This window comes from Populus alba, chromosome 17 (assembly GCF_005239225.2).
Source record: "Populus alba chromosome 17, ASM523922v2, whole genome shotgun sequence".
In the NCBI taxonomy this organism is placed as follows: domain Eukaryota; kingdom Viridiplantae; phylum Streptophyta; class Magnoliopsida; order Malpighiales; family Salicaceae; genus Populus; species Populus alba.
In genome coordinates this window covers 2,112,477-2,184,565 of record NC_133300.1, presented here as the reverse complement: position 1 = coordinate 2,184,565, position 72,089 = coordinate 2,112,477, and the positions used below count along the sequence as shown (strand labels likewise).

Below are 72,089 nucleotides of genomic sequence, written 5' to 3'. Positions count from 1 at the left end.
TGAGAGAGATTTGATATGTCGGTATGGTCCCCCAGAACAGATTATAACTAATAATGCCCAGAATTTCAACGGCAAGATGATAATAGAGCTCTGCACTAAATGGAAAATCAAGCATTCCAATTCTTCGCCATATAGACCAAAGATGAATGGGGCGGTAGAAGCTGCTAACAAGAATGTCAAAAAGATTGTTCAGAAGATGGTAGTCACCTATAAGGATTGGCATGAGATGTTACCATTTGCCCTTCATGCATATCGCACCGCAGTTCGAACCTCAACAGGGACTACCCCATATTCTTTGGTGTACGGTATGGACGCAGTGATGCCTTTGGAAGTGGAAATCCCATCGTTAAGAGTGTTAATAGATTCTGAGATAGAAGAGGCCGAGTGGGCCAGAGTGAGATACGAGCAATTGAACTTGATCAGTGAGAAGAGGATGGCCGCAATATGTCATCACCAACTTTATCAAAAACCAATGGCTAAGGCGTATGATAAGAAGGTTAGACCGCGTTTGTTTCAAGAAGGGGATCTAGTATTGAAGAAAATATTGTCATTACCAGGAGATGATCAGAGCAAATGGGCACCAAATTATGAGGGTCCTTATGTAGTAACAAAGGCATTCTCAGGAGGAGCGTTGAAGTTAGCTAGAATGGATGGAGAAGACCTAGCTCGGCCTGTGAATTCTGACTCTGTAAAAAGATATTACGCTTGATGTAGTTCCTTAAATCAATAAAGCAAAGTTTGGCCATTGATTTCTTTCCTTTTGTGCATTGATCTCACAACAATCATTTTTTCATTAATCCCAACATTGCATCTCCTCACTCATTTAAAAAGTTTAGCACCGACTGGACGAATTTCTTCTCTATATAAAAGCCCAAAAAAAAAAAATCACACCTCCACACCGGGGGCAATACAAGATGTTTTATGAAAAGTTTTACGGAAGCCTATAGATTTGAAAACCAAGCTAAAGCATTTGACAAAAGCATGACATAAAGGCAAGAACAAGTCTTACATTTTGAGAAAAGGATTACTTGAGGAAAGTCAAATACTTCTTCTCCAAGAATATGATAAAAAGACAACACGAGAGATGAATCCAGCATACGACTTCAAAAGCAAGCTCATGTTACGAGGGAGTCTCGTGAACTAGAAAAGAGGATGGGGGCCTATGTTTCAAAACCAGGTACGAATGCATGCATTGCATCTAATCATAAAGTCATTGCACGTATGTTTTTTTTATCGTTACAGGAGGAGATCTTAGTGCATTCCAACGATATTATGGACAAAGAAAGAATCATTGAGTTGAGTCTAGAACAGAAAGAAGAGAAGATAATATTTTTCAGACCCTGCCAGCAGGAAGAACGACATCGATAGCAAGTGGTAAAAGGGAATCGTCAGATGGGATTCCAAGTTGTTTGGTTAAAAGAGATCGCAAGAAGGGATCTCGTTTTTCGATGAAGATCGCCAGAAGGGACTTCATATTTCAGCTTTGAATAAAAGGGAATCGCCAGATGGGATTCCAGGTTGCTTGAGATCGCCAGAAGGGATCTCGTGTTTCACTATTGTGGAGGTCGCCAGATGGGACCTCACACTTCACGTTGGTTAAAAGGAGTCGCCAGATGGGATTCCAGGTTGTTTGAGATCGCCAGAAGGGATCTCGTGTTTCACTATTGTGGAGGTCGCCAGATGGGACCTCACACTTCATGTTGGTTAAAAGGAGTCGCCAGATGGGATTCCAGGTTGTTTGAGATCGCCAGAAGGGATCTCGTGTTTCACTATTGTGGAGGTCGCCAGATGGGACCTCACACTTCACGTTGGTTAAAAGGAGTCGCCAGATGGGATTCCAGGTTGCTTGAGATCGCCAGAAGGGATCTCGTGTTTCACTATGGTGGAGGTCGCCAGATGGGACCTCACACTTCACGTTGGTTAAAAGGAGTCGCCAGATGGGATTCCAGGTTGCTTGAGATCGCCAGAAGGGATCTCGTGTTTCGCTATTGTAGAGGTCGCCAGATGGGAACTCACACTTAATGTTGGTTAAAAGGAATCGCCAGATGGGATTCCAGGTTGTTTGAAATCGCCAGAAGGGATTTCGCGTTTCACTATTTTGGGAGGTCGCCGGATGGGACCCCATACTTCATGTTTGTTAATAGGAATCCCAGATGGGATTATAAGTTTGATTAAAGGAGATCGCCAGAAGGGATCTCGCATTTCGATATTTTTCAAAAAGGGGTCGCCAGAAGGGACCTCATATTTCATTTTCGTTAAAGGGAATTGCCAGATGGGATTCCGATGGCCGAAGAGGATTGTTGTAAAGAAAGAGTTTCAGATCGATCAAGCTTCGACCAGATCAGTTTTCGGGAGTTTAGTTGGGACTATCTTTATAAAACTTACTGCGCAAAACCTTCGCTCCGTAAGCTCTATAAAGGGGGGGCATCTGTTGTAACCCATTTTTGGGTCCCCGCAAAAAATAAAATAAATAGCCAAAGAAGGTTAGAAAAATGACAAGAGGCAGAAGCGCTCGGAAAATGGTCAGAAAATTGGTCAAGGAGTATAAAGATACAAAGATTGGATTTTTGACAATATATTCTTGAAGGATGAGAACCCTATTGAGAAGGAAATTTTGAATTTTGAGGAGAGAAGCCCAAATTTGGATGTTTATGGGTTTAATTGATTTTTTATTGGATTTATAGGGGATTTGATTGCAAGAAAATTGATTTTTTAAGTCAATTTGGGCTTTAAATTGAAGAAATTAAAGTTCTGGGGCCAAATTATGATTTTTAGGAATTTATTAAGTCAAATCAGGGGCTTAATTGCATAAATATTGAAGTTTAATGGCCAATTAGGGGTTTAATTGTGAAAATCCGAAACCAGGGACCAATTTGAAAAGGCGCAAAGATAGGGGGGCTGTTTGGAATTGATTGAGGGGCCTAATTGAAGAAATTGGAAGTTTATTGATCAATTGAGGGCTAAATTGCATAATTTAGAGGCCAAGGACCAAAGTGGAAAAGGCGGCCAACTTGGCGGACAAGACCGAAATTGGCAGGGACGCAATTGAAAGGAACAAAAATAATTGGGGGACTGATGTGAACGTTGGCGCATTTCTGGCGCCACATTTAAATGAAACGGCGCGTTTTCTCCAAAACGACGCCGTTTCATGCGTTTTAAAAAAAAAAAAAAAAGACCAAACGGTGCCGTTTTGAACGGCACTGTTTCTCTTCTTCTTCCCCCCGCAGGCGTAGCAGAGGAGAGGAAAACCGGGGTTTTTGTCCCCGCCTCTCTCCTCACATGCCATGGCCCGACGCCCCACACCTTGGGACCCCCGAAACCGAAGCCGCTGGTCGACCACCCGCCGCGCCACCGAACCCGAGAGAAGCACCTTGGCAGCGGCGCCTGCCGACCGACCGACCAGCACGCCTCATTCCCCCATGCATGCTCCGATATGCCTATAAATAGAGAAGAAGCAGAGTGAGAAGAAAAAAGGAGGGACCGATGGAGTGACCCGAAAAAGAAAGCAAAGGGAAGGTTTGAAACCAGGAGGGAAGTGAGAAAACCGAAACCAAGCAAACGAACCGAGAGGACGTCGCCGGACCACTTGGAATTCGCCGTGAGGAGTCGACAGGAGTAGGTCACTGCCACCGCCTCCACAACAGCACCGCCAGCAAGCCATCGTCTCCGCCGCGCCAGGTACGCCTCCTCCCCTGCACATTTTTGTTAATCTTGTTTTAATTCTTGCCCCCTGCATGCAGAATCGTTTCTGCATGCAGGAGGCACGGGGGGGAAAATAATTCCCCCCCCGTTCATTTCTGTTTTTCTTTTGGGCCAGACAGGGTCTGGCCCAATGATATGGGTCTGGGCCGGTCTGGCCCAGATTGCGGGCCTGGGCCGGTCCGGCCCAGAAGACAAGACACTGTTGGGCCGAGTCCGGCCCAACGTCTTTTTGGGGCTGGAGTCCGGCCCAATTAATTGGGCCGGCCCAGCCATTTAATATATTAATATTATATTATATTATTATATTATGCATGTGTGTATATATGTATTTTTTTTTTTTCTTCTCAAAAAAATAAAAAAAATAAAAAATAAAAAAATTCTGAAAAGTAAAAAAAATATATTGTTGTTCTTGGTATATATTGATTTGCATTTTTTTTTTTTACTATGGGGATATAATTTCAGTATTTAAAAAACACCTGTTTTCGTAAAAAAAAAAGAGTTTATAAAAAAAATGTTTTGTTTTCATGCATACGGCCAATACACTAGCATGTTTTGAATGTTCTTTTTATATATAAAAAAAATATTGGAAGTTTTGAAAATGTGTTGTCGCATAGATTTCTTAAACACAAAAATCATTTTCTTGCATTTGTGGATTTTACAACCTGTTTGTAAAAATCTTATTTTGGGAGGAGAAGTTGTGGTTATTGTTCACCGCTAATGTTTGGATGAAGAAATCCTTAAAAGGACGAACATCCAAAATATTATCGGGAGTAATAAATCAACGCACATGTTTGAAAGAAGCTTTGGTTGCGATCGAGAACATTTCAAAATTTTAATTTTTTTTTTCTCTCCACGGTTTACGAGTCGTGAAAAGTAATTGTTTTTTTTAAGAATTGTGAAATTTTCTGCGTTCTTTTATTCTCTTTTCCTTGCGATTTACGAGTTGACGGGATTAGAAAACACCAACACCATAGACTATAGAGCAAACCAAACACCAAGCAGCTTACCTTAGGTATGGCGTACTAGGGGTGCTAGTACTTTCCCTTTACGCAACCAGTCCCTTGCCTTAGAATCTCTGAAAGACCAGTTAGGGTTCCTAGTGACCAAATACTAGGTGGCGACTCCAAAGAACCAAATCATCAGAACACAACGAAAATCGCCAACCGATGTCGTGCCTTTATAATTTTTTGTGGGGGTGTGACAATTACATTCTATAATAGAAGCCAAATTGATAATCCATGATTAAGGTTTTAGGTCAAGAGCCTTACTTTAATTCGTCAAAGAAGTGTAGTTAAAATTGATTTGGTTTAACAAATCAACATAATAATTTATTAATTTTAATTAAATTATATGAGAGTTTTTTTATAAAATCAAAATCATAAATGTTGTGCGTGTTTCTTTCAACTTTCCGAGAAGACCATCATTGAGCTTGTGGCTTTTGAAGAAGCCCAGAACCTCAATGAACTCCACAGCCATGATGGATCTGTCACTTTGGGATTCTTATATAGATTTAAATTTGATTTTACATTATTATTTTTTAATTTTATTTTTAACCAAAACGTTTAAACTTGACAATTATGTCAGATTTATATATATATAATATATATATTAAAAAAATATAGAAATTTACTTATAATTATTCTAAAAAAATATTTATTTTATATTTTTATCTTTTTATATGGATAAGAAAACAGATGTTTGGTTATGAATTTAAATAATTGAGATTCTTATATAAATATGTTTTTTAAATCACTTTAAGGTTAAAAATATAGCATTTTGGATAATCCTGGTGTCTGCTTCTACCATTTCTTTTCACTTCTTAAAGGTTAAAAGGCTGAACGTGCAACCTTCTTTTTTTTTTTTTTTTTTTTTTTATTTTAGGGCAGGAAATATGTTTTATTCTGCCTAACAAAAACATACGCACCTCCTTTTGTTTCCAACAAAGACAAAAAAAAATGAGGGGATATAGATTTGAAACACTGTTTATATTTTTATATGATCATAAATAATGAAGGGTAGCTCAAATCATTAAAAAATTTGACTTTAGTTTATATTTTAATTTAATTTATTTGAGTTTTTAGTTGAAATTTATTAATTAAAACATTATTTGTTGGATTTGTTTTAATTATTATTGAGTATTTTTATTTAATGGATTATAAACTTAAGTGCTTGTTCTACTTAAATTTTTAGTATTTGATTAGCTTTTTCTTTTTTTTCAATGGCTTCCTTTTCTTTTCTCTCTTCTTTAACTTTAAATCTTTTTTGTCTCATATCGAATTTGGTATTAGAGCATTGTTCTTTGGCAGGATTAGAGTTGTTTTCTTCACTTGTAGTCATGCTTCAGAAGAGGGAGAGGCATAGAACATGTGAGAACAAAAAAGGTAGGCATATTGGAGAAGAAGAAGAAGCTATTAAGAGAGGATGGAGGTGGTGATGCTGCAATTCTTGTCTGTTTTTTTCTTGAACAAAATCGATGGAGAACACATGAGGCGAATGTGTGTTGTTTCTTCTTTCAGCAAGGATGTTTTTTGTAAGACTGATTCGATTGTGGTATGGTATTGCAAATGCATGTGTAGTTCTTTCTGTCTTTCAGGCATGTCTGGACCTGATGATTACAGGTGTTCAGTTTTTTTATTTTCTGGTTTTGTTTGGAACCAATGGTTAATATGTGCGGTTAACATTTATATTACATATCATTTTTATATTTTATTGATTTTTTCTTTTATTTTTATTTTTATTTTTATTTTATTTTATAAAAATAGTATTTATTGCTATTTGTCTCTAATCATTTTATTTTTATATTAAATTTGGCACTACTTCTTTTGATATTTTTAAATCCTTTAACTAATTACATGTTATTTCAATTTTATTTTTCATTATTTGATTTCTATTTTTTTAGTATTGAATTTAATCTCTATTCTTTTTTACTTATGTTTATTCTATTTTGAATCTCTTTTTATTGGTTTTTTAAGATTTCATCACTTAGCTTTTTTTTTTTTTATTATTGAGCCATGACTTTTAAAGGTTTGCATGGGTTGATTTTGGTTTTTTCATGATAGAAATTAATTTTTTTTTAAAAATTTATTTTTCAATATTAAATTTTTTATGAAATTAGTTTTCGTGTTTTTTTTTTTTGCTTTCCTTTCTGTAAAAATTATCTAAATCAAATGTTCATGGTCACATGATTGACTTAAATATTTTTTGTTGTTTTTTTTACTAAGTTTCATGCCTTAACTTTTTTATATTGAGAATTTTCCTATGTTTTTTTTTTTTGGATTTGCCTTCTATGTGGTTAGTCTCAACATCATAATCATGAGTTTCGAAGGTTAACGACAACTGACTTTGGTCTTCTTCTTCTTTTTTTTTTTTTTTTAATTTCACCATTCAACGTCTCTCTCTCTCTCTCTTTTTTTAATATAGTTGTTCTTTGTGCTTTTCTTTATCACTTTCCTTTCAATAGTGTTATCTTGATCATGTTTTCATGGTTGCGTGGTTAGCGAGTTAATCCTGGTTGATTCATATTTTTTTCATTTTTTTATTGAAAGTTTCTTGCCTCGACATTCTTTTATTGAGAAATTTGCTTTGTTGTTTTTTTTTTGGGTTTGACTCATACATGAGTAATCTTGATCTCATGATCACAATTACAAGTTTCAAATATTAATATGAGTTGACTCTCGTATTTTTTTTAAGTCATTTTTTATATATATTTTTTTAATTTTATCCTTTAACATTTAATTTTTCTGAGAGTTGGTCTTCGTATTCTTTTCTTTCATTTTTTTATGGAGTTATCACAATCATGTGCCAATGGTCACAATGTTAGCAAGTTAACAAAGGTTGACCCATTTTTTTTTTTTTTATTTTTTTAATTATTTTTTTTAAATTAATTATTCAACATTGAGTTGTTTTATAATTGAGTTTTCATGATTTGATTCAATTTGCTTTCATTTGTGATTTTTTTTACATTTTATTTGCATAGATAATTGTTTGATTAAACAAAAAATATATTCTAAAAAACAATTAGTGCATGAACATGTTGTGAAATCAAGTATCCTTGTGTTTTTTTTTTAATTTCATCCTTCAACATATAATTTTTTTTTTAATTAGTATTTATGCTTCTTTTTTTTACTTTTATTTCTATAAAATTATATCAATCATGTGTCTATTGTCACAAGGTTATTGTATTTATATAGTTTGACCCATGTTTTTTTTTTTTTTTAAGTTTCTTCATTCTATATTGAATATGATTTTTTTTACCTTTTATTAGTGTATACAGTTGTTTTATATATATAAAAAATACTCTAGAAAATATAATTGTTAAACACAACTAAATGCATGATTTATATTACGAGATTAAATATTTTTTTTTATGAAATATTGATCTAATTGCTACTATATGTATAGACATTTCTACTTATTATTGGAAAATATTTTATATTAAAAATGTATTGTAAACCTATTTATTAATTTTTTTATATATAAATAATCGCTCGGCCGCGGAGAGCGCGGGTACAAAAACTAGATACTAACTAATGCAACAGCTGGGTGATTGATGATAAAAAAGTGGACAACCACTAATATCACGACATAGTGATAAGGACAGCTCTTCTTCTGGCAAGTACGCAAGCTTAGGACAATCCCGGATAATCAGTTCGCGAAGAGAGGTGAGGTGCTGAAGCCCCATCACAGATTTCAGATTTATCAGATCTGATATTTTAAGAGATACAAGGGAGGAGGGCAGCTTCTCTCCTGGCACGTACTCCAGCTTAGGAGAACTACATATATGTAATTCACGAAGAGAGGTAAGGTGCTGAAACCCCTTAAATTCCACATCTTCCAAATCCCCGATTTCAAGGTCTTCAAGGGAGGAGGGAAGTGTGCCTTCTTGAAGGGACTCAAGCTTCAGGCTCCTCCTTATCTTCATTTTACGAAGAGAGGAGAGGGCTCGAAGCTCCTTGTAGTCCCGGTCTTGCTGATCCCTTAACTGAAAGAATTCAAGGGAGGAAGGCAGCCCCTGCAACGATTCAAGTTTAGGACAACTCCCGATCTTCAATTTGTGAAGAGAGGTGAGGTGCTGAAGCCCAATGCAGTTCAGAGATTCCAGTTTACAGAGATGAAGGCATTCAAGGGAGGAGGGCAGCGCCTGTTCTGATATGTGCTCAAGTTTAGGGTAACTCTCGATACTCAAATTTCTAAGAGAGGTGAGGTGATGAAGCCCCTGGTATTCAAGGGAGGAGGGCAGCACCTGTTCTGATATGAACTCAAGTTTAGGGCAACTCTTGATCTTCAATGTGTCAAGAGAGGTGAGGTGATGAAGCCCCATGTAGTCCAGAGATTCTAGATTTCTGAGATAAAGGTATTGGAGGGAGGAGGGAAGCGCCAGTTCTGATATGGACTCAAGCTTAGGGCAGCCCAAGATACACAATCTCTGAAGAGATGTGAGGTGATAAAGCCCCATGTAGTCCAGAGATTTCAGGTTTTCCAGACGATTGATTTCGAGGGTAGTAAGAGTAGAGGGCAACGTCTCCTCTTCAAAAGACTCCACGTCGTTCCCAGTTAATCTGAAGCATGAAAGAGAAGGGAGTGCTTGCAAACCACATACCTTGAGTTTGATACAATCCACAATGTAAAGTGTGTTTAATTTGAAGGGTAAACCTCCTTCAGGAAACGAATCAACTTCTGGAAGTGAGATCAATTGCAAATCCTGTAGGGAAGGGAGGAGGGAACGCATGTTTTTCCGGCAACGACTTCAAATATAAGCAACCCTCTAACACAAGGCTTGTCAAATCTGGGGCAGCTAGTCCTCCTTTGGGGAAAGAAACTAAATTAGGACAGTGACTGATTGTCAGATGACAGAGAGCAGGGACAGGTCTCTCGCCTATACAAAGGGATTCCAGATTGAGACAATGTTCAATGGTAAGTGCGGATACCTGGGGTAAAAAGTCTAGCTGGCAGCACTTAAATGAACTACATTCCTCGATTTTGATATCGGTGAAAAGAGAGGCATCCAAATGACTCATTTGCTCCATTCCCTTTAGCTGGGGATCTCGTTTAAAATGAAGGCACGGCGTGGATGGTTGATCTGATATCCCAAGCTGTCCTGTTAGCCCATTTATACGACTTCCATCGCCCTCAGATACATTGATTAAGTAGAGCATGGGTGCCTCTGGAATTGAAACCACAAGCTGTGGACATTCTTGAATATAAAGCCTCCATAAACAAGGAAGGTGACTAGGCAAGGCATTTGTTAACTTGGGGCAATGTTTTATGCGGAGCTCTGCAAGATGAGGGAAAGCACCATCTACATCCGTTTTCCATTCCTGCCATTTTTTCATCCCCTCAAACTTTAACATTTTGAGGGATTTAAATGGCTTCTCCATCGAAGGGTCACTTCTATAGAACTCAGAACCAACTGCCACGACTTCATCAAATCCTTCAATTTCGAGCTCTTCTAGAGATGGCAGCTGCCCCAATGGTGGTAAAGAGGTGCAGTACGTACATCCATAAAGTTTCAACTTTACCATATTTGAGAAAGAAGACTTTCCAAGCCAGCCTGGAAACGTTGTACCCCCGTAACCAGTAATGACAAGCTGTTTCACATTTTCAGAAGGCTCCAATCTCTCAAGTACTTCTCTCTCGTGCCGCGTGTCATCCGTATTGCCATCCCACATCAACCCCAACTCCTCAATCTTCTTCTTACCCTTCAAATCGGCATTCAAAGCATCTTGAGCATTTGCAACATCTCTGAGATTCCGAATAGAAAGTTTTTTCCTTATATGTGAGAGCTTCCCCAACTCTTTCATGCTAGACCCGCTATCTTTTCCGACGATGTAAGATTCCAAAATTCGAAGCTGTGTGAGTTTCCCCATTTTTGATGGCATTTCTTTCAACTTTGTCCCTTCAATATCAAGATGTTGTAAGTCGACCAAGTTGGAAAGGTTGGATGGCAACTCCATGAGATGTCGGCACCTCTGTAACAATAAAGTTTGCAAATAGTACAAGGTGCACACACTTTCGGGCAACCTTTCAATGGCGGTGCAAGAAAGGTCCAAGTGCCGCAAATGTTTTAAGTTGCCAATGGAATTGAGCAACTCAGAAGAAATATCTTTTAGATGACATAAAGATAGCATTCGCAAGCGCTTCAGATTTGGCAAGATGTCATTCAGTGCCTCAATATCACCTTCACAAAAACAATTCGGCGGAAACAAGGCGCGCAAATGTTGGACTCCATGAATGCTACGAAACATCCGACGTCCTCCGCCATTTGCTGCCCCTGAAGTGATTGATAAATAACGAGTCCTTTCTGGAAGCGAGCATGAATGTTCACCCTCCAACCTAGAGCCCGATTCATTAATACCAAGCTTAAAGCAAAATTCTCCAGACGCGTATTCAGCTAAATCACTTATGAGGTCATGCATGCTGAAAATAGAATCATCAGTTGATTGCTGGAAAAGTGACCTGGAGACGAGATCATCAAAGTATTTTTCACCTATATCTTCCAACTCCTCAACGCCTCTGGGCTGGACTAGAAAACTATGTGCCATCCATTTAGTGATTAATCCATCCTTCTTGAATAAACAACCCTTCTGTAATATTGCACAATAAGCAAAACAACGTTTCAGGTGCGAAGGGAGATAATAATAGCTCAATGTTAGAGCTGGAGGGATGTTTTCATTCGACGAACCCCACATACTGCTATTGGATATCTTCTCCCATTGCCTGACATCTCCTACGGAGTGCAAAAGACCCCCAAGAGTTTTCGCAGCCAGCGGTAAACCTTTGCATTTTCTCACTATTTCTCTGCCAAATGCTTCCAAGTGTGAGACTGCTCCAGAATTTACACCACTAAATGCATCCCTTGCAAACAACTTCCAGCAATATTCATCGCTTATTACATTCAAGCGGTGAAAGGGGATGACAGTTTGCGTGACTCTTGCTACATCTTCATCCCGTGTTGTGACGACAATCTTACTTCCTTGCTCCACATACCGCAAAGGTAGCAGTAGTTTATCCCATTCATTGTACTTGATGTTCCACGCATCATCTAGAACAAGAAGAAGTTTCTTCCCTTTCACTGCCTCCATTAGAGATTCATCTGGTTCTTTGGTGGGGCAAGTACTTGCGTCGATCTTATCAAGAATATCCTTAATAATCCTGTTGACGTCAAATTGTTGCGAAGCCCAGACCCAGGGTTTGAGCTTGAAGCACTCATCTACCCTTTTGTCGTTGTAGAGAAGCTGAGCAAAAGTGGTTTTACCAATTCCGGCCATGCCCACAATAGGGACCGCACATAAATTTGAGCCATCCGTGTTTTGTTGTGTCAACAAGTGCTCCATTATGGCTTCCTTATCAGCATCCCTTCCATATATACATGAGATTCATTAACCAGTGGAGTTGTTTTCTCTGACAATGGTCTCCATCCACCAGTACCTTCTATGTGGCGCAGATCACCCTTGTGTTTAAGTAAACGTTCAAGCTTCTCAAGGATCTTTTGTAACTCTGCTTCCATCTCTTTCATCCTTCTATTAGCTGGATTTAGAAATGGAACCCGATCCCTTACCTGCAATGGTGGACTAAATATATGAGATAGAATTCAGGAAAACATTATAATTTTTTAATATCAAAAACATAAACATTAAGATTTTTACATCTAGAGAATTAATAAGTTTTCTTTTTCAAGATTTTTACAATTGTTGATGCTAACTTAATGCACGCAGTAAAATTCAAGTTTTAAAAAGATAGTGATTAAATGTCATTAGTGATTTTCATAGCCCCTATTATATTATATTAAAAGTAAAGTATTTATTTTTAATATTTAAAACAAAGATATGAAGCTTTCATGTATAAAAATATCATTTCAGAGTCTAATTGTGCTAACAAAACATCAGGGCATAATTCTTGGTGATTATAATATATATAAATACTAAGAAATTTAATATTTTATAATAATGGGTTTTGAATCTCGTAAGTCCTAATTATTCATCATGAAAAAATATTGAAAGACAATTCAATTTTATATCCCTTATTTTTTCAGAACAATTAAAATTTATTTATGCTCTTATAAAAAAATATATAATTTAATTAAAATTGACAAAATTTATATAAATAATTCAGATTTTAAAAATCCAAAGCCCATGTCTAGAAAACTAATTAATAAATGAGAATTTGCAAGCATAATTTCGCCAGAGACACCAAAAGCCAATGATATTAGTTGCATGCATAACAATGAATACTCTTTAATTAAAACTCACAGAAAGACAACAACCATGCCTAAAATTATTTTTTCCTCGTTTACAGACTAGAGAGCATACATGAAAGTTAAAAAACAAACAAACAAAACAAACAAACATTTTATGAGGAAGCAAGGTCTATAGGTGCAAGAACTTACGCTTACCCAACTGCTGTCAGGTCGAGGGGTATCAATGTCCTTGGATCGTAGATATTCATAATCAATCTCCTCCGATATGTCCTCAGCTTCATAGACAGCATGTTGAACATCATTGAGCCAGTTTCTTCACAGCACGATTTGTAATCTGCTTCTCCTCCGCATCGTCGAGTAGTCCGTTAACAGTATTCAGTGTTTCATTCAGCTTTTCCAGAAGACCACCATCGAGTTTATGGCTTTTGAAGAAGCCCAGAACCTCACGAGAGGCCAACCTGTCGACCAGAACCTGAAATGACAGGAGAGAGAATTGATCCGCCGATCAACTCCAGAGCCATGGTGGATTTTTGCAGAAACGGTGAGGGTGGGAATATGTGAGAGAAGGAGTAGTGGAAAGCAGGAGGCTTGGTGGATTTTTGCAGAAAGGGTGAGAAAGTGATCATGTGAGAGATAATGATAATTAGGCCACTGAATTGCATGATGAGAATACGTAGACTTTATAGGAAAATAAGAGACAAGAAAATTATATTAATTATATTATATTGTATCCGCGCTCCACGATTCAGGCACAGGTATTATTGTTGTGTTTTTATACTATCTTAACAAATTTCAACAAAAATAAATAAATAAATTTGTTAATCGAAGAATAAAAAGATAATATATGTGTTTAATACAATAAATTTAAAAATATATAAACTGTAAAAAAAACATGAATGTTAATTAAAGATTAAATTTAAATTAAGAAGTTGATTTTTCTAATAAAAAAGCAAAACATAGATACATATATAAATATTATAATAAGGAAATAGAAAAGACAGCGAGACCATTTTTATAGTTAATTTTTATTTAATTATATGGCAATTAAAATAAATATTTGAAAGAGTTTGGATGATTTAAATTTTATAGATTTTTTGTTTCAAATTCTTTTCATCTCTTATATTTTTTTTCCTATTTTGAATAAACAAATATTTTTTATTAATAAAACCCTTTTTTGAATTAGCACTTAAAGTTATTAAAACCAATATTCTCAAGAATTCTAATAATTTAAATCCATGAGGAAAAAATATGTTTCTTTGTACAAAACTCCCTTTTCCTTATTTATTTGTTTTTTTTTATTTTGAAGAAAACATGTTTTTTTTATTAGAAACATTTTTTTAAAATAAAAAATCATCATGATTTGAATAGAAAGTTTCAGTAACAAAAAATTATGTCTTTATAATTTTTATGCGCTTGTAAGGAAAAATAAAAAGAATAATTAATTCACATAAACAAACAAATAAAAATTCACAATAACAAAATATATATTTTATTCCTCTGTAAAGATTCATGTGCAATATTTAAAGACCAAGTGAATGAAGCTCATGCGCACCCATGCTTTGAAAGGCTAGGCTCAAATGCTTGATTTGCTACATGATCAGCCTCTATTGAATCTAAAAGGTTAGGCTTGCGTGTTTTATATATATATATATATATATATATTATATATAATATATAAACACGCAAGCCTAACCTTTTAGCAATTTGTCTAAGATTTTTTTGAAATAGAACAAATAACATGTTGTTTCACTTTAGCAAATAATATGTTGTTGTCTAGTAGGAAATTAGAAACCAACGTTTTGGACTACCAAAACTCTTAAATGTCAACTTGTTTTTAACCAAAAATATCTTGGGAACCTTAAAAAAACCATACAAAAAAACTTTATAAGCACCAATTTGTCTTTTCTATCATGGTTAAACAGTAAAATCACATTGATTTAACTTCTTTTTTAAAGGTAAATCTATTAACATTAATTAAAATCAATATTTATGTTCTTGAAATATGACTCACCAAAATACTTCTTTGTTTTCTTTTTTTTTTTCCTAGCATTTTTTCTCTTTATACTGAATTGAAATGTGAGGAAAATAAATTTTTAAAATTAAATATAAATAGATAAAACTAGAAGGATAATAAAAAAATAGGAACCACAGTAAACTTTAATGAGAATTTCCAATAACAAAACTCAATAGTAAAAGAATGAAACATGTGGGAAATGAAGTTTACAGCTAAAATATAAACACATAAAATTAGTTCAAAACTATTTTTTAAAAAAACTTCATTTGGCATTACTATTAGAAGGTATTTGGTAGAAAGCTAAAAGAACATGGGTGAAATTATCACATAAATAAAAATTATTATAATAGCAAATTTAAAAAGTGTAATTGTTGGCTTATAAAAAAGACTGGTGTTCTTACAAATTGAACGGTACTTTAGTACTTCTCACAATAATTTAAAAGATGAACTTTAAACTTTTTTATTGATTGAACCTCAATGACAGCACAGATAAGTGACCTCCACTCAACTCCAGAGCCATGGTGGATCTTCGCGGAACTATACAAGTTGTTTTACTAATTTCTCGAGACCATATAATATATTTATTTTTTCATTCTACAATTTGTTTAATTTATAAATTTACTATAATTTCATTGTAACGTTACTGATTTTTAACTGAGGTTTACACAAACACTTTTTCACAAAGTTATTTGTTTTACTTTTATTTTTAATTTTCATTATAATTTCTTAAAATTATTTTATCACTCTCAAAACACATCTATTTTAATTTTTTTTAATTTTTCCTAATTCTTATATTCGTCGAAACCCATTACCGATTTTAGCATGATATATACTTCATTAAAAATATTTTTTTAATTTAACTTAAGGGATGTTTTCATTCGACAAACCCCACATACTGCTTGACATCTCCTTCAGAGTGCAAAAAGACTCCCAGAGGTCTTCGCAGCCAGCAGTAAACCTTTGCACTTTCTCGCTATTCCTCTGCCAAATGTTTCCAAGTGTGAGGCTGCTCAAGAATTTGCAACCCTAAATTAAATGCATACCTTGCAAGAAGAACCTGCCAGCAATCTTCATCGCTTAGTGCATTCCCAGCGCTGAGAGGGGATGAAAGTTTAGGAAAAAATAGCTAGAAAAGTAAGAGAAGGAAGGCAAAAGAAGTGGACAACATCTTTGTGATAGCCGTGGATTTGTTGCTTGGACCAGAGATCAAATATTGCATTTTGGATAATCATGATGTCTGCTTCTACCTTTTCTTTTCACTTCTTCTTAAAGGTTAAAATGTTGAAGGTGCAACCTTCTTTTTCTTATTTTAGGGCGAGCAAAGTTACTTTTGGCCTAACAAAAACATATGCACCTCTCTTTTTTTCCACCAAAGACAAAAAAATAGTGGGGATACTGACTCGAAACACCCATTTATATTATCATAAATCATAGGGTAGCTCAAATCATTAAAAAATATGCACCTCTCTTTTTTTCCACCAAAGACAAAAAATAGTGGGGATACTGACTCGAAACACCCATTTATATTATCATAAATCATAGGTTAGCTCAAATCATTAAAAAATTGGGCTTTAGTTTATGTTTTAATTTAATTTATTTGAATTTTTAGTTGAAATTTATTAATTAAACATTATTTATTGGGTTTAATTTAATTATTATTGGGTATTTTATTTAGTGAGTTATGAGCTTAATTACTTGTTCTAGTTAGGGTTTTAGTATTTGTTCAGCCTTTTATTCTCTTTTGTTGGCTTCCTTTTCTTTTCTCTCTTCTTTAACTTTAAATCTCTTTTGTCTCCTATGGACTTTGGTATTAGAGCATTGTTCTTGGGTGGGATTAGAGTTGTTTTCTTCACTTGTAGTCATGATTTAGAAAAGGGAGAGGAGGCATAGAACATGTAAGAACCAAAAAGGTATCCACATTGGAGAAGAAGAAGCTACTGAGAGAGGATGGAGGTGGTGATGCAGTTCTTGTCTCTTTTTTTCTTGAACAAACCGATAGAGGACACGTGAGGTGAATGTGTGTTGTTTCTTCTTTCAGTAAGGGTTTTTTGATCGATTTTTATCCCTTCGTTGCTCTCTTTATGGTTTCCATATCTGATTAGTTTTTGCTTATGCATTTGCCATTGAAACCAATCTCTCTCTCTCTCTTTTTTTCACTTTGTTTTTCTGTTTTGTTAACGAGAAGACCTTTAATAATGAATAAAGGATGTTTTTGGTAACGATTGATTTGGTTGTGGCATGGTATTGCAAATGCATATGCAGTTACTTCTGCCTTTCAGGTAGGTTTGGACCTGATGACTACAAGTGTCCAGTTTTTTTATTTTATGGTTTTGTTTGGAACCAATGGTTGATATGTGCGGATAACACTTATATCACATATAGTTTTTATTTTTTTATTGATTTTTTCTTTTGTTTTTATTTTATAAAAATAGTATTTATTTCTATTTCTCTCTAATCATTTTATTTTATTTTTATATTAAATTTAACACTATTTCTTTTTGATATTTTTAAATCCTTCAACTAATTAGATATTGTTTTGATTTTATTCCTCATCATTTAATTTCTATTTTTTATTGTTGAATTTAATCTTTTTTTTTTACTTATGTTTATTTTGTTTTAACTCTTTTTTTATTGGTATTTTTAAGATTTTCGTCACTTAGCTTCTTCTCTTTTTTTTTTTTAAAAGGTTTGCACATATTGATTTTTGGTTTCTTCATGAGAGAAATTATTTAAAAAAAAATTATTCTTCAATATTTATTTTTTATGAAAATTAGTTTTTGTGTTTTGTTTTTGCTTTCCTTTCAATAAAATTATCTAAATCACATGTCCATGGTCAGATGGTTGACATTGAAAAAATTTAATTATTTTGTTTTCTAGTTGACATGAGATTATTATTTTATCCCGGTTGAGGGGTTATTACACTATCAATTCAGATTCAAATTTAATTATAGATGAATTATATTCCACAAAACATCAAAAAATATAATTTTAACAATAAATTTATTTGTATTTTCACTTTAATTTTATGAATTTTTTTTTTCGTATCCTAAATCCTTCCCCAAGCTGCGGACATTCTTCAATACCAATAATCGATAAAGAAGGAAGGTGACGAGGCACGGCACTTGTTAACTCGGGACAACCTAATATGATGAGATCTGTAAGCTGAGGGAAAGCACCAGCTACATCTGTTTTCCATTCCTGCCATTTTTTCGTCCCCTTGAACTGTAATATTTTGAGGGATTTAAATGGATTCTCCATCGAAGAGTCACTTCCATAGAACTCAGAACCAACAGCCACGACATCATCAAATCCTTCAATATAGAGCTCTTTTAGAGAAGGCAGCTGCCCCAGTGGTGGCAAGAGGATGCAGTTCTTACATCCAGAAAGTGTCAACTTTACCATATTTGAGAAAGAAGAGTTTCCAAGCCAGCCTGGAAACGTTGTACCCCCGTAACCAGTAATGGCAAGCTCTTTCACATTTTCAGAAGGCTCCAATCTCTCAAGTACTTCTCTCTCGTGCCGTGTGTCATAGCCCTTTTTCAAGAATTTACAATTGTTGATGCTAACTTAATTCACGCAGTAAAATTCAAGTTTTAAAAGAAAGTGATTAAATGTCATTAGTGATTTTCATAGCCCTTGTTATATTATATTAAAAGTAAAGTATTTATGTTTAATACTTAAAACAAAGATATGAAGCTTTCATATATAAAATATCATTTCAGATTCTAATTGTGCTAACAAAAAATAAGGGCATAATTCTTGGTGATTATTATATATATAAATACTAAGAAATTTAATATTTATAATAATGGGTTTTGAATCTCGTAAGTCCTAATTATTCATCATTAAAAATATTGAAAGACAATTCAATTTTATATCCCTTATTTTTTCAGAACAATTAAAATTTATTTATGCTCTTATAAAAAATATATAACTTATTTAAAATTGACAAAATTTATATAAATAATTCAGATTTTAAAAAATCCAAAGCCCATGTCTAGAAAACTAATTAATAAATGAGAATTTGCAAGCATAATTTCGCCAGAGACAGCCAATGATATTAGTTGCATGCATAACCTGTCGACCAGAACCTGAATGACAGGAGAGAGAATTGATCCGCCGATCAACTCCAGAGCCATGGTGGATTTTTTCAGAAACGGTGAGGGTGGGAATATGTGAGAGAAAAGGAGTAGTGGAAAGCAGGAGGCTTGGTGGATTTTTGCAGAAAAATAAATGAATAATTAATTCACATAAACAAAATAAAAATTCACAATAACAAAATATATATTTTATTCCTCTTCAAAGATTCATGTGCAATATTTAAAGTCCAAGTGAATGAAGCTCATGCCTATTAACAACAACAAAATAACTCTACAGCAGTAGCAGGAGACAGCAGCAGCAACAGCACAGGATCCTCACCTTTGCCAGCAACTGCAACAGCAGCACCACCACAGGATCCTCCCTCTCGTCACCAACCATTCTGAAATAATATCTCCAACGGCTACTATTCAGAATGGTAATTAAGCATACATGGAAATCATAGCTGTGGCTACCTCAACCAATGGCTACTTCTCAAAGAAGGAAATTACAGCTATGGCACACCTCTCATAGAAGGAAACTACAACTACCTTATATCAGAAACAAATCAATATATATAAATAAGGAATATTGTATTCATAGAAAGAAATAAGTAATGAAAAGGCAATAGCTAATTACTACTCTATATATAAAGAGTATCCTGTACAAATTATAATTAATGGTGCTCACGTTTGTATGCTTAATAGTATTGTAGTAAACACATATTCTTCATCTGTTGTGTCCCCTGTTCAGCTTTTTCTCTTGGTATCAGAGCTTGATTGAGCACACACATATCAAATACAATCACATCCTTCACAATGACTTTGTTGTCTCTCAATGTTGGTGACTTTATTACCCTCAAACTTAACCAAACAAACTACCCATTATGGAGAGAACAAGCTCTAGCTCTTGCAGAAAGTCAGGAGCTTGTTGAGCATCTCACCAATGAAGTTCTTGCACCAGCAAAATACAACACACAAGATTCAATCAACAACCTGCACACAAAAAATACAGCACCAGTCCTAACAGAGGCCTTCATCACTTGGAGAAAATCTGACCAACTCCTTCGAGGTTGGATTATTGGAAACCTTGTCTGAAGAAGCACTTAGTCTTGTTGTTGGACTAGAAACAACATTTGCTGTTTGGGAAGAATTGAAGAATGCATATGCTAAGGATTCACAAGAACGTGAATTCACACTTCGGCAGCAGGTTACCTACTTCCGTAAACATGAAAATCAATCCATGGAAGAGCATATCCGCACCTTCAAAAGATTGTGTGATAGCCTTGTAGCAATTGGAAAACCAGTTTCAGACAATGAAAAGGTTTTTTGTCTTCTAACCAGCCTTGGTCCATACTATGAAAACTTCACAACAACCATGTTGAAGCCTACAAGACCATCCTATTCAGAGCTGGTTTCACAGCTTCAAAACTTTGATCAACGCCGAAATTGGTTCTCCTTCATAACAAACACACAGGTTCCACAACAACTTGCGTTTTATGGACAACAATAGCAACACCATCAGCAGAGAACATAGCAACCTTCCTCAGCACGTAGTACATATCAGTTCACATCTGATGGAAGAGGATTTCAAGCCCAGCAATCTGGAGATCAAAACAGAAGGTATTTTAATCTCACTCAACCACGCCGTCCTCCACCACCAGGAGAACGCCGCATGACTCAAACAGAATGAGATTTGTATCGCGAAGACAAATGCCAATATTGTGGCACAACGGGTCACATTGCTAAAATATGCTAGTGGATACCTAAACAAAATACTACTCAGGACACTGAAATACCACAAGCACTAGCAGCCTTTACGCTAGACAACACCGTAGTTGACACGGAATGGACATCATACACTGGTACATTAAATCACATGACAAGTAAGCCAGGTATGTTAACTGATGTTCGTAAGTATTTTGGAACTGACTCTATTGTTATTGGAAATCGATCGTCTCTACCAGTTGTTGGTATTGGAGATTCATTTATTAAATAAAACAATACTAAATTACCTATTAATGATGTTCTCCTTGTTCCTGAATTAACTAAAAATTTACTTTCAATAAGTCAGCTTACCAAACAATTTCCTATGAACTGTGAGTTTTCTGGAATCGCTGGGCGAAGCCTATGATGGTAAGGGTCCTGGTGCTGCGGGTTGGTTGGACCCAAGCTTTCTCTAGTACTCGCCCCTACTGCCGTCTCCTCTGTTTCTTCGTTTTTATCTTTTTGTTTGACTCCTGTTTTTCTCGGTCTTTTTTTTTTCTTCTCTGTCCCTTCTTGTCTGTCTCTTCCCTGTTTACAGTGTTCTTTCCCCTGTTTTCCTCTGTTTCTTTTTATGATCTGCCTCCTGCCTTGGTCTGTATCCTGGCTTCCTTTGGTTTTTATTTTTTCTCTATTTCGTCCCCCCTCGAATCCTCCTCTGTTGCTGAGGCCTTTTTGTGGCTTTTGCTTAAGTCTTTATTCCCGGTTTTTTGTTCAATCTCCCTCCACTGGCCCCCCTGGTTCTTCCTCTTTCCCTCTGATTTTCCGCCCCCTTTTATAGAGAAGCTTGCCCCTCAACCAGTCCTGCCTTTGCAGGATTGTTATGAAATCCACAAACGAGATCGTGGGCAAGAGATATGATCCATGATCGGATTTGTTGCAGCTGATTTCCCCGTTGAACCGGCTTCATCCGCGCAAATGTAGGAGACGATGAACATTGCTTCCAAAACGGTGTTGTTGTGTCCTTGGGCATGGCTGTTTTTCAATTTGGTCCCTAAACAATTTAAACTTAACAATTGGGATCCTAATCAGAAATAATTGATTTGTAATTGTGCCCTTGGATTAAATTCAATTAAATCCTTGAGATATAATGCCATTTACACAACAGTTCTAGGTGTTTGGACTATTCAATTTGGTCATTGGACTTTAATTTTCTAGCAATGTTTCCTTGAATCGGCTCCAAACTTTGATATTTTTTCAATTACACCCCTGATTCTTTTAATTAATTAAATCAAAGTTTAATTAAGTCCTCAAACTTATTAATTATTCAATTAAAATCTTGATTTCATTAATTAAAATAATCTAAATTTTAATTAAATCAATTCTCCAATTAAACCCTTGATTTAATTAATTAAACTAGTCAAGAGTTTAATTAAATCTTTAAACTTCCAATCATGTTGCCCTTAACCCAAAATTTAATTCATTCTTCATTTATTTTATTTTTATTTGTTTTTCATCATTTTTTTTTAAATAAAATAATTAAAAAAAAAGGTCAAAAATGAGGTTATGACAATTACTATATTAGAATAGAAAAAACAAAAAAACAAAACACAAAAACATAAAATAAATATATATTTTACTAAAGGTTTTTAATAAATTTCTATATTTTTAAAATAGAAAATATATTCCTTCTATCTTCACTATCTTTTTCTATTGTGAGACAGTAACCAACCATTAGCCTAGAAATTCTCTTTTTTCTTCCATGATGAAGAGATAAGAAATAGGCTTTACTCAAATTAAAGATCGATGGTCATTGGCTCTCGTGGTGTAGGAACTGCAAGAAATTGCAAGATATTAAAGACCAGAATTGATATAGAGCTGCAAGAAATTTAAAACAATAAGAAGAAGAGATCATATCCTGTGTCAAAGTCGTCGACACATTCTACTAAAAATATATAGTCCTAATTAAGCAAAACAAAACACTGCCATTTTTTTAGTTAAGAAAATACCGTTCCTCAGCACTCTTGTCAATGAAACTATTTTTTGATTAATTTGGAAAATACCACACATAATAAGAAAAGGAAAGGCAGAAGACACATTTTAATTGGATTATCTTTCTCCTGACGAGCATATGCATACTCCACTATCGAATAAAAGCATTGCCAGACAGCACCAACCAATCCAAAATACTCAACAATAGTGCCAACAGGCTCTCCAGGTGCGGAAGTACCGGTCGATGGGCGATGGAAACAGGGCAATAGGCTCATTTTCTCCTTTCGAGCCATGTAAATGAGTTCAGCAGTAGCAAGAAGCAAAGCTACAAATGCCAACACCATGCCAATTGATGCATAACCCAGCTGGTCAAAAACTGCAGATGCAAACTCTAGAATTAAGTTCGTCATCAGCAAAGTCCATCCTGATTTTTCCTATATAAGAAAGTAGTGAGTTATAAACAAGGAAGTTAACGAAACTTCACCAATTCTTAAAAGCATTGTTTTCATAGTTCTTACTCCAGGGCGTGAACTTTCTCCAGCATCCGCTACTTCTCCAATCCTCAGCTCCATAGACAGCATGTTTAACATCAATGTCCTTGGATCGTAGACATTCATAATCAATCTCCTCCAGTATGTCCTCAGCTTCACACACAGCATGCTTAACATCATTAAGCCAGTTCTTCACAGCAGAACTTGTAATCTGCTTCTCCTCCACACCGTCGAGTAGTCCGTTGATGGTATTCAGTGTTTCATTCGAAATGTTATATTATTTATTGATTATATCAAATTTAGTTTTTAAATTTTTAATTACTCTATATATTTTATTTTGAATATTTATTTATCAATTTCATCTCTTAAAATTTATTTTTTATATTAATTTTGGTTCTTATTTTTATAATTGTTATTTGTGTTTTTCTTATCATTTTTTTATTGAAATTTTTTATCTATAAAATTTGATCCTTATTTTTTTTATTGTTACTTATTTTATTTGAAATAATTTATGAAATTTTAATTATTATTATTTTAATTTCTTCATCTTTCATTTTTTTTTTAAATTTGATCTCTATTATTTTAAGTATTATTTATTTTATTTGAGATAATTTATGAAATTATATATTTTTTTAATTTCATTCTCATTCAACCTTTTAATTTGTAAGATTTGTTCCTCATTATTTTAATAAACTTGAGAAAAATAAAACATTAATAAGTTATTTTCCAGCTCATTTTCCATGACATAACCAAACACTGAAAAGTATTTACCAATTTATTTTCTATTACACTATCAAACATCATAAAATAATTCACTTTTTTTTAAATTTATTTTTTTAAAAAAATTACATTCCACCAAACGGGACCTAGATAATTGACTGCTTGCCTGCGAAGCACCGGAGACGACACTTTTCGTCCAACTCTCTCTTTTTAACCATATTAAGGCCTTGTTTGTTTCCAGGAATTCATTTTCCTGGAAATCATTTTCCCTAATTTTCCCATGTTTGGTAACCATCTGGAAAACTAGTCAAAGGAAAGGTAATTCTGGTCAATGAAAAAATAAATGCTTTGTGGCAGGAAAACACTTTCCTTTTCTTATTCCAAGGAAAATACTTTCCTTTACTTACCAAAAAAACACGTGTGGTATCTCCTTCTCTTGTAACCGATCACAGGACCACATGCACCTCATCCACACACCCTATCCAAATAAATCTGCACTTGCCAAAACACATGTTTTATTTTATTTTTATTTTTTATTAATAGAAAAACTCTATTTTGCCCCCCTTTGTGTGTGGCAAATTCAGTTTTCATCCCTTTTTTATTATTATAATGACTACTTTGTTTCTTTTATTTTTTTTCTATTTTCCTTTAGCCTTTTTCTTATTGGTATTTCATTTTCCTTGTTTTTTATTTTTTTTTTTATTTCCTAGTGCTTTAGTAATAACAAATAGAATAGTGAAAATTTTATTCATATGAAAAAAAACATATTTTAAGCTTTTAAAATTAAAAAATATATATTAATAGGTTTTATTTATGAAAAAATTCACAAGGTTATATCTCTATAATATTATATGACATATATAGTTATATTTTATAAAATAAGCTATATATGAATATAAGATATAATAAAAAAATTCATCATTATACTTTTTAGATTTCATTCTTTTTATTGTAAGTGATTAAATATTATATTAAATATTTTATATATATTATATAAACTTAAAAAAAATTAATTTATTAATAAATTATTTTTCAGTTTAATTTTCATAACATAACCAAACATTAAAAAGTGTTTTTCAATTCAGTTTTCATAACACTACCAAACATTGAAAAATAATTCATTTTTCAGGAATTTATTTTCCAAAAAATCTAATTTTCTACAAAACTAAACTGGAGTCTAAACGGAGCCTAGATAAAAGACCTCTAAAGTTACATTGGGAAAGGCCTTCTCCTGGCACAGACTCGAGCTTAGGACAATCCGAGATAATCAATTCGCGAAGAGAGGTGAGGTGCTGACGCCCCATTACAGATTTCAGATTTATCAGACCTGATATTTGAAGAGATACAAGGGAGGAGGGCAGCTTCTCTCCTGGCATGGACTCGAGCTTAGGAGAACTACAGATATGTAATTTACGAAGAGAGGTGAGGTGCTGAAACCCCTTATATTCCAGATCTTCCAAATCCCAGATTTCAAGGTCTTCAAGGGAGGAGGGAAGGGTGCCTTCTTGAAGGGACTCAAGCTTAAGGCTCCTCCTTATCTTCATTTTGCGAAGAGAGGTGAGGTGCCGAAGCTCCTTGTAGTCCCGGTCTTGCTGATCCCATAACTGAAGGAATTCAAGGGAGGAAGGCAGCCCCTGCAACGATTCAAGTTTAGGACAACTCCCGATCTTCAATTTGTGAAGAGAGGTGAGGTGCTGAAGCCCAATGCAGTCCAGAGATTCCAGTTTACAGAGATGAAGGCATTCAAGGGAGGAGGGCAGCGCCCGTTCTGATATGGACTCAAGTTTAGGGTAACTCTTGATACTCAAATTTGTAAGAGAGGTAAGGTGATGAAGCCCCTGGTATTCAAGGGAGGAGGGCAGCACCTGTTCTGATATGAACTCAACTTTAGGGCAACTCTTGATCTTCAATGTGTCAAGAGAGGTGAGGTGATGAAGCCCCTTGTAGTCCAGAGATTCTAGATTTCTGAGATAAAGGTATTTAAGGGAAGAGGGAAGCGCCAGCTCTGATATCGACTCAAGATTAGGGCAGCCCGCGATATACAATCTCTGAAGAGATGTGAGGTGATGAAGCCCCATGTAGTCCAGAGATTCTAGATTTCTGAGATCAAGGTATTCAAGGGAGGAGGGAAGCGCTTGCTCTGATATGGACTCAAGCTTATGGCAACCCTCGATACCCAATACCTGAAGAGAGGTGAGGTGATGAAGCCCCTTGTAGTCCAGAGACTTCAGGTTTCCCAGACGATTGATTACAAGGGTTGTAAGAGTAGAGGGCAACGTCTCCTCGTCAAAAGACTCCACATCGTTCCCAGCAAATCCGAAGCATGAAAGAGAAGGGAGTGCTTGCAAACCACATACCTTGAGTTTGATACAATCTTCAATGCAAAGTGTGTTTAAATTGGAGGGTAAACCTCCTTCAGGAAACGAATCAACTTCTGGAAGTGAGATCAATTGCAAATTCTGTAGGGAAGGGAGGAGGGAATGCATGTTTTCCGGCAACGACTTCAAATATGAGCAACCCTCTAACACAAGCCTTGTCAAATCTGGGGCAGCTAGTCCTCCTTTGGGGAAAGACACCAATTTAGGACAGTGACTGATTGTCAGATGACAGAGAGCAGGGAGAGGTCTCTCGCCTATACAAAGGGATTCGAGATTGGGACAATGTTCAATGGTAAGTGTGGATACCTGGGGTAAAAGGTCTAGCTGGCAGCACTTAAATGAACTACATTCCTCGATTTTGATTTCAGTGAAAGAAGAGGGAACCAAATGACTCATTTGCTCCATTCCCTTTAGCTGGGGATCTCGTCTAAAATGAAGGCAATGTAGATCTGATACCCCATATATACGGCTTTCATCGCCCTCAGGTACATTGATTACGTCGAGCATGGGAGCCTCTGGAATTGAAACCACAAGCTGCGGACATTCTTGAATATAAAGACTCAATAAACAAGGAAGGTGACTAGGCAAGCCATTTGTTAACTTGGGGCAATGTCTTATGCGGAGATCTGCAAGATGAGGGAAAGCACCATCTACATCCGTTTCCCATTCCTGCCATTTTTTCATCCCCGCAAACTTTAATATTTTGAGGGATTTAAATGGCTTCAAAATCAAAGGGTTACTTCCATAGAACTCAGAACCAACTGCCACGACATCATCAAATCCTTCAATATGGAGCTCTTCAAGAGATGGCAGCTGCCCCAATGGTGGTAAAAGGATGCAGTTCTTACATCCATAAAGCAACAGTACTACCATATTTGAGAAAGAAGAGTTTCCAAGCCAGCCTGGAAACGTTGTACCCCCGTAACCAATAATGGCTAGCTCTTTCACATTTTCAGAAGGCTCCAATTTCTCAAGTACATCTCTCTCGTGTGACGTGTCATCCGTACTGCCATCCCACGTCAACCCCAACTCCTCAATCTTCTTCTTACCCTTCAAATTGGCATCCAAAGCATCTTGAGCATTTGCAACATCTCTGAGATTCCGAATAGAAAGTTTTTTCCTTATGTGTGAGAGCTTCCCCAACTCTTTCATGCTAGACCCGCTATCTTTTCCCACGATGTAAGATTCCAAAATTCGAAGCTTCGTGAGTTTCCCCATTTTTGGTGGCATCTCTTTCAAATTTGTCCCTTCAATATCAAGATGTTGTAAGTCGACCAAGTTGGAAAGGTTGGATGGCAACTCCATGAGATGTCGGCACTCCTTTAACAATAAGCTTTGCAAATAGTACAAGGTGCACACACTTTCGGGCAACCTTTCAATAGCGGTGCAAGAAAGGTCCAAGTGTCGCAAATGTTTTAAGTTGCCAATGGAATTGAGCAACTGAGAAGAAATATGCAAACGTTTTAAGTTGCCAATGGATTTGAGCAACTGAGAAGAAATACCTTTTGGATGACATAAAGATAGCATTCGCAAGCGCTTAAGATTTGGCAAGATGTCATTCAGTGCCTCAATATCAACTTCCCTTAAAGTATAAAGTGGAAACAAGGTGCGCCAATGTTGGACTCCATGAATGCTATGAAATATCGGAAGTCCTCCGCCATATGCTGCCGCTGAAGTGATTGATAAATAACGAGTCCTTTCTGGAAGCGACCATGAATGTTCACCCTCCAACCCAGAGCCCGATTCATTAATACCAAGCTTAAAGCAAAATTCTCCTGACACGTATTCAGCTAAATCACTTATGATGTCATGCATGCTGAAATCTGATTGAACATGAAGTGATTGCTGGAAAAGTGACCTGGAGAAAAGATCATCAAAGTATTTTTCACCTATATCTTCCATCTCCTCGACGCGTCTGGACTGGACTAAAAATCCTTGTTCCATCCATTCAGTGATTAATCCATCCTTCTTGAATACATAACCCTTGGGAAATATTGCACAATAAGCAAAACAACGTTTCAGATGTGAAGGGAGATAATAATAGCTCAATGTTAGAGCTGGAGGGATGTTTTCATTCGACAAACCCCACAAACTGTTATTGGTTATCTTCTCCCATTGCTTGACATCTCCTACGGAGTGCAAAAGGCCCCCAAGAGTTTTCGCTGCCAGCGGTAAACCTTTGCACTTTCTCACTATTTCTCTGCCAAATGCTTCCAAGTGTGAGACTGCTCCAGAATTTACACCACTAAATGCATCCCTTGCAAACAACTTCCAGCAATCTTCATCGCTTATTACATTCAAGCGGTGAGAGGAGATGACAGTTTGAGTGACTTTTGCTACATCTTCTTCCCGTGTTGTCACGACAATCTTACTTCCGTGCTCCACATACCGCAAAGGTAGCAGTAATTTATCCCATTCATTGTACTCAATGTTCCACGCGTCATCTAGAACAAGTAGAAGTTTTTTCCCTTTTACTGCCTCCATTAGAGATTCATCTGGTTCTTTGGTGCGGCAAGTACTTGCGTTGATCTTATCAAGAATATCCTTAATAATCCTGGCAACATCAAATTGTTGAGAAGCCCAGACCCAGGCCTTGAGTTGGAAGCACTCATCTACCTTTTCGTCGTTGTAGATAAGCTGAGCAAGAGCGGTTTTACCAATCCCGCCCATGCCCACAATAGGGACCGCACATAAATTTGTGCCATCCGTGTTGTGTTGTGTCAACAAGTGCTCCATTATTGCTTCCTTATCAGCGTCCCTTCCATATACTTGAGATTCATTAACCAGTGGAGTTGTTTTCTCTGACAATAGTCTCCATCCACCAGTACATTCTATGTGGCGCAGATCACCCTTGTGTTTAAGTAAACGTTCAAGCTTCTCAAGGATCTTTTGTAACTCTGCTCCCATCTCTTTCATCCTTCTATTAGCTGGATTTAGACATGGAACCCGATCCCTTACCTGCAATGTGGACTAAATATATGAGATAGAATTCAGGAAAACATTATGATTTTATAATATCAAAACAAAAACATTTTCCTTCTACAGGTCTTTTTCAAGAATTTACGATTGTTGATGCTAACTTAATGTAATTAAGCAGTAAAACTCAAGTTTTTAAAAAGATATTGATTAAATGCCATTAGTTATTTTCAAAGCCCTTACTATATCATATTATTTTTATATATATAATGAAATTAATTTTTTTTTAAAATTAAAAATGGAAAAATAATTTTATTTTCAAAAATAATTGTTTTCAATTTATAATTATGCTAATTAAAAATCAGTGCATAATTCTTGGTGATTATTATATATATAATTGCTAAGAAAATTAATATTTATAATAATGGGTTTTGAATCGTCGTAAGTCCTAATAATTCATCACTAAAATATTGAAAGACAATTCAATTTTGTATCCCTTTTTTTTTCAGAACAAGTAATATCCATTTATGTTCTTATAAAAAATATATAATTTAATTAAAATTGACAAAATTTATATAAATAATTCAGATTTTTAAAATCCAAAGGCCATGTTTAGAAAACTAATTAATAAATGAGAATTTGCAAGCATAATTTCACCACAGACACCAAAAGCCAATAATATATATTAGTTGCTTAAAATGAATACTCTTTAATTAAAACTCACACAAAGACAACAACCATGCCTGAAATTATTTTTATGAGGAAGCAAGGTCTATAAGTGCAAGAACTATATGCTTACCCGATTGCTGTCAGGTCGATCAATGTCCTTGGATCGTAGATCTTCATAATTAATCTCATCCAATATGTCCTCGGCTTCATAGACACCATGTTTAACATCATTAAGCCAGTTCTTCACAGCACGATTTGTAATCTGCTTCTCCTCCGCATCGTCGAGTAGTCCGTTGACAGTATTCAGTGTTTCTTTCAGCTTTTCCAGGAGACCATCGTCGAGCTTGTGGCTTTTGAAGAAGCCCAGAACCTGACGAGAGGCCAACCTGTCGACCAAAACCTGAATGACAGGAGAGAGAATTGATCCTCCGATCAACGCCAGAGCCATGGTGGATTTTTGCAGAGAGGGTGAGGGTGGGAATAAGTGAGAGAACAAGAGAAGTAGAAAGCAGGAGCCTTGGTGGATTTTTGCAAAAGGGTGAGAGTGTGATTCTGTTAGAGAGAATGATAGTAGTAGAAAGCTAATATAAGCCACTGGATTGCATGAAGGGAATACGTAGATTTTAAAGGAAAACAAGAGGCAAGAAAATTATATTAATTATATTATATTGTATTAGCGCTCCACGATTAAGGTACTGGTATTATTGTTGTGTTTTATAGTATTAATAAATTTGTTAATTGAAGAATAAAAAGATAATATATTTGTTTAATACAATAATTTTAAGATTAAATTAAGAAGTTGATTTTTCTAAGAAAAAGTAAAAGATAAGTACATATGAAAATATATGTTAAGTGCGTATTGAAAAGAGTCAAGTTAGTCGACGATAATATTATGGATGCATTAAATATTATAATAGAGGAAATAACAAAGACAGCGAGACCATTTTCATAGTTATTTTTTTTATTTAATTCTATGGAAATTAAAATAAATATTTGAAAGAGTTTGAGTGATTTAAATTTTATATAAAAAAAAATATTTTTGCCAAAATCCTCATCTTCTATTTTTTTTTTCCTATTTTGACTAAACACGTTTTTTATTAATAACATGTTTTTTTCAATTTAAACTTAAAGTAATTAAAATCAATATTCTTAAGAATTCTAATAATTTAAATTCATGAGGAAAAAAAAATATTTCTTTTGTCAAAATCCCCTTCTCCTTATTCATTTGTTTTTTATTTTGAAGAAAAAATGTTTTAGTCGGGTCACACCGGTTTTTTCTTCCCCTGTTTTTTCTCCAACCCGACCTGCTTCCAGCCCCAGGTCGACCCGCCAGACCGGGTTTCAAAACTATGGGTAAAATTATCACATAAATAATTATTATTATTACTAGTTATGTGACCCGCGGCGAATATTTTTATTTTTCATAAAACATTATCTATGTAGGTTTTTCCGATGCATTTTGGTAGTTCAAAAAACATAACAAATCAAAAAGTTTATGCACATATGTAATCAAATAAATTAAGAATTATGTTCGTTAATAAATCAATAAAAAAATATTAATAACACTTAAAAATAAAACTTGAAAAACTGAAAGACAAATGTAGATCAAGATATTAAATCTTGAAAAAAAAGACATTAAATTGATTGAATAAAATAAAAAGAAAAAAATAACATGTAAAGCTACACATATTAAGAATATCATCTAACAATAAATATTTAATATTTTCAAAAATATAATTTATCTATATAAAATATAAAAACCAAACCAAAGATGAACAAAAAAAAACCACTCTGAAAATTAAACACATAACAAAAAAAATTAATATTTTTTAAAAGAGGCCCCTGAACAAAATAAAATAGAGGAGTTTTGGTGTATTTTTTTAGTTTTTAGTTTTTTAACCGGTCACGTCACTTTATTTCATTTCAATTGCATTATTTAAAGTTATATTTTCATGGCAACCATAGTTATCAAACCCAGCCTAGAGGTTGACCCGACTAAGGGGCCGAGTCCCGCATTACATGGGTTGACTCGGGTCAACTCGGAAAAATTAAAAAAAAAAATATTTGAGGTTTTAATATTTTATATGAAAAAATTAAGAAATAATCCATGTGAATATACGCTATACATGCTGTAAACAATTAAGTTTAAAAAATTATTTCAAAAGGTTTTTTATCCCACATTGAAAAGATACTATCTTATTCTTTTAAGTTGAAGTATTTAAATCAAAAAGGTTTTTTATCCTACATTGAAAAAACATTACTTTTGTTCTTATAAACATAGAGTATTTTTATTAAAAGGCTTCAAATCTCACGTTGCAAAAATAAAATATTATTCTAATATTTATATAGTGAACTTTGAAATAAGTTAGTAACTAACTGAAAAATATGAAGAAAAAAAAGGAGGTCTCTCTAGATAGGAAAAAAAAAAACACATTTGAGAAAGAAAGAAAAAAGGTCTCTACTGGGTTTTTGTCAAGTCACCTGAGTTTCAGGTTGACCCTTACTTCAGGCCAATTGCAGACCCAAATATTGAACGAAACAAACTTGGTCGAGGCCTCAGGTCACCCAGAAAAAATTTAAAAAAAATATTTGATGTTTTATTAATTTATATAAAAAAAATAAAAAAAATAATTCATGTGAATATATGCTATACATGTTGTAAACAATTAAGTTTAAAATATTATTTATATAGTGAACTTTGAAAAGAGTTAGTAACCAACAAAAAAATATGAAAAAAAAGGGTTTCTACCAAGTTTTTGCTGGGTTACTGGGTTGACCTAGCAGGTCGATCGATTTACTCAGAGTAAATTGTAGGCCTAGAATTTGAATTAAACAAACTCGGCCAACGTTGTTGGGCACCGGACCCAAACTTGGGTCTAGCTGCGAACCAGACCCAATGCTTTTGGGTTTAGCTACCAAGCCAGACACAACAATAATTTTTAACTAAATACAGAAAAGACATTGTTCTTCACAGGCATTATAGTGTTGTCCACAATGCAAACACTCTATATTTACAATATCGTTCATGATGTAATGAGTTTATGTTCACAGTACATGTACGGTATTTTTCCCAAGTATAGTATAATAATAGCAAATTTAAAAAGTGTAATTGTTGGCTTATAAAAAAGACCGATGTTCTTACAAATTGAACGGTTAAATACTTGTGAAAAAATAAAAAAGGAGAATAATTTAAAGATGAACTTCAACTTTTCCATTGATTGAGCTTGTGCCTTTTGAAAAAGCCTCGAACCTCAGGTGAGGACAGCCTGGGGACCAAAACCTCAATGACAGCACAGATAATTGACCTCCACTCAACTCCAGAGCTATGGTGGATCTTTGCGGAAGGACGAGAGTCTCAAAAGGATGGGAGAAAAAAAAAGGAGAAGAAAGCAGAAGCCATGGTAGATCTTCGCGGAAGGTGTGAGAGAGAAGGCCGTGGAAAGCAGAATCCAATGAATTGCATAAAGAGAACAAACATACAGCATTTTAAAGGGAAAAAAAAAAGACATCAATGTGGTAGTCTTTTTTATCAGCATGATTAAGGCATCAAACTTTATTTATTTAGCTAAAATGTTGTTGCTTTTAGCAGCCGCTGCCTCTTTCAGAATTTCAGATTGAGGATTTTATAGCTTTGCTCTTTCAAGTGAAAATTTGTAATATATATATATATATATATATATATATATATATATATATATATATATATATGAAAAAAAAAAAAGCAACAATAATGTATAGAAACTAATGATAGATTATAAAATGATTTTATAATTTTAGCGACAATAGTGTATAGAAATAACGATTCTAATTTGAAGAAAAAAAATAATTTATTTATAGATATCTATCATTCTCAATTAGTGTTTTTTCTTTTTTCCCACTCTCCTTTTCTTATTCCTTTCTAAGCCTTTACTTTAGTATTGTTTCGTGTTAGTTTAGTAACCGCCACAAGCAAGAAGGATTCGACATGTACAGCTGGTAGAACTGCCCGCCATCATCATGGTTCTTTTATTTCAAACACTTACTGATAAATTTACCGATGGTATATGGTTGTCGGTAAATAATGCTATCACCAATAAAATAAAATCCGTCGGTATATTTTAAATAGGAAACTTTTTTTTTTTTCTTTGCGAGCAAATTCCATCTGTAAAACCATCAGCAAATGGTTTTTTTGTGTTTCCGACCAATATAGCAACAAAATGTGAAATTACTGATGAAAAGAAAGCCGACAGATGCGTTCCATCGGTGAAGACATCGGTAAATAAATTACCAATGACCTCGTAATCAGGGGCATAGCTGAAATGATATAACAGGGAGGGCCAAAACTCAAAATATAATTTATTATTAGAAATTTTATCTATTTAAATTAAAAATATATTATATTATACTATATTTAAACATTAAAAATACAAAACTTCAAAATATTTTGCAGGGGCCGGGCCCCTGCCCGCCTCCCCCTAGTTCCGCCGCTACTCGTAATCATACATCAACAGAATATTTTCGTCAATAAAACTGTGAAATCTTGTAATGTCCCTCCAATCCATGATTTTGACTAGCTTGTTCTCTAGAGTTAAATCCTTAAACGAGAAGATTGCAGGATTGGAGAGAAAAGTAAACAAACTATTAACATCTTTACCTTTTCCTCGACCCCAAGAGATGAGGTCTTGGCAAAAGTTTCTGTCCAGTAGCGAGCTGTGCCAACAAAGGTCTGGTTCTCTCTAAGATACTGCAATATCCCATAGATACCAAGTTGATATGTGAAAATATTTAACTGGAAAAAGAAAATCTACTGAAAAGAAACAGACTGAATGCAACTAAATTGCATCTGTGTCAACTAATAAACAATTAGCGAACAACTGATAATTTTAAAAGCTAAAGATTGATCATGTCAAGAACAAATAAGGCAATCCAACAGTTCGTGCAAGTTCAGCTTAGACTGAAGATATATATGCTCCACATTATAGAAAATTTCAAATAGCTTGTGCAACCTATTATTGTCTACAAAGTGTACAAAACCTTAAATAGAAGAATTCAATGACTATGCTCATCTTAAAGAGAAGGATTTAATGAAGATGATTTTATTATTTAATCATGCTGAAAGATTAGATCGCAATCCAAAAGGTTTGTTTTGTTTGTCGCACCCGACATCGCGGCGGCCTTAAAAATTAATTCTTGAATTATGGAAAAAGAACAGATTTCTGACATCGTGTTCTTTTAGGAGAAAAAGTCTTATTTATGGAGTCGCCACCTAGTATTATGGTCACTAGGAACCCTAACTGGTTAACAAAGATTCTATGGTTAAGTCTTTTTTGTCAGCATGATTAAGGCATCAAACTTTATTTATTTAGATAAAATGTTGTTGCTTTTAGCAGCCGCTACCTCTTTCAGAATTTCAGATTGAGGATTTTATAGCTTTGCTCTTTCAAGTGAAAATTTGTAATATATATATGAAAAAAAAAAGCAACAATAATGTATAGAAAATAATGATAAATCATAAAATGATTTTATAATTTTAGCAACAATAGTGTATAGAAAATAACGATTCTAATTTGAAGGGAAAAAATAGTTTATTTATAGATATCTATCATTCTCAATTAGTGTTTTTATTTTTTCCACTCTCCTTTTCTTATTACTATCTAAGCCTTTACTTTAGTATTGTTTCGTGTTACTTTAGTAACCGCCACAAGCAAAGAAGGATTCGACATGTACAGCTGGTAGAACTGCCCGCCATTATCATGGCTCTTTTATTGAATTAAATCTTGTTTATTTTTTTATTTTAAAAATATTTAAATTAAAAATAAAATTTTTTATTTTTTTAAAATTAATATTTTTTAATTATTTTAATAAACTATATCAAAAATAATTTTTAAAAATTAAAAATATATTTATTTAAAACGACAATAGGGTTATTTCAATTTTAAAGCAAAAAATTAAAAATTAAAAATTTTATTTTTAAAAAATTAATATATTTTTTAATATTTTTAAATTATTTTAATATATTGTATCAAAAATAATTTTAAAAAAATAAAAATATATTATTTTATAACAGATTTATTTAAAACGACAATAGCGGTTATTTCAATTTTAAAGCAAAACTTTCTTCACCAACTATGATTTATAGTTTTTTGAAAACTTCTATACAAGTTTGAGTGCGATCTAACAATCTAATAAAAAATTATAGCTTTTTTAGTTGTTATTTTGATTTGGCGGAACCAGATCTCCACTTGATCCTTAAACTATCTCATCGGTCCGTAAATACATTTGTTAGGTCATAAACGTAATTTGTTTAGGGATCTGCTGCACGAGTTTGAATCGGAGGACCGGTTGCTGAAGAATTTGTTGGTGGTTTGAGACGGAGACACCGCTGCTGCTGGTTCGCCCGGATAGTGGTTGACTGGAGTGAGGGCTGAGTCCGTGGGCGCCGCCGTGCTCAGGCTGAGAGAGACGAGAGGAGGACGGTGACCGGCGGGGAGAGAATCGTGAGGTGCTCTCCGGTTTGGTTTTGAAAGAGAGGGGGTTGTGGGTTTGTTGTGGGGGAAAGGAGGAAAGGCACGGGTCCTCTGATTTTCATCCGAGAGAGGGATGAGGAAGATTTTGGAGGATCTGTGGAGGGGGGGGGTTTGATTCGTGGCTGTTGTGGTGCCGGTGTTCGATTGTGAGGGGAACGGTGATGAGGGAGGAGTGTTTTGGCCGGCGATGGGGTTGTTAGGGTCGGCTGCTAGCAAGAGGGGAGACTCCTTCGGGTGCAGGGAAGAAGGCCGGCGGGAGGAGATGAAGGGGGCACGGCTATTGGGAGAGAGGGGCTGCGGTTGGTTGGTTTTTGTTTGGTGGGGGCTGATCGGTGGTAGGGAGAAGGAAGTCAGCCGGCGGCTGGAGAAAAAAAAAATCAAAAACCGAGGGGGCGGCTGTTTTTGGAGAGGGTTCGGCTGAAGGGGGTAACAGCCGGTTGAGGGAGGAAAAAAATGTCAAGGGTGGGGGGGCGGCTCCCTTGAGAAAAATGGGAGATGATAGGTTTAGGGTTGCTGTATTTTTTTTAGATGTTGTCAAAATTGCCCCCCCTGAATGTGTTGAGGAAACCAGTATTTATAGGCAAAATGTTGCTAGGTTTTTTAACTTGGTCCCTCAACTTCTTTCTTTTTTGTAAATTTTGATTTTTCTTATTTTTTTTTGTATTTTTTGAAAACGAGTAATATCAACGTCGACTCACATGCGGAAAATCAATGATTTTAAAAATGACGCGTGAAACGTCAAACGCGTTTGAAAATCTTTTAACAATTTAAATTCTTTTTTTTAGACGACGTTGAAAATGCTAAAATGACGAAAATATATAAAAAAACATATTTTTGGATTTTCTTTGTTTTTCTCAATTTTTTGGATTTTTTTGAAAATATATCAAAACATGGGTCAAAAATTGGGTAGCAACAGATGCCCCCTCTTTACAATGCTTACGAAGCAAAACTCCTCAAAATTTTGCATAGTAAGCTTTGTAAAGAAAACAAAAGGAAAATGATTTCATTATCTTGGGCGACCTGCCTACACACTCACACTGATCTGTTTTCAGGGGCGACCTGCCCACGCATACTCACTCTGGTCTATTTTCACGGGCGACCTGCCCACACGTACTCACTCAAGTCTATTTTCACGGGCGACCTGCCCACACATACTCACTCTGGTCTATTTTCACGGGCGACCGACCCACACGTATTCACTCAAGTCTATTTTCACGGGTGACCTGCCCACACATACTCACTCAAGTCTATTTTCACGGGCGACCTGCCCACACATACTCACTCTGGTCTATTTTCACGGGCGACCGACCCACACTCTCCCAATGGTCTATTTTCACGGGCGACCTGCCCACACATTGGGTTTACCTGAGATCCCATCTGGCGACCTCATTCAACTGGAACGAAAATATTGTGTAACTCGGTTAACCTGAAATCCCATCTGGCGATTCCCTTTAACCAAAGCTACATGAGATCCCATCTGGCGACCTCATTCTAGTCTCATTGTACGGGTGACTAACCCTAGAAAAATGCTGGTCTCATTGTACGGGTGACGAACCCTAGTGCTGCTGGTCTCATTGTACGGGTGACGAACCCTAGTGCTGGTCTCATTGTACGGGTGACGAACCCTAGTGCTACTGGTCTCATTGTACGGGTGACGAACCCTAGTGCTGGTCTCATTGTACGGGTGACGAACCCTAGTGCTGCTGGTCTCATTGTACGGGTTGTACGGGTGACGAACCCTAGTGCTGGTCTCATTGTACGGGTGACGAACCCTAGAAAAATGCTGGTCTCATTGTATGGGTGACCGACTCAAAGAAGAATGCTGGTCTCATTGTATGGGTGACCGATCCATGTGGAAAGAATATGAAAAGGTGGTCTCGTTGCGATGGGCGACCTACCCAAATAGAAAGAATGTGATGTGCGGTCTCATTGTAATGGGTGACCTACCCAAAAAATAGAAAAAATATGAAGTGTGGTCTCATTGTAATGGGTGACCTACCCAGATGGAAAAAATATGATGAAGTGTGGTCTCATTGTCATGGGTGACCTACCCGGATGGAAAAAATATGAAAAACGCGGTCTCATTGTCATGGGTGACCAACCCAGGTGGAAAGAATGTGAAAAAATGGTCTCATTATGATGGGTGACCTACCCAGATGAAAAGAATATGAAGTGTGGTCTCATTGTAATGGGTGACCTACCCAAAAATGTTGGCGAGGGCTCAAAGGCGCACTCGAAATGAGGTAGGGTTAGAAAACGCGCTACCTGGGAAGTGAGGGCTCAACGGCGCACTCGAAATGAGGTAGGGTTAGAAAAAACGCACTACCCGAGATGATGGCTCAAAGGCGCACACAAAAAGAGGTGAGAGCTCAAAGGCGTACTCAAAATGAGGTAGGGTTAGAAAACACACTACCCAAAAGATGATGATGAAACGCCGACATGATAAATGTTAAAAGCAATGCATTATGATCAATATGCATGTATACTTACCTGAGAAAAATAGGTCCCCCTTTCTTCATGATGTCTCTTCTTTCTCAAAAGTTGGAGTGTTGGCAGTGGACTTCGATGGCTTTTTCGCTCTTGCTTACTCCAATCATCTCTTGTGATTTTTACCTATCACCATACTTCTTTGTCCTCCGCCCCTTTATCTCAAGGGTTGCCAACTTTGCTCGACATTTTCTTAGAATGGGAATCTTGGAGCCTGCCCTATCATATGTTTCTTTATTGCTCCCTAGCTTGATCATGCCCCCAAGTATTCAATTCGGGTTTGTGGACGAGGCTATGTGAAGGAAGGTTTGACAAGGAGTTGTTTTCATGCAGAATTTTTGAAATTCCAAAGTTATTCCAAACACAGAAATCATTTTGACATCGATTCAAAGCAAGCTCGTTCTGAAGAAATTCAAGTGTTTCCTATGGAGAGGTTATCAGAAGTGATGAAAACGTAAAACGAATATGAAGTGGCATCTGGTTTGTCAGAAAAGATTTACATTTCAATTTGAGGGTTATTGAGAACCGAGGTTCAAAGCATTTATTTTATTTGCATGAATAATGATTTGATTCACATGAGAAAGCATTGCCTACCGATCCAGATTGCTTGCCTTTGATCAGAAAGGGCTTGATTAGGCACGTAATGTAGGCTTGGGCTCTTGGCTATGAAGAAAATGATATTTGTAGGCTCAAAAGGTGTTTAAGGGATTTGAAGACTAAGGATCACTTGTGCTGCAAAAGTGGCATCTGAAATATGAATATGGCTGCAAAAGTGAATATGGCTGGAAAGGTGAACTGGAGAAAAGATCACCAAGTGAATATTGCTGGAAAAGTGACTTGGAGACAAGATCATCAAAGTATTTTTCCCCTATATCTTCCATCTCCTCAACGCCTCTGGGCTGGACTAAAAACCCTTGTGCCATCCATTCAGTGATTAATCCATCCTTCTGGAATACATAACCCTTGGGAAATATTGCACAATAAGCAAAACAACGTTTCAGGTGTGAAGGGAGATAATAATAGCTCAATGTTAGAGCTGGAGGGATGTTTTCATTCGACGAACCCCATAAACTGCTATTGGATATCTTCTCCCATTGCCTGACATCTCCTACGGAGTGCAAAAGACCCCCAAGAGTTTTCGCTGCCAACGGTAAACCTTTGCACTTTCTCACTATTTTTCTGCCAAATGCTTCCAGGTGTGAGACTGCACCAGAATTTACACCACTAAATGCATCCCTTGCAAACAACTTCCAGCAATCTTCATCGCTTATTACATTCAAGCGGTGAGAGATGGCAGTTTGCGTGACTCTTGCTACATCTTGATCCCGTGTTGTGACGACAATCTTACCTCCGTGCTCCACATACCGCAAAGGTAGCAGTAATTTATCCCATTCATTGTACTCGATGTTCCACGCGTCATCTAGAACAAGTAGAAGTTTCTTCCGGCCCTTTTACTGGCTCCATTAGAGATTCATCTGGTTCTTTGGTGCGGCAAGTAGTTGCGTTGATCTTTTCAAGAATATCCTTAATAATCCTGGCAACATCAAATTGTTGAGAAGCCCAGACCCAGGCCTTGAGTTGGAAGCACTGCTCTACCTCTCTGTCGTTGTAGATAAGCTGAGCAAGAGTGGTTTTACCAATCCCGCCCATACCCACAATAGGAACCGCACACAAATTCGAGCCATCGGTGTTGTGTTGTGTCCATTATTTAAATACTTCAATTTAGAAAAATAAGATAGTATCTTTTCAATGTGAATTAAAAAACCTTGTGAAATAATTTTTTAAATTTAATTGTGTACAACATGTATAGCCTATATGCATATGAATTATTTCTTATTTTTTCATATAAAATATTAAAACCTCAAATAATTTTTTTTTAATTTTTCCTGATTGACTCGAGTCAACCTGTGTAAACCAGAACCTAGCCCCTTAGTCGTGTTAACCCCTAGGCTGGGTTTGATAGCTATGGTTGTCATGAAAATATAACTTTAAATAATGCAATTGAAAAAAAATAAAGTGATGTGACTGGTTAAAAAATCAAAAAAATAGATAAAATCTTCTCTCTTTTATTTTGTTTAGGCCTCTTTTAAAAAATATTAATGCTTTTGTTATGTGTTTAGAGACAAATTTATGGACACTAAAATCAACATTTTTTGTTCTCGAAATACAACTGAACAAAATACTTCTTTTCTTATCTAACGGCTTTCTCCTATACTCGTAACATCAAGGAATTGACATGTGAGGAAAATGAAGTTTTAGAATTAAATATAAATAGCTAAAACTACAAGAATAAAAGAAAAAACTTAGGAACCCAAATGAACTTTTATGAGAATTTCAAGGACTAAAACTCAATATTTAGAAAGTGAAACGAGTGGGAAATGAAGTTTACAGCTAAAATGTAAACACATAAAACTACTAGGTTCAAAAATATTTTTTTGAAAAAAAAAAACTTCATTTGGTATTACTCTTAGAAGGTATTTGGTATAAGGCTTAAAAATATAGGTGAAATTATCACATAAATAATTATTATTATTATAAGACCAAATTTAAAAAGTGTAAATGTTGGTTTTTAAAAAATGACTGATGTATTTACAAATTGAACAATTAAATACTTGTGAAAAAAAGAGAGAGAGAATAATTTAATAATTAACTTCAACTTTTCCATTAATTAATTAAGATCTAAAAATCCAAAAATTATAAGTTTCTAATATAAAGTTAAAAATTTTACATATATTATAAAAAGATATTTCATAAAATTCTATTTTTTTTTATATAATTCACAATCCCTCATTGCAAGACTTCATATGTTGAAAACATTGTAGGATCTTCTCATTATCAACACTTTCAAATATATCTTTTTTGATATAAGTAACCAAACAATCATTAAACAAATCATCCCCAATTCGATTGTGTAATCGACTTTTAGCTAATTTCAACCCTGAAAATATTATCTTTACTGATGCAGTAGCCATTAGTAAAATTAATGCTAATTTTATGATGCAATATATGTTAATTATTAAATTTATTACTTTTATACTAAAACATGTGGGATTTTCACTGTGTATTTGTTACTATACAAAATTTTGTTTTTTTTATGGCAGTCGGACCCAAGATGCTGGGATCTGGCATGATTGCCAGACCCAATCACCAGACCCTAGGTCTGGCAGCCATGCAAGACCCAAGCATGGCCGCCAAACCCAAGTCTTTAAGGTTCGGCTTGGCCACAAGACCCAAGTGTCTTGGGTCTAGCTTGGCCCTCCAGACTAAAGAGATATGGGTCTAGCATGGCTACTGTTGCTACCCAATTTTTGACCCATGTTTTGATAAATTTTCAGAAAAATCCAAAAAATAGAGAAAAACATCGAAAATCCAAAAAAATACTTTTTTTAATATATTTGTGTCATTTTTCGCATTTTCAGCGTCGCCTAAAAAGAATTTAAATTTTTAAGGGTCTTTCAAAAGAGTTCGACTTTTCACGCGTCATTTTTTTAATCATTAATTTTCTTCATTGAGATATTGCTCGTTTTCAAAAAATACAAAAAAAAAATCAAGAAAAATCAAATTTACAAAAAGAAAGAAGTTGAAGGATCAAATTTGAAAACCTAGCAATATTTTTGCCTATAAATACTGGTCTTCAACTCACACAAAAAGGGGGGCAATTTTGAAACATTAGAAAAATTTAAAAAAAAATCCTAAACCCTAAAAAAAAAGCCAAACATAGCCGCCGCCCCAACACTTGGCCTCTCCTTTTTCCACATCGGCCAAACAGCCGCCCCCGGGCTTGAATTTCTTCTCCCCCCTCAGCCGGTTGATTATCCATCCCACACAAACTCACACAATCTCTCAGCCGTTCCTCCCTCACTCTCCAATCCCCAGCCGGTTCCACCATCTCCCCTTCCCTTTGCCAGAAGTAAAATAGAGCCAAATGCAGCCCCGAACCCCTCCCTTTTGATTTTCTTCTTCCTCAGCCGCCGGACACAAGCCTCACCCTTCAACCTCCCTGCACACAGACCTTCACCTTCCCCGCTCACAGTTTCTCTCCCTTCTCTCTCCAAGCCACAGCCGCCATATTTTCGTCTCCTCCGGTCGTATCAACAGCAATCGGCCAACGAACAGAGCTCATCACAGCAGCAGCCCAGCTCCTCCCTCACAGACCGAACCATCCGGCCTCCCTTCCATTCAGCCATCAGCAACGGCCCCATAGATTCACCGCCGCCCTCTAAACACTACAGCGCCGCCCAACTGCTGGCCATCTGAAGCGAAGGAGAAGAAGATGTAAACAAACGAAAGATCTGCAGTGATGTAGATCTGAAAAGGAGAAGACCGAAACAGATTAAAAAAGAAAAGAAAAATTAAAATCAACTGTCTGTGGTGTTTTTGGTTGCTTTGCAGGTCACCGCCGGCGTAGGGAGACTGAGAAGAAGTCGATCCAGATCCCCCACTGTTTCTGGAGTTTCTTGCGGCGATGCGTGGAGCGACGCGCCACCATTGTTCATGTTGTCCCAGAAGGGCTTCCTAGCACTGTTATGGATTTTTTAAGGGCTATTTTGTAATTTTCAAATTGTAATATTTGTTTAGTTTAAATTTTTATTTGTATTTTGTAAATATGGACGGAAAAAAAAAGGAAAAAGAAAAGAAACAAAAATATAGTAAAAGTGACTGTGTGTTTGTATTTGTTTTATTTTTATATATATATTTTTATGATAAAATTGCAAGGATTAAAGAAGAATTTAATATTTTGATTGGATCATGGTCAAGAATTATTAACTTATACGTAAGTTGTATTTCTAATATCCGATGAAAAGACAATTATTAAAACTTCTTTAACATATCAAATTCGCGAAGTAGCTTACCTTAGGTAGGATGCGTTAAGGGTGCTAATACCTTCCCTAACTACAACCAGTCTCTTACCCGCGATCTCTGACAAGACCAGTACATCGGGTTTCCTAGTAGCCTGCAATCAATTATTAGGTGTCGACTCAAAAATCGCCAGTTGATGCCTCGCGGATTTTCTGACGTGCGACAGCTACCAAACTTAACTGTCTTGGATGTGGCATGACCGCCAGATCCAAGGCTATACCCAATATCTTGGGTCTAGCATGGTTGTTATTATAGTTATCAGACTCCGCCTCGTCCAATGGGTCAACCCAGGTCTTGGGTAACTCGGACCCTTAATTGGGCATGTTTCATTCAAAATACAACTCTCCAAAATCAATATTTTTTGTTCTTGAAATACAACTCACCCAAATACTTATCTTTCCTCTTTCTTTTCTAATGACTTTCTCTCTATAATCACAACATCTATGAATTGAAATGTGAGGAAAATGAAATTTTAGAATTAAATATAAATACCTGAAACTACAAGGATCAAAAATAAAAATAAAAACTGTAGAAACCAAAATGAACTTTTATGAGAATTGCAAGGACCAAAACTCAATAGTCAGAGTGGGAAATGTGTGAGAAATGAAGTTAATGGTTAAAATATAAATATATAAAACTAGGAGGTTCAAAAATATTTTTTTTTTAAATTCATTTGGTATTACTCTTAGAAGGTATTTGGTACAAGGCTAAAAAACATTGGCGAAATTATCACAAAAATAAATTATTATTATTATTATTATAGCAAATTTAGAAAGTGTAATTGTTGGCTTATAAAAAAGACCAATTTAAAAAGTGAAATGACCAATTTCAACGCTGAAAATATTCTCTCTATTGATGCAATAACCACTGGTAAAATTAATGCTAATTTTATCATGTAATATATGTTATTTATTAAATTTATTACTTATATACTAAAACGCATGGGATTTTCACTGTGTATTTGTTACTATGCAATCTTTTTTTTTTTTTTCTAGTTTGGCCATGGCAGTCGGACCCAAGATGTTGGGGTCTGACATGATTGCTAGACCTAATCACCAAACCCTAGGTCTAGCAGCTATGCAAGACCCAAGCATGGCTACCAAACCCAAGTCTCTAAGGTCCGGCTTGGCCTGCCAGACCAAAAAGATATGAGTCTGACATGGCTGCTAGACTCAACTGTCATGGGTCTAACTTGCTCACCAAACTTAAAGGTCTTGGGTGCCGCCAGACCTAAGGGTCTTGGGTGAGGCTCGATCACCAGACCTAAGGCTATTGGGCCTAGCATAGGCGTCAAATCCAAGGTGATACCCAATATCTTGAATCTGGCATGGTTGTTATCATAATTATTAGACCTAGCCACGCCCGACGGGGCAACCTAGGACCCGAGTAACTCGGGGCCTTGATTGGGTCTGTGTCATTCAAAATACAACTCTCTAAAATCAACATTTTTTATTCTTGAGATACAACTTGTCGCACCCGACATCGCGGCGGCCCTAAAAAATATTAATTCTTTCTTGAATTAATTATGGAAAAAGAACAGATTTCTGGCATCCGGTTCTTTTAGGGGAAAATGTCTCATTTGAGGAGTCGCCACCTAGTATTATGGTCACTAGGAACCCTAACTGGTCAATAGAGATTCTATGACTCGGGATTGGTTACGTAAAAGGGAAGATATTATCACCCCTTAAACGTTCTGCCTAAGGCAGACTGCATTGTTGGTTTTGTCTTAAATTGCTAAATATTTATTAATTTATGCTATGATGATTTGTTTATAATATTCCTGACTCTGGCGCCGGTGAATATTCGAGCTCGAATAATTCCAACTCTGGCGTTGGTAAAAATTCGTAGCTACGACAAAAATTAGATCAATATATTTTTTTTATTCCCTACTCTAGCGCCAGTGAATAAATAAATAAATTTATTTTTACGCATGCACATATTTTTTATTTTTCTAGCTAAACAAAATAAAAATACAACGAATAAAAATAATATAAATTTAAACTGGTATTTTTTATTCCTGACTCTGGCGTCAGTGAATAAACCAACAAATTTACATTATTTTTATTTATGCATACACATTATTTATTTATTTATTTATTTATTTTTCAGCTTTTTATTTTTCTATTTTTTTTATTTTTTATTTTTTTGGGGCTGGGCCAAGCTCAGCCCACATGGGCTGGGCTAGACCCAGCCCAGCCTGGTCACTGGCCGCAGGCCAGTGACCCAATTACACCATGCACGCGTAAATCTTTACGCGTGCATCAGCAGCTTCTTTTGCAGATAGCCAAAGAACAGCCCCCCCTAGCTAGTAATAAACCGCAGAACAACGAATCCTATCTTTAATTTTCTTACGCTTTCTTACTGTTTTTCTAGACTATCATGTATCACCTTTTTTTTTGCAAAAAAAAACGGAGAAAGGAATGAACATACCTGGTTCTGGAGAAAATAAAAAGTTGCTGCTGACCTCCTCTGCTACCTGTATTTTTTAACTTCGTCGTTCGGTTGCTCCCCTTCCCTTCCTTTGCTCTCTTCTGCCGGTTCACTTCCTCCTATTTTTGTGTTTTCCTTGTTCTTTCGCTTCTGTTTCTGGAGGCTGTAACTGAGACAGAAGAAGGCGATGGCGCTGAAACTTTTACGCAGAGTCGTTGGTAACTGAGACAGACGAAGATGTGAGGTTGTTGGTCAATAACGCTCCTTTCTTCAATTCTGCCTCTGCCTTTTTTTATTTGGTTTCTCTCTAGTCGTTCTCCTCTCTGGTTCTTCTCGGTGATTGTTCCTCCTGGTATCCTCGGTGCAGCCCTCTGTGTTGTACGTCCTGTTCTCGCTCCCAGTTTTTTTATATTTCAGACAGAGCCTTCAAAAACAGATATCAACGAGTTCTCCATTCAGCGGTACTTGATGAAGCCTATTTCCTTCGCATTGCTGCGGAAGCACTGCCTACAACACATCAGTCCATACTTCCTGATTATCCCATGAGGGTTTCCACACACTCGGCAGGTTTGGGATCCAGGACCGTAGCTCTTGGGATGCGAGTTCCAAATATTTGAGTGGCCCATCTAGTTGTTGTGATCGACGGAGTAATGCCTGACTCGCTGCGCCGCTTTCAAGTGCCAAAAACTCTGAGGAAGAGCTGACGGTTTGGTCAGCTATGCATTGTAAGGAGGCATTCCCTTTCGGCTGCCCTGGCTGGGAATGTCGTTGTTGATGGACGATTGTCAGTTGTGTGGTCTATGGGGGGAAGACAAGACGAGGGTTTCTTCTGGCGACACCGGAGAAAACATGATGTTGGAAGGAGAAGGTGAAGCACTATGCTTTCTTTTTTTTCTTTGAGGATGAGGTGGCTGTGCACAATGATGTTTCCCGTGTGATGTACTCTTTCTTGACGAGGAGTTGCAGCTCCCAGGGGTTGAGATTGAGGAGTGAAAAGTGTCTGATGGGGGAAGAGACAGAGGCCGAAGAAGAAAAGCCAAAGAAGGCTGAAGGGGGCGGCGGCTCGTATAGGTTTCGCCGCCCCCTTTGCTTTATTTTTTTTTTGTCCCTTGATATGTTTTCTCCTCCCCTTTTCTGCTTTTTTTTTTTTTTTCTGTAATGTATCTTCTTTTTTCCGGTCCCTTTCCAATTCCCTCTTTTCCCCTTTCTGTCTTCCCCACAATTTTGTCCCCTGGGTTTCCCTTGTTAATGCATGTACGCTCAAATATAAAAATTGTCTGTAACTGTCAAAACGGAAGCTGAAATGGGCAGTGAACAATTTATCCAAGAAACGGCTTCGTTTTCAATGCAAATTTTTATTTTTGATGTGGTCCTTGAAGTTTTGAACTTTTGTAAACAAACCCATGGGTAAACATTAATTGGACTCCTGCATTTCGGCGCCTTTTACAAGTTAATCATTGGATTTTAATTTTTGCAACTTGGACCCCAATTAATATTTCTTCAATTAAGTCCTTGATTTCATTAATTTAATTAAATCCAAGTCCAATTAAGTCTCAAAACTTATCAATTATCCAATTAAACCCTTAATTAGATTAATTAAATTAATTTCAAGCTTAATTAAGTCTCAAAACTTATCAATTCTCCAATTAACCCTTAATTGGATTAATTAAATTAATTCCAAGCTTAATTAAGTCTAAAAATTTTATCAATTCTCTAATTAAACCCTTAATTGGAATAAATAAATTAATTCCAAGCTTAATTAGATTAATTTCAAAGTTTAATTAAACCCCAAAACTTCCATTCATATTGCCCTTAATCCAAAATTTAATTCATTCTTCATTTATTTCATCATCATCATTATTTTTTTTCATCATCATTTTTTTTCATCCTTTTCCATAAATAAAATAATAATAATAAAAATAAAATGGTCAAAAATTGGGTTATAACACAACTCACCAAAATACTTCTCTTTCCTTCTTATTTTTAGCGACTTTCTTTTTATAATCGTAACATCAAGGAAATGAAATGTGAGGAAAATAAAATTTTAGAATTAAATATAAATACCTAAAACTACAAGGATCAAAAAATAAAAGTAAAAATGTTAGGAATCAAAATGAATTTTTATGAGAATTGTAAGGACCAAAACTTAATAGTCAGAGAGTGAAAACGTGTGAGAAATGAAATTAACGGTTAAAATATAAATATATGAAACTATGAGGTTCAAAAATATTTTAAAAAATTTCATTTGGTATTACTCTTAGAAGCTATTTGGTTCAAGGCTAAAAAACATCGGTGAAATTATCACATAAATAAATAATTATTATAATAGCAAATTTAAAAAGTGTAATTGTTGGCTTATAAAAAGACTGATGTTCTTACAAATTGAACGGTTAAATACTTGTGAAAAAAAATAAAAAAGGAGAATAATTTAATGTTTAACTTCAACTTTTTCATTGATTGAGCTTGTCTTTTGAAAAAGCCAAGACCCTCAGGATAGAACAGCCTGTAGACCAAAACCTCAATGACAGCACAGATAATTATTTATGACATTGATGCATACCTCCCGTCCTTTCGTTTTTCTTTTCCACACAAAATAGTTCCCTTTAGTTCTTGCCATGGATTCAAGTCTACAATTTAAATTTGACTGACAACCTTCGTGGAAATCTTAATTGTTGAGTTTTTTAACGTGGCTATGGTCAGCGGCTGGGGAATGAGCCTTTGCTGGCGAGAGAGGAGGTCTCTGGTTTGTCTTTGGCAAGGCAAAAGAGGGAAGGACGGCCTTGGTTTAGGTGGTGTTTGGTTGAGGAGGGTGAGCGGCGGCTTGTCTGTTTGAGGGAGAAGAAAAAAAGTCAGAAGGGGGGTGGCGGCTCCATCGGTGAGGGGGAAGAAAAAGTTCTGCTTTGTAGGGTTTTCTTTCTTTTTTTTTTGTTTGTGTTCCTCCCTCAAAAGTTTAAAATTGCCCCCTGTTTTGAGTTGTGGATCTATATTATAGATAAAATATTGTTCAGATTTCAAAATTAGTTCCTGATTGTTTTTTTTGTAAAGTTTGATTTTTTTATTTTTTTTGTATTTTTTTTTAAAACGAGTAATATCAACGTTAACTCAATAAAAAAAATCAATGACTTTAAAATGATGCATGAAAAGTTAAACGCGTTCGGAAAAATTTTAAAAATTAAATTTTTTTTTTTAAATAAAGTTGAAAATGCTAAAAACGATACAAATATATTAAAAACATATATTTTGGATTTTTTTTTTTTGTTATTTTTGAATTTTTCAAAAATTTTATCAAATAGGTGGGTCAAAAATTAAGTAACAACAATAATAACAAAGTAAATATGACTTGTTAAAGAAATTTGGATGAAAAGTAGGGAGTATAAACGTTGCTATTAAGGATTCAACTATTGTCCTTGAAGATAATTCTTCTGTAAATAGTTTTTTAAAATTATAACAACATCATCTTGAGAAATTGCATGATGGATCGAGGTTTATGAACCGTTCAAAAACTAGACTCAAATTCTCTGTACAGTATAAGAATCTGAAGCTCTAGAATGGATAATAGAAAGAAGTAGGAAAAAATAGCTAGAAAAGTAAGAGAAGGAAGGCAAAAGAAGTGGACAAGATCTGTGTGATAGCTCTGGATTTGTTGCTTGGACCAGGGATCAAATATTGCATTTTGGATAATCATGATGTCTGCTTCTACCCTTTCTTTTCACTTCTTCTTAAAGGTTAAAATGCTGAAGGTGATATTAGGGATGAATAAAAATATTAAAAAACTGATTAAACCAAGAAAAGTATCGTTGATGACAACATTTACAGGCTAGGTATCGCTGATAAGAATTGTGGATCTGATGACAAGGGACACACAATGGAGGTAAGGAAGCACAACCGACATGGGACATATGAGGTCTACGATCATAGCTTTGCAGCCACAATAAATGCCATTGACAACACAGAACGGCTACATATCGTTGTTGAAGATCTCTTTCCAGAAATAGTGGCTCCTAGAACTCCCCACCACTGTCTCTCTACCAACAAGCTCTCCCAAATTCAACTCCAACCAGAGCGGGGCCTTGTCTTATACGATGTGAATTCAGCAAGCCCAATAGAACATCCAAGCATGGCTTTCAAAAGAGCCTCCTTCTCGCCACAACCTTATACCCCTGTTAATAGTGATGATTCTTTAGAATCCCACTTCAAAATCCAAAGCTTGCCTCTTACTTCTAACCAACAACAGACCCCAATAGCCAAACAACCAAGACTAAAGAAAATATCCTCTACTGGGAGTCTCCTCTCCTTGCACTCTTCAGCAAGCATATCTTCTATAAACTCTTACATCAGGGTGAATAATACCCGTAACCTGAAAGAATATGCAGCGGAGTCGTCCCACAATGAAGTCAACAAAATGATCCATTTGGGAGAAGCTTTGGGTCTTGGTAATTCAGCTCTCTTGGAACAATTTTCTGGTCTTATCATAAGACAGCTAGAAAAGGAGAAGGAAGATTGGCAGAAACAACAATCAATAGTAAGTTTTCATCCCTGCAGATAGGCCTTTTAATTCTGTCATGAATATTCTTTCTTGGAATTCCTGTGGCTTGGGCATGATGAGGAAACGAAGAAGAATCACAAAATTAATAGCAGAATATAAGATTGATATATGTTTCATGCTAGAAACTAAGCTAGCTAATTGTTCCATTGGTTTTGTATCTCGTATTTGGAATGAAAATCATGTGAGTTGGTTTAGTAATGATGCTCAAGGATCAAAAGGAGGTCTGCTCGCTATGTGGAAAAGCACTAACTTTGAAGTCTCTAATATTGAATATGGTCATGGTTGGATCGGTTTATATGGTAAACATGTTCACAGTGATTTTCATTGCTTTGTTATTGGCATCTATGCTCCTTGTAACTATCAAGACAGACAAAAACTTTGGGAGGATCTCATTCTTCTGAAGCATGCTTTTGAAGTTCCATGGATAATAGCAGGAGATTTTAATGAAACGCTCTCTCAGAAAGACAGAAACAGTGGAATTTGTCATCCTGCAGGCTCAAATTCTTTTAGCAGATTCCTGCAGTCTTGTGAGCTCACTGAATACCCTTTAGCAGAAGGTTATTTTACCTGGTTCAGAGGAAGGTCCAAGAGCAAACTAGATCGAATGTTCGCAAGCTCAACCTACCATCTTCACTTCCCCAGTTTATCTCTTCGACGACTTCCAAGAGAGTTCTCAGATCATTGCCCTCTAATTTTATGTAGCTTCTTGCAAGACCATGGATGGCGTCCTTTTCGTTTCTTGGACTGTTGGACTCAATACCCAAATTTCAAGCACATTATTGAAAGCTTCTGGAATGATGCATGCTCCCTTCACCCTGGCCGCTTTAAATTTCTCAAAAAGCTTAATCATATTGCAGTCAAATTGAGGCAATGGAATAAGCTTGTATTTGGAAATCAAGAAGTTGGCCTTCAACGAACCCTTTCAGCTATCAACATACTAGAGGAAAAATGTGAAGAAGAAGGTTTAACCGAACAAGAGCAGGAGCATTTAGACTTTTTGTTGAAAGATCGCTGGGTTCGCAACAATCATATTGAATCTATTTGGAGGCAGAAATCAAGACAGATGTGGTGCAAATTGGGTGACAGAAATAACAAGTTTTTTCACATGATTGCCAATTTCAGGAAGGCTAAATCATCAATACTTAAAATCCACCATAATGGCAACACTTTTGACTCTCAGCAGGGAATTAAGCAAGCTGTTGTGGATTATTTCTCTGAGTTGTATGACTCCCCCTCTGGTAAAAAGCCGCAGTTAAATCCTTTGGGTTTCAAATGTCTCTCTAAAGAATCCTCTGAATGGTTGGAGCAAGAAATCACAATGAAAGAAGTGAAGCGCGGTGTATGGGGTTGTGATGGGTCAAAATGTCCTGGACCAGATGGTTTCAACTTCAAATTCTACAGATTAGCATGGGATTTTATTGCTCAAGACATTCTTGATATAGTCTTAAGCTTCTTCAGAACAGGAAGGCTTCCCAAAGGAATCAATACAACCTACGTAACTCTCCTCTCCAAGACAGTCGGACCCATTGAGTTTAAAGATTTTCGACCCATCAGCATGATTCATGGTATTTATAAGATCATTGCTAAAATCCTTGCATCTAGACTGAAAGTTGTTATGCAAGATATCATTAGCATTAACCAATCAGCATTTATAGCAGACCGTAACATTATAGATGGCTTTATGATTGCAAATGAGCTGGTGAGTGATCTAAAAAAGCGAAAAGCGGCAGGTTTGATTTTCAAGATTGATTTTCATAAAGCTTTCGACTCAGTCTCCTGGGATTACCTAGATGATATCATGGGTTATATGGGGTTTGGCAGAAAATGGAGAACCATGATTTATGAATGTCTTTCTTCATCAAAACTCTCGGTCCTCATCAATGGATCTCCTTCAAAAGAATTCTCGATTCGGCGAGGGCTGCGTCAAGGAGATCCGATTTCCCCTTTTCTGTTTGACATAGTTGTTGAGGGCCTCTCTGTTCTCTTTCAAAGGGCATCTAGTGGGAATATTATCAAAGGGCTGCAATTTGCATCAGGAATTTTCGTCAGCCATCTTTAATATGCAGATGACACATTAATATTCATCCCGGCAGATATTGATCAATTAGTTCAAGTCAAAAGAATTTTAAGATGGTTTGCTCTGTCTTCGGGCCTTCATATAAACTTCCATAAAAGCTCCATTATTGGTATCAATGTCGATGATCACTTGTGCTTGCGCTTGGCTACATCTATTTTTTGCAGATCAGACTCCCTCCCAAGCAAATATCTTGGCATGCCATTAAGAGCCAATCCATCTCGTATCTCTACATGGAAGCTAGTGATAGAGAAGTTTCGTAAAAGGCTTCATATATGGAAGGGGAGACTACTAAGCATGGCTGGTCGTCTATGTCTAATTAAAAGTGTCCTTAATTCACTGCCTATATATTTTATGTCTGTATTCAAGATGCCAAAAGGGGTAGGCAGGCTTCTTTCATCCATCCAAAGACGTTTATTGTGGTGTGGATGTACCAAGCAAAGATCTTTCTGCAAGATCCAATGGAGAATAGTGATGCGCGATAAGAAACAAGGAGGCCTCGGTGTAGGCTCCCTTATATCGAAAAACAGAGCCCTGCTTCTAAAATGGATTTGGAGACTCTCTTCCCCAGGTACAAGCTTATGGAAAATGATTATCTCTTCAATGTACAATCCATCTTATGAGAATGGGATCCCAATTTTCTACAACCAACCATCCAAGATATGGAAGGATATTATGTCCATTGTTCAAACCGACGTTCACCAAGTCTTCACGAATCATTGCAAATTCATGGTAGGGAATGGCAATTTAACATCCTTTTGGCTAGACAACTGGATTGGTGACGACCCTCTCAAAACAACCTTCCCAAGGCTATATCTTTTGTCTTCCTCTAAATATGCTTTGGTGGCTGACATGGGTAGATGGAGCAATGGAATCTGGCTCTGGTCCCTACAATGGCGCATACCTCTTTTTCATTTTGAACCAGAACAACTATCACTTTTATCATCCTTGCTGGAATCCAAGCCAATGTTCTGCCATAAGATGGATAAGAAAATCTGTACCCTCAACAACGATGGCCTCTTCAGTGTAAAATCTTGCTCCAAATTGATGGACCAGTTACTCTACGGTGGAGCCAAACCATTCCAATCTTCTGTTTGGATAAAACTAACCCCACCAAAAAAGTGCAGCTTTTTCCTTTGGCTCCTTGTCCAAGATAAAAGTAACCACAAGAGATTTCCTATTTCAACGCGACTACCTCTCCATTCAGGAGTCAATATGTGCTTTCTGCAATAAAAGCTTGGAATCTTCAAGTCACCTCTTCATTCACTGCCACTTCTCTTGGAATATTTGGATGAAACTGCTTTCTAATCGGGGCTTTTGCAGTGTTTTTCCAAAATCTGTTGATGATATGTGCTACCAATGGTCTTCTATGGTTAAAGGCAAGCAACAAAATCTCTCATGGCAACTTCTTTTCTCATGCGTTGTTTGGAATCTTTGGCTTCATCGAAATGATGTTATTTTTAATGACGCTGCCCCTAACCTTCAAATCTGTTTCTCCATGGTGCGCCAAAGTATTGCTTTATGGCTGAGGCTTGACTCCAACTCTTTCGAGCTTAATATAGAGAATGTTTAGTCGGGAGGAGTTGGTTTCTTTTGATTTGTCTGTTCTCTTTTTGTTGATATCCCCTGTTTCATGCAACAGTTTTTGTGCTTCCCTTTCCTCTGCTTGTTCTTCTGATGTAAGTTAGGCTACTATCTTTTGTAGCTTTTTCCTTTTTAATAAAATTTCGACTATTAACAAAAAAAAAAAAAAAGTAAAAAAATAACTGAAAAAACCAAATTATAAAAAAAAAACTGATTAAATCGATTAGAATTTTTTAAAAAAAACCAACCGATTCGGTTTATAAGCCTAAAACTGAAAAAACCAAACCAATTCGAGTCCAAACCGAAAAAACCGAGTCAAATTGACAAAAAACCTATTAAAAACTACAAAAATAACCTCAAAAAACAATATAGTTTTTTATTTTAAATATAAAATAACCGAACCGAACCGAAAAACCTGTCGGTTTGAACCGGTTTCGATTTGATTTTGGTTGTTTTTTTTTTAATCCGCTTTTATTACTTTTTTTGATAAAAACCGAACCGAACAAAAAATAATCACCCTTAGGCTCAACCTTCTTTTTCTTACTTTAGGGCATGAAATTTTGTTTTCCTAACAAAAACATATATACGCACCTCTTTTTGTTTCCACCAAAGATTAAAAAAATAATAATTATGGGGATACTAACTCTAAACATGCATTCATATGATCATAAATGATAGATGATAGTCAAATAATTAAGTGATTAAGCTTTAATTTATATTTTAATTTAATTAAGTTAAATTTTTAGTTGAAATTTATTAATTAGACATTATTTGTTGGGTTTTATTTAATTATTATTGGGTATTTTATTTAGTGGACTATTAGTTTAATTGCTTGTTCTAGTTTAAGATTTTAGTATTTGATAAGCCTTTTTTCTTTTTTTTCTTTGGCTTCCTTTTCTTTTCTCTTTTCTTCAACTTTAAATCTATCTTGTCTTGTGTCAAATTTGGTATTAAAGCATTGTTCTTGGGTGGGATTAGAGTTGTTTTTTTCACTTGTAGTCATGCTTCAGAAGAGGGAGAGGAGGCATAGAACATGTGAGAACCAAAAAGGTAGGCACATTGGAGAAGAAGAAGCCACTGAGAGAGGATGGAGGTGGTGATGCTGCATTTCTTGTCCTTTTTTTTCTTGAATAGCCCGATGGAGAACACACGAGGCAAAGGTGTGTTGTTTCTTCTTTCAGTTAGGGTTTTTTGATCAATTTTTGTCCTCTTGTTGCTCTATTTTATGATTTCCATATTTGATTATTTTTTGCTTATCCAGTTTCCATTGAAACCAATCATTAAATTATATTTCTCTTTATGATTTCCATATTTGAATTTTGCTATAGGTAAGATTGATATGGCTTTGGCATGGTATTGCAAATGCATGTGCAGTTCTGCCTTTCAGGCAGGTCCGAAACTGATGACTACAGTCTGCAGATGTCCTGTTTTTTTAATTTTTGGGTTTTGTTTGGAATCAGTGGTTGTTATGTGCGGTAAACATTTATATTACATGTTTTTTAATTGTTATTTATTGTGTTTTGAATATTTTTTTTAATGATTTTTTTCTTTATTTTTTTAATTTTATTTTATAAAAATAGTATTTATTACAATTTATCTCTAATCATTTTATTTTATTTTATTTTTATATCAAAATTGACACCTTTTCTTTTGATATTTTTTTAATCCTTCATATAATTAGATATTGTTTTGATTTTATTTCTCATTATTTGATTTTTTTAGTGTTGAATTTGATCGTTATTTTTTTTTACTTATGTTTATTATGTTTTGAATATTTTTTTATTGGTTTTTTTAAGACTTCATCACTTAGGTTCTTTTTTTTTTTTTAGCCATGGCTTTTAAAGGTTTGCATGGGATGATTTTGGTTTCTCCAAGTCTTTTTTAAAAAAATAATTTTTTTTAATTTTATTTTTCAATATTTAAAGTTTGTAGAATTGGTTTTAGTGTTTTTTTTTTTTTTCATTTTTCTTTCTATAAGATTATCTAAATTTCATGTCCATGGTCACATGATTGACTCAGATATTTTTTGTTGCTTTTTTTATTGAGTTTCATGCCTTAATTTTCTTTTAGTGAGAATTTTGCTATAATATTTTTTTTGGGGTTTGTCTTTTATATGGTTAGTCCCAACATCATAATCATGAGTTTTGAAGGCTGACAACAGTTGACTTTGGTCTTTTTTTATGTTTTTTTCTTAATTTCACCCTCCAATTTATTTTTTTTAGAGTTGTTCTTTGTGCTTTTCTTTATCACTTTCCTTTCATTAGGGTTATCTTGATCATGTTTCCATGGTCGTAAGATTAAGTAGTTAACCCTAGTTAATTCATATTTTTTTTATATTGCTTTTTTTAAAAAAAGTTTCATGCCTTGACATTCTTTTATTGAAAAATTTACTTTGTTGTTTTTTTTTTGGGTTTGACTCATGTTTGAGTAATCTTGGTCTCAAGATCAAACTTACGAGTTTCACATGTTAACATGGGCTGACTTTAGTATATTTTTTTTAGTCATTTTTAAACATTTAATTTTTTCTGAAAGTTGGTCTTTGTATTTTTTTTTTCCTTTCATTAGGGTTATCTCGATCATGCTTCCATGGTTACAAGATTAACGAGTTAACCCTGGTTGAATTATATTTTTTTTTAATATTACTTTGTTGTTTTTTTGGGTTTGACTCATGTGTGAGTAGTCTTGGTCTCAAGATCACAATTATGAGTTTCAAATGTTAACATGGGTTGACTCTAGTATTTTTTTTAGTCATTTTTAATATATAATTTTTTTTAATTTCATCTTTCAACATTTAATTTTTCTGAAAATTGATCTTTGTATTTGTTTCTTTCACTTTTCTTTCTTATGGGTTTATTCCAATCATGTACCAATGGTCGCAATGTTAGCGGATTAACAAGGGTTGACCCATATTTTTTTTTCTTAATTATTGTTTTTAAAAAATTCATCATTAAACATTGAGTTATTTTATAATTGAGTTTCATGATTTGATTCAATTTGCTTTTATTTATGATTTTTTAACCTTTCATTTACATAGATAAATGCTTGATTAAATAAAAAATATACTCTAAAAAAACAAACCTATTAAACACAATTGAGTGCATGAACCATGTTGTAAAAATCAAATATTCTTTTATTTTTTTTAATTTCATCCTTCAACATTTAACTTTTTTAAAATTGGTATTTGTACCCTTTTTTTTCACTTTTTTTCTATAAAATTATCTTAATCATGTATCTATTGTCACAAGGTTATCGTATTATATAATTTGACCTCGATCTTTTTTTATTTAAGTTTCTTCATTCTATATTAGATATGACATTTTTTTACTTTTTATCAGCGCATATAATTGTTATATATATATATATAACTCTAGTAAATATATTTTTAAATATAATTAAATATATGATTTAAATTGTGAGATTAAATATCTTAATCTTAATTATCTCTTTAGCAAATATTGATATAATTACTAAATATATGTATAAACATTTCTATTTACTAAATATACGTACAAAATCAGACCGCCTCATATAACAACGTCCAATACCACTACATTCGGGTAAGGGCAGCCATTCTCTTGGCACGGACTCGAGCTTAGGACAATCCGAGATAATCAATTCGCGAAGAGAGGTGAGGTGCTGAAGCCCCATTACAGATTTCAGATTTAACAGACCTGATATTTGAAGAGATACAAGGGAGGAGGGCAGCTTCTCTCCTGGCACGGACTCGAGCTTAGGAGAACTACAGATATGTAATTGACGAAGAGAGGTGAGGTGCTCAAACCCCTTAAATTCCAGATCTTTCAAATCCCAGATTTCAAGGTCTTCAAGGGAGGAGGGAAGGGTGCCTTCTTGAAGGGACTCAAGCTTAAGGCTCCTCCTTATCTTCATTTTGCGAAGAGAGGTGAGGTGCCGAAGCTCCTTGTAGTCCCGGTCTTGCTGATCCCATAACTGAAGGAATTCAAGGGAGGAAGGCAGCCCCTGCAACGATTCAAGTTTAGGACAACTCTCAATCTTCAAATTGTGAAGAGAGGTGAGATGCTGAAGGCCAATGTAGTCCAGAGATTCCAGTTTACGGAGATGAAGGTATTCAAGGGAGGAGGGCAGCGCCTGTTCTGATATGTGCTCAAGTTTAGGGCAACTCCCAATACTCAAATTTCCAAGAGAGGTGAGGTGATGAAGCCCCTGGTATTCAAGGGAGGAGGGCAGCATCTGTTCAGATATGAACTCAAGTTTGGGGCAACTCTTGATCTTCAATGTGTCAAGAGAGGTGAGGTGATGAAGCCCCATGTAGTCCAGAGATTCTAGATTTCTGAGATGAAGGTATTCAAGGGAGGAGGGAAGCGCCAGCTCTGATATGGACTCAAGCTTAGGGCAGCCCACGATACGCAATCTCTGAAGAGAGGTGAGGTGATGAAGCCTCTTATAGTCCAGAGACTTCAGATTTCCCAGACGTTTGATTTTAAGGGTTGTGAGAGACTTCAGATTTCCCAACGACTCCTCGTCAAAAGACTCCACATCGTTCCCAGTAAATCTGAAGCAGGAAAGAGAAGGGAGTGCTTGCAAACCACATAACTTGAGCTTGATACAATCCACAATGCAAAGTGTGTGTAATTTGGAGGGTAAACCTCCTTCAGGAAAAGAATCAACTTCTGGAAGTGAGATCAATTGCAAATCCTGTAGGGAAGGGAGGAGGGAACGCATGTTTTCCGGCAACGACTTCAAATATAAGCAACCCTCTAACACAAGGCTTGTCAAATCTGGGGCAGCTACTCCTCCTTTGGAGAAAGACACCAAATTAGGACAGTGACTGATTGTCAGATGACAGAGAGCAGGGAGAGGTCTCTCGCCTATACAAAGGGAATCGAGATTGAGACAACGTTGAATGGTAAGTGTGGATACCTGGGGTAAAAGGTCTAGCTGGCAGCACTTAAATGAACTACATTCCTCGATTTTGATTTCAGAGAAAGAAGAGGGATCCAAATGACTCATTTGCTCCATGCCCTTTAGCTGGGGATCTCGTATAAAATGAAGGCACGGCGTGCATGGTCCATCTGACATCCCAAATATACATCTTTCATGGCCCTCAGATACATTGATTACGACGAGCATGGGTGCCTCTGGAATTGAAACCACAAGCTGTGGACATTCTTGAATAGAAAGCTTCAATAAACAAGGAAGGTGACTAGGCAAGGCATTTGTTAACTTGGGGCAATGTATTATAAGGAGCTCTGCAAGATGAGGGAAAGCACCAGCTACATCTGTTTTCCATTCCTGCCAGTTTCGCATCCCCTCAAACTTTAATATTTTGAGGGATTTAAATGGCTTCTTCATTGAAGGGACACTTCCATAGAACTCAGAACCAACTGCCACGACATCATCAAATCCTTCAATTTCGAGCTCTTCTAGAGATGGCAGCTGCCCCAATGGTGGTAAGGAGATGCAGTTCTTACATCCAGAAAGTGTCAACGCTACCATATTTAAGAAAGAAGAGTTTCCAAGCCAGCCTGGAAACGTTGTGCCCCCGTAACCAGTAATGACAAGCTGTTTCACATTTTCAGAAGGCTCCAATCTCTCAAGTACTTCTCTCGCGTGCTGTGTATCATCCGTATTGCCATCCCACATCAACCCCAACTCCTCAATCTTCTTCTTACCCTTCAAATCGGCATCCAAAGCATCTTGAGCATTTGCAACATCTCTGAGATTCCGAATAGAAATTTTTTTTCTTATACGTGAGAGCTTCCCCAGCTCTTTCATGCTAGACCCACTCTCTTTTCCCACAATGTAATATTGCAAAGTTCGAAGCTTTGTGAGTTTTCCTATTTTTGGTGGCATCTCTTTCAAATTTGTCCCTTCAATATCAAGATGTTGTAAGTCGACCAAGTTGGAAATGCTGGATGGCAACTCCATGAGATGTCGGCACTCTCTTAACAATAAAGTTTGCAAATAGTACAAGGTGCACACACTTTTAGGCAACCTTTCAATGGCGGTGGAAGAAAGGTCCAAGTGCCGCAAATGTTTTAAGCTGCCAATGGAATTGAGCAACTTAGAAGAAATATCTTTTGCATCAACTAAAGATAGCATGCGCAAGCGCTTAAGATTTGGCAAGATGTCATTCAGTTCCTCACTATCATCTTCCTCGAAAATATATAGTGGAAACAAGGCGCGCAAATGTTGGACTGCATGAATGCTACGAAACATCTGACGTCCTCCGCCATATGCTGCCGCTGGAGTGATTGATAAATAACGAGTCCTTTCTGGAAGCGAGCATGAATGTTCACCCTCCAACCCAGAGCCCGATTCAATAATACCAAGCTTAAAGCAAAATTCTCCTGACGCGTATTCAGCTAAATCACTTATGAGGTCATGCATGCTGAAAAAAGAATCATAAGTTGATTGGTGGAAAAGTGACCTGGAGACAAGATCATCGAAGTATTTTTCACCTATATCTTCCATCTCCTCAACGCTTCTGGGCTGGACTAGAAAACCATGTGCCATCCATGAAGTGATTACTTCATCCTTCTCGAATTTATAACCCTTATGAAATATTGCGCAGTAAGCAAAACAACGTTTCAGGTGTGACGGGAGATAATAATAGCTCAATGTTAGAGCTGGAGGGATTTTTTCATTCGACGAACCCCACAAACTGCTATTGGATATCTTCTCCCATTGCTTGACATCTCCTACGGAGTGCAAAAGACCCCCAAGAGTTTTCGCTGCCAGCGGTAAACCTTTGCACTTTCTTACTATTTCTCTGCCAAATGCTTCCAAGTGTGAGACTGCTCCAGAATTTACACCACTAAAAGCATCCCTTGCAAACAACTTCCAGCAATCTTCATCGCTTATTACATCCAAGCGGTGAGAGGGGATGACAGTTTGCGTGACTTTTGCTAGATCTTCATCCCGTGTTGTGAGGACAATCTTACTTCCTCGCTCCACATACTGCAAAGGTAGCAGTAATTTATCCCATTCACTGTACTCGATGTTCCACGCGTCATCTAGAACAAGTAGAAGTTTTTTCCCTTTCACTGCCTCCATTAGAGATTCATCTGGTTCTTTGGTGCGGCAAGTACTTGCGTTGATCTTATCAAGAATATCCTTAATAATCCTGGCAACATCAAATTGTTGGGAAGCCCAGACCCAGGCTTTGAGTTGAAAGCACTGCTCTACCCTTTCGTCGTTGTAGATAAGCTGAGCAAGAGTTGTTTTACCAATCCCGCCCATGCCCACAATAGGAACCACAACTAAATTTGAGCCATCTGTCTTGTGTTGTGTCAACAAGTGCTCCATTATGGCTTCCTTATCAGCGTCCCTTCCGTAGACATCAGGTTCATTAACCAGTGGAGTTGTTTTCTCTGACAATGGTCTCCATCCACCAGTACCTTCTATGTGGCGCAGATCACCCTTGTGTTTAAGTAAACGTTCAAGCTTCTCAAGGATCTTTTGTAACTCTACTTCCATCTCTTTCATCCTTCTATTTGCTGGATTTAGAAATGGAACCAGATCCCTTACCTGCAATGGTGGACTAAATATGTGAGATAGAATTCAGGAAAACATTATAATCTTATAATATCAAAACATAAACATTAAGATTTTTACATCTAGTGAATTAATAAGTTAATGCCATTAAATTGCTGATGCTAACTTAATGTAATTAAGCAGTGAAAGTCAAGTTTTAAAAAGATATTGATTCAATGCCATTAGTGATTTTCATAGCCCTTACTATATAATATTATTTTTATATATATAATGAAATTAATTTTTTTTTCTAAAATAAAAATGGAAAAATAATTTTATTTTCAAAAATAATTGTTTAGCAATTAAAAAGTAAAGTATTTATTTTTCATATTTAAAATAAAGATATGAGCCTTTCATGTATAAAACATCATTTCAATTTCTAATTCTGCTAACAAAAAATCAATGCATAATTCTTGGTGATTATTATAAATAATTACTAAGAAATTTAATATTTATAATAATGGGTTTTGAATCTCGTAAGTCCTAACTATTCATCACTAAAAATATTGAAAGACAATTCAATTTTATATCCCTTATATTTTCATAAAAAGGTAAGAGTCATTCATGTTCTCATAAAAATATATATAATTTAATTGACAAAATTTATATAAATAATTCAGATTTTAAAAATATAGCATTTTGGATTTTAAAAATAGAGGATCAATACAAATATTTTATGAGGAAGCAAGGTTTATAGGTGCAAGAACTTATGCTCACCCAATTGCTGTCAGGTCGAGGGGCATCCATGTCCTTGGATCGTAGATATTCATAATCAATCTCCTCCGATATGTCCTCAGCTTCATAGACAGCATGTTTAACATCATTGAGCCAGTTCTTCACAGCACGCTTTGTAATCTGCTTCTCCTCCGCATCGTCAAGTAGTCCGTTGACAGTATTCAGTGTTTCATTCAGCTTTTCCAGAAGACCATCGTCGAGTTTGTGGCTTTTGAAGAAGCCCAGAACCTGACGAGAGGCCAACCTGTCGACCAGAACCTCAATGAGAGCAGAGAGCATTGATCCTCCGATCAACTCCAGAGCCATGGTGGATTTTTGCAGAAAGGGTGAGGGTGGGAATATGTGAGAGAGAGTGATAGTAGTAGAAAGCTAATAAGCCACTGAATTGCATGATGGGAAGACGTAGACTTTAAAGGAAAAGAAGAGACAAGAAAACTCGTGGAAGCCGGCTTCATAACAATATTATATTAATTATATCATATTGTATCAGCGCTCCACGACTAATAGCAACTCCAACCCATGTGCAAAAAATAAAAAAGCAATATTTTGACTTTTCTTTGCTTTCTTTTCATGCTCGGAGAAAAGTTAAACAAAATGCTATTTTAGTATTTCTCTTGCAAAAAAATCTATTCCTACGAAAAAATATCAAAACACAATAGTTGTTTTTTTTAATAGTTTTTTTTTTCTTTTGATTTTTTTTAAACCAATATTTTTTTTTTTTTTTTTTAATGAGATTATACTGATTTCATAATTTATATTATAGGTTTGTCGAGTTTATCCAAATTAATTCGAGTTATTTTTTTATTTTTTTAATTGAATTATTTTAATTTTAATTTTTAATATTAGATTAATTGAGAATCATCTAGGTTATTTTTAAACCCTTCAAATCAACCAGGTTAGATCGAGTTGTTAAAATAATTGTATATCAAATATATTAAAATATAAATAATTTTTCTAAATGGCTTTTTACCATTGGAGCATATGTAAGTAAAAAAAAAAATATATTTACACTGTTTGAAAAGTTATATTACTGATTTGATTTTTTTAAATATTATTTTTATCGGAGATGTTATAAGAACTGGTATTATTGGTGTGTTTTCTACTATTAATAAATTTGTTAATTAAAGTATAAAAAGATAATATTTGTAGAATATTATTAGTGAAAGGAAAGTTGAAAATCACATGGAGAGCCTTTGGTATATATATTTGAAAGCAAGCATAAGTTGTGGAATATTTGACAAGTGAGCAAGAGTTGCAATAAATCTCGTAAGTTGTGGATTCATTTGGTTCCATGAGGAGTGATATCACAAGCAGCTTTGAAAAAGTTGTTTTCGAGCGTGTTTGTTATTGTAATATCGTAAGTTTTATTTTGTTAAGAAGTCTTTTTTCCTCAATTTAAATTAAAATTAAAATTCTTTAGAATTAAATTACTAAAAAAATATTCAGGATATTAATTTTTTCATATAATGTTTGGTTTTTACTCTATTTTTATTAAGATTGTAGCATTTATTTATAACATAAACAAGCTCTTCTTTTATGTAGTTTTCATGTTTTTATTTTATTTTATCATTTATCTCTCATGCACATGTTTTTTTATTATATAATTAAATAAATAATAAATCATAATATTTTGACATTTTTCTTCACTGAAATATTTATTGAAAAAACTTCCCTTCGATTAAAAATCTTTAATTTAAAATCTATGCCAGCTAAGAATACACATGATAAATGATATATGGGTTAAAATATGTTATTGACGACCATGTTCCGTTTAGCATTGAAAACAATATTTTAATCCATCCTGCAGCTAAGCGCGCGGCCGCAACACTAATTTCAACTATTAAAAGTTATTTTTATATATATTTTAAAAGTATTTTTAAAATAAATTAATTTTTTTTTTTTTAGCTTTAATTTAAAGTTAATTTTGTACAGGCAGCACGGATCATGGGAGACAGCTGGGAACCTTGACTCAAAAACCCAGATTATTTTTTGCCGGCCAAGAAAAGCAACCTTGATAAAAAAAAAACAAAAAATCTTCAATTTAGCACATTGAGTTCTTCAATTTCAGCATCCATTGAGTTCTTCAAGAGTTTAGCACGTGAACGCACATTGTTTTCTGAAGACCAAAAAACTAATACAGGATTAGCTTCTCGTGAAATAGTAACACTGACACCAAAAACTATGCATGCCTGTAATTGATTTTGTTGCCCTTTCACGTTTTCTTTTATTGTTTTATTTTTGAGATATTTTAAAATATAATTATTTTTAAATAAAATAATTACAATTATATTTTAAAAATTATTTGATTATACCATACTTTTCAAATATGATTAGCAATTACTGAGTGACTATATATGAACATAAGATGTAATTTTTTTTAAAAAATATATGTTTATGAATATTCAACAAGAATTAAATACTTATTTTTTATTTAATTTTCTTATATTTTTTTTCAAATTAATTATTTTTTATTTTTCATAAAGTCACATAAAAATTATCAAGACTTGAATTTTTATTTTTCAAGTATAATTTTCTTTTCATATCATGATTATTTTTTATTTAAAAAACCATGCTTCTAATAAAAGATTTATTTTTCTAAAAACAAAAGAGAGGAAGTATATGAATAAGAAAATGGATGTTTGGTTATGAATTTAAATCATTGGGATTCTTATATAAATATCTTTTTAAATCACCTTAAGGTTTTTTTTAAAAAAAAAAACCATGTAGTTAATAAAAAATATTTTTTTTTTCAAAATAAAAAAAATGGAGTTTTGAATAAATAAGTAGGTTTATTCTCCACAATTTAAATTATTAGAATTCCTACAAATATTTAGCTTAATTACAACAAAATTAAATATTATAAATCAGTTTTAAAAATTGCCCTGCGACACCGGAGATACCATATTGGCTATTTTCTTGGCTAAGTGACATGGCATTTTCATCAAGGAAAACTTTCAAAATCATGGTTGAGTAGATCTTTCAATTAATGTGATATTACCATTATGAAATTTATAAACATTATCACCTATCGATTCATTATTATTTGTTTATATAATTATTAGGACGCCTTTCGACAATATGCTTACATACATTGTATTTGAAAGTGATTTTCAAAGTATGTTTTGTAGGGAAAAGCTTCGAATTAATGTCCTTTTTTTAAAAAAAATTAAACTGATATATTTTGATGGTTTTTACATATTAACAAAGCATTTCTCCAACCCCAACGTAATTTTGCTAAAGCACTTCTCCAACCCAAACGTGATTTTGCAAAAGCATATGAACTACATTAACAAACACATAGCATCTCTAATATTAATCTTAGGCACCTTTAGTACGTATGAAATTGAGAAATAGGGATGAATTATTATAGAAGCAATGATTACAAGTGTTGATTTTAGGGTGTGAAAGTTGGTTTTTAAACATGTTTTGTGTAATTATAAATTAAATGGTTAAATGTTTTTAGAAAGAGATAAAAACATTATTTAATGATCGGTGATAGATAAATTTTCTGTAACTATGTGCATGCAAATAGTTTTTTGAAATTATAACAACATCACCTTGAAAATTCACAAAATGGATCGAGGCTTATGAACTGTTCAAAAACTAGACTCAAATTATCTATACAATATAAGAATCTGAAGCTTGTAGAAAGAAGTAGGAAAAAATAGCTAGAAAAGTAGGAGAAGGAAGGAAGGCAAAAGAAGTGGACAAGATCTATGTAATAGCTCTGGATTTGTTGCTTGGACCGGGGATCAAATATAGCATTTTGGATAATCCTGGTGTCTGCTTCTACCATTTCTTTTCACTTCTTAAGGTTAAAAGGCTGAACGTGCAACCCTTTTTTTTTTTTTTAGGGCAGGAAATATGTTTTATTTTGCCTAACAAAAACATATGCACCTCCTTTTGTTTCCAACCAAGACAAAAAAAAAAAAAAAGGGGATATAGATTTGAAACACTGTTTACGTTTTTATATGATCATAAATAATGAAGAGTAGCTCAAATCATTAAAAGATTGGGTTTTAGCTTATGTTTTAATTTAATTTATTTGAACTTTCAATTAAAATTTATTAATTAAACATTATTTGTTGGGTTTGATTTAATTATTGTTGATTATATTATTTAATGGATTATAAACTTAATTGCTTGTTTTATTTAGGATTTTAGTATTTATCAATGTTTTTTTCTTTTTCAGTAGCTTCTTTTTCTTTTCTCTCTTCTTTAACTTTAAATCTTTTTTGTCCCGAATTTGATATTAGAGCATTGTTCTTGGGTGGGATTAGAGTTGTTTTCTTCACTTGTAGTCATGATTTAGAAGAGGGAGAGGAGGCATAGAACTTGTGAGAACCAACAAGGTAGGCACATTAGAGAAGAAGAAGCTACTAAGAGATGATGGAGGTGGTGATGCTGCAGTTCTTATCTCTTTTTTTCTTGAACAAACCGATGGAGAACACATGAGGTGAAGGTGTGTAGTTTCTTCTTTCAGTAAGGGTTTTTCTTAATCGATTTTTGTCCTTTCGTTGCTCTCTTTATGGTTTCCATATCTGATTATTTTTTGCTTATGCATTTGCCATTGAAACCAATCTCTCTCTCTCTCTCTCTCTCTCTCTCTCTCTCTTTTTCACTTTGTTTTTCTGTTTTGTTAACGAGAAGACCTTTAATAATGAATAAAGAATGTTTTTGGTACAATTGATTTGGTTGTGGCATGATATTGCAAATGTATATGCAGTTCCTTCTGCCTTTCAGGCAAGTCTGGACCTAATGACTGCAAGTGTCTAGTTTTTTTATTTTCCGGTTTTGTTTGGAACCAATGGTTGATATGTGCGGATAACACTTATATTACATATAGTTTTTATTTTTTTTTTATTGATTTTTTTTATTTTTATTTTATAAAAATAGTATTTATTGCTATTTGTCTCTAATCATTTTATTTTATTTTATTTTTATATTAAATTTAACACCATTTCTTTTGATATTTTTAAATCCTTCAACTAATTAGATATTATTTCAATTTTATTCCTCATTATTTGACTTCTATTTTTTAATAATGAATTTAATCTTTATTTTTTTTACTTATGTTTATTCTGTTTTTAATCTTTTTTTTTTTTTAAGATTTCATCACTTAGCCCCCCCCCCCCTTTTTTTAAAGGTTTGCACATATTGATTTTGGTTTCTTCATGAGAAAAATTATATTTTTTAAAATACTTATTCTTCAATATTTAATTTTTATAAAATTAGTTTTTGTGTTTTGTTTTTGCTTTTTTTTCCGATCAAATTATCTAAAAATTATCTAAATCACATGTCCATGGACACATGGTTAACTTAGAAAAATTTTAATTTTTGTTTTCTAGTTGAGATAAAATTGTCATTTTATCCTGGTTGAGAGGTTGTTACAATATCAATTCATATTCAGATTCAATTCAATTATAAATAAATTATATTCCATTAAATATCAAAAAATATAACTTTAACAATACATTTATTTTAATTTTAATTAAAAATCTTCTCCACGCATCCAAAATCCTTCCCCAAGCTGCGGACATTTTTCAATAGCAATAATCGATAAAGAAGGAAGGTGACGAGGCAAGACACTTGTTAACTCGGGACAACCTACTATGAAGAGATGTGTAAGATGAGGGAAAGCACCATCTACATCCGTTTTCCATTCCTGCCATTTTTTCATCCCCTCGAACCGTAATAGTTTGAGGGATTTAAATGGATTCTCCATCGAAGAGTCACTTCCATAGAACTCAGAACTAACTGCCACGACATCATCAAATCCTTCAATATGGAGCTCTTTTAGAGAAGGCAGCTGCCCCACTGGTGGCAAGAGGATGCAGTTCTTACATCCAGAAAGTGTCAACTTTACCATATTTGAGAAAGAAGACTTTCCAAGCCAGCCTGGAAATGTTGTACTCCCGTAACCAGTAATGACAAGCTGTTTCACATTTTCAGAAGGCTCCAATTTCTCAAGTACTTTTCTCTCGTGTGGTGTGTCATACGTATTGCCATCCCACATCAACCCCAACTCCTCAATCTTCTTCTTACCCTTCAAATCGGCATCCAAAGCATCTTGAGCATTTGCAACATCTCTGACATTCCGAATAGAAAGTTTTTTCCTTATATGTGAGAGCTTCCCCAACTCTTTCATGCTAGACCCGCTATATTTTCCCACGATGTAAGATTCCAAAAATCGAAGCTTCGTGAGCTTCCCCATTTTTGGTGGCATCTCTTTCAAATTTGTCCCTTCAATATCAAGATGTTGTAAGTCGACCAAGTTGGAAAGGTTGGATGGCAACTCCATGAGATGTCGGCACATCTTTAACAATAAGCTTTGCAAATAGTTAAAGAATCAAGAGTTGATTGCTGGAAAAGTGACCTGGAGACAAGATCATCAAAGTATTTTTCACCTATATCTTCCATCCCCTCAACGCCTCTGGGCTGGACTAAAAACCCTTGTGCCATCCATTCAGTGATTAATCCATCCTTCTTGAATACATAACCCTTGGGAAATATTGCACAATAAGCAAAACAACGTTTCAGGTGTGAAGGAAGATAATAATAGCTCAATGTTAGAGCTAGAGGGATGTTTTCATTCGATGAACCCCACAAACTGCTATTGGATATCTTCTCCCATTGCTTGACATCTCCTACGGAGTGCAAAAGACCCCCAAGAGTTTTCGCTGCCAGCGGCAAACCTTTGCACTTTTTCACTATTTCTCTGCCAAATGCTTCCAAGGATGAGACTGCTCCAGAATTTACACCACTAAATGCATCCCTTGCAAACTACTCCCAGCAATATTCATCGCTTATTACATTCAAGCGGTGACAGGGGATGACAGTTTGCGTGACTCTTGCTACATCTTCATCCCGTGTTGTCACGACAATCTTACTTCCGTGCTCCACATACTGCAAAGGTAGCAGTAATTTTTTCCATTCAATGTACTCGATGTTCCACGCATCATCTAGAACAAGTAGAAGTTTCTTCTCTTTCACTGCCTCCATTAGAGATTCATCTGGTTCTTTGGTGCGGCAAGTACTTGCGTTGATCTTATCAAGAATATCCTTAATAATCCTGGCAACATCAAATTGTTGAGAAGCCCAGACCCAGGCTTTGAGCTCGAAGCACTCATCTACCCTTTCGTCGTTGTAGATAAGCTGAGCAAGAGTGGTTTTACCAATCCCGCCCATACCCGCAATAGAGACCGCACATAAATTTGAGCCATCCGTGTTGTGTTGTGTCAACAAGTGCTCCATTATGGCTTCCTTATCAGCGTCCCTTCCATATACAAGAGATTCATTAACCAGTGGAGTTGTTTTCTCTGACAATGGTCTCCATCCACCAGTACATTCTATGTGGCGCAGATCACCCTTGTGTTTAAGTAAACGTTCAAGCTTCTCAAGGATCATCTGTAACTCTGCTCCCATTTCTTTCATCCTTCTATTAGCTGGATTTAGAAATGGAACCCGATCCCTTACCTGCAATGGTGGACTAAATATGTGAGATAGAATTCAGGAAAACATTATAATTTTTTAATATCAAAACATAAACATTAAGATTTTTACATATAGAGAATTAATAAGTTTTTCAAGAATTTACAATTGTTAATGCTAACTTAACATTAGTGATTTTCATAGCCCTTATTATATTATATTAAAAGTAAAGTATTTATTTTTAACAAAGATATGAAGCTTTCATATATAAAATATCATTTCAGAGTCTAATTGTGCTAACAAAAAATAAGTGCGTAATTCTTGGTGATTATTGTATACATAAATACTAAGAAATTTAATATTTATAATAATAGGTTTTGAATCTAGTACGTCCTAATTATTCATTATTAAAAATATTGAAAGACAATTCAATTTTATATCCCTTATTTTTTCAGAACAATTAAAATTTATTTATGCTCTTATAAAAAATATATAATTTAATTAAAATTGACATAATTTATATAAATAATTCAGATTTTAAAAATCCAAAGCCCATGTCTAGAAAAGTAATTAATAAATGAGAATTTGCAAGCATAATTTCGCCAGAGACACCAAAAGCCAATGATATTAGTTGCATGCATAACAATGAATACTCTTTAATTAAAACTCACAGAAAGACAACAACCATGCCTAAAATTATTTTTTCCTCGTTTACAGACTAGAGAGCATACATGAAAGTTAAAAAAAAAAAAAAAACAAACAAACATTTTATGAGGAAGCAAGGTCTATAGGTGCAAGAACTTATGCTTACCCAATTGCTGTCAGGTCGATCAATGTCCTTGGATAGTAGATATTCATAATCAATCTCCTCCAATATGTCCTCAGCTTCATAGACAGCGTGTTTAACATCATTAAGCCAGTTCTTCACAGCAAGCTTTGTAATCTGCTTCTCCTCCGCATCGTCGAGTAGTCCGTTGACAGTATTCAGTGTTTCATTCAGCTTTTCCAGAAGACCACCGTCGAGTTTGTGGCTTTTGAAGAAGCCCAGAACCTCGCGAGAGGCCAACCTGTTGACCAGAACCTGAATGACAGGAGAGAGAATTGATCCGCCGATCAACTCCAGAGCCATGGTGGATTTTTGCAGAAAGGGTGAGGGTGGGAATATGTGAGAGAAAAAGAGTAGTGGAAAGCAGGAGCCATGGTGGATTTTTGCGAAAGGGTGAGAGAGTGATTATGTGACAGAGAATGATAAGCCACTGAATTGCATGATGGGAATACGTAGGCTTCGAAGGAAAGCAAGAGACAAGAAAACTCGAGGAAGCGTATGCGTTTTCTCTCAATGTATAAAAATGATGGGCCACCATGTGCCCAAGATTGGAACTTGGTTATGAAAAAGCTTTTTTTTTCTGCTTTTTACATGTTGAATCACAGGTTAAACCTTCTTGATTAAAAAAAAAAAAAAAAACATTCAAAACTTATCTTTGCATCCTTTCTCTTTCTCCATTCATTCATTACAATTCGTACATTTCTTATTTAATTCACCCTAATTGCAACAATTCAAACAATATAATTACTGTTACTACTGCAGAACCCACGAAAATAACCATTGTAACATCTCTTTTTCTTTTCTTTTTTTCATTTATTTATCTTTGATTTCTCTATAAATATATAAAAAAAGAAGAACAAGAATAACCACCATTACAATAGAGTTGGATCATACTCCCAACAGGATCCAATAGCAATGATCGAGTCTGTTTCATTAAAAATTTAAGTCTGTAATTGGCCCAGAGTAAACTGGTCGACCTTTTGAGTCAACCTGGAACTCGGGTGACCAGCAAAAACTCGGTAGAGACAATTTTTTTAAAATGTGTTTTTTTCTCCTACCCAAAAACCCTTCTTTTTTTCATATTTTTTATTTGATTACTAACTCATTTCAAAGTTCACTATATAAATACTAGAAGAATGTTTTATTTTTTCAATGTGGGATTTGAAGCCCTTTAGTATATACACTCTATGTTCTTCAGAAAAAAAAGTTATATTTTTTCAAATATGAGATAAAAAAA

At 35.1% G+C, this 72,089-nt stretch overlaps 6 protein-coding genes across 6 annotated transcripts; all 6 read right to left on the bottom strand.

The window, feature by feature from the left end:
- Positions 1-8,224: 8,224 nt before the first annotated feature.
- On the bottom strand, positions 8,225-12,035 carry LOC118032436 (putative disease resistance RPP13-like protein 1). Its single transcript, XM_073405887.1, has 2 exons — positions 9,472-12,035; positions 8,225-9,260 (listed from the first exon to the last, which is right to left on the bottom strand). Exons 1-2 carry the CDS (start codon positions 12,033-12,035, stop codon positions 8,225-8,227), a joined length of 3,600 nt encoding a protein of 1,199 aa, XP_073261988.1.
- Positions 12,036-25,001: 12,966 nt separating this feature from the next.
- Positions 25,002-29,217, bottom strand: LOC118032442 (putative disease resistance RPP13-like protein 1). Its single transcript, XM_035037155.2, has one exon. It carries the CDS (start codon positions 29,187-29,189, stop codon positions 25,053-25,055), a length of 4,137 nt encoding a protein of 1,378 aa, XP_034893046.2. The 5' UTR covers positions 29,190-29,217; the 3' UTR covers positions 25,002-25,052.
- Positions 29,218-39,567: 10,350 nt separating this feature from the next.
- On the bottom strand, positions 39,568-40,501 carry LOC118032441 (putative disease resistance RPP13-like protein 1). Its single transcript, XM_035037154.1, has 2 exons — positions 40,307-40,501; positions 39,568-40,206 (listed from the first exon to the last, which is right to left on the bottom strand). Exons 1-2 carry the CDS (start codon positions 40,499-40,501, stop codon positions 39,568-39,570), a joined length of 834 nt encoding a protein of 277 aa, XP_034893045.1.
- A 6,021-nt stretch (positions 40,502-46,522) lies between these two features.
- LOC118032435 (small ribosomal subunit protein uS14z/uS14y/uS14x-like) lies at positions 46,523-46,862 on the bottom strand. The gene has a single exon (XM_073406012.1). The coding sequence runs from the start codon at positions 46,765-46,767 to the stop codon at positions 46,597-46,599; it is 171 nt and encodes a 56-aa protein (XP_073262113.1). The 5' UTR covers positions 46,768-46,862; the 3' UTR covers positions 46,523-46,596.
- Positions 46,863-57,834: 10,972 nt separating this feature from the next.
- On the bottom strand, positions 57,835-62,901 carry LOC118032440 (putative disease resistance RPP13-like protein 1). The gene is made up of 2 exons (XM_035037153.1): positions 62,578-62,901; positions 57,835-61,854 (listed from the first exon to the last, which is right to left on the bottom strand). The coding sequence occupies exons 1-2, from the start codon at positions 62,899-62,901 to the stop codon at positions 57,835-57,837; spliced, it is 4,344 nt and encodes a 1,447-aa protein (XP_034893044.1).
- A 5,110-nt stretch (positions 62,902-68,011) lies between these two features.
- LOC118032434 (putative disease resistance RPP13-like protein 1) lies at positions 68,012-71,387 on the bottom strand. The gene is made up of 2 exons (XM_035037148.1): positions 70,838-71,387; positions 68,012-70,071 (listed from the first exon to the last, which is right to left on the bottom strand). The coding sequence occupies exons 1-2, from the start codon at positions 71,153-71,155 to the stop codon at positions 69,379-69,381; spliced, it is 1,011 nt and encodes a 336-aa protein (XP_034893039.1). The 5' UTR covers positions 71,156-71,387; the 3' UTR covers positions 68,012-69,378.
- Positions 71,388-72,089: the final 702 nt, after the last annotated feature.

Excerpts from the sequence above, each read along its gene's own strand:
- LOC118032436 (XM_073405887.1), bottom strand. The coding sequence starts at position 12,035 with ATGGAGCACTTGTTGACACAACAAAACACGGATGGCTCAAATTTATGT. Across the intron at positions 9,261-9,471 it reads CCAGATTTGACAAGCCTTGT|ATTAACTGGGAACGACGTGG; the intron begins GTTAGAGGGTTG and ends TTCATGCTTCAG.
- LOC118032442 (XM_035037155.2), bottom strand. The coding sequence starts at position 29,189 with ATGAAAGAGATGGGAGCAGAGTTACAAAAGATCCTTGAGAAGCTTGAA.
- LOC118032441 (XM_035037154.1), bottom strand. The coding sequence starts at position 40,501 with ATGGGCGGGATTGGTAAAACCACTCTTGCTCAGCTTATCTACAACGAC. Across the intron at positions 40,207-40,306 it reads ATGAATCTCTAATGGAGCCA|CACGGAGGTAAGATTGTCGT; the intron begins GTAAAAGGGCCG and ends CGGTATGTGGAG.
- LOC118032435 (XM_073406012.1), bottom strand. The coding sequence starts at position 46,767 with ATGGGCCACTCAAATATTTGGAACTCGCATCCCAAGAGCTACGGTCCT.
- LOC118032440 (XM_035037153.1), bottom strand. The coding sequence starts at position 62,901 with ATGGCTCTGGAGTTGATCGGAGGATCAATGCTCTCTGCTCTCATTGAG. Across the intron at positions 61,855-62,577 it reads CTCGACCTGACAGCAATTGG|GTAAGGGATCTGGTTCCATT; the intron begins GTGAGCATAAGT and ends CCACCATTGCAG.
- LOC118032434 (XM_035037148.1), bottom strand. The coding sequence starts at position 71,155 with ATGGCTCTGGAGTTGATCGGCGGATCAATTCTCTCTCCTGTCATTCAG. Across the intron at positions 70,072-70,837 it reads ATCGACCTGACAGCAATTGG|GTAAGGGATCGGGTTCCATT; the intron begins GTAAGCATAAGT and ends CCACCATTGCAG.